Genomic DNA, 72,089 nt, shown 5'->3' on the forward strand with positions numbered 1-72,089 from the left:
GAACTCAATAAGGTTTGTGAGGCATGACCTACCCTTCACAAAGCCATGCTGACTATCCCTGATCATATTATTCCTATCTAGATGATTATAAATCTTGTCTCTTATAATCCCCTCCAAGACTTTACCCACTACAGACGGGAGGCTCACCGGTCTATAGTTGCCGGGGTTGTCTCTGCTCCCCTTTTTGAACAAAGGGACCACATTTGCTGTCCTCTAGTCCTCTGGCACTATTCCTGTAGCCAATGATGACATAAAAATCAAAGCCAAAGGTCCAGCAATCTCTTCCCTGGCCTCCCAGAGAATCCTAGGATAAATCCCATCAGGTCCCGGGGACTTATCTATTTTCAGCCTGTCCAGAATTGCCAACACCTCTTCCCTACGTACCTCAATGCCATCTATTCTATTAGCCTGGGGCTCAGCATTCTCCTCCACAACATTATCTTTTTCCTGAGTGAATACTGACGAAAAATATTCATTTAGTATCTCGCCTATCTCTTCAGACTCCACACACAATTTCCCATCCCTGTCCTTGACTGGTCCTACTCTTTCCCTAGTCATTCGCTTATGGCTGATATTTTTCTCATCCCCATTCTCCTGCCTTCTCCCCATAACCCCTGATCCCCTTAATAATAAAGAACCTATCTATGTTTATCTTAAAGATGCTCAGTGATTTGGCCTCCACAGCCTTCTGTGGCAAAGCATTCCATAGATTCACCGCCCTCTGGCTGAAGAAATTATTCCTCATCTCTGTTTTAAAGGATCGTCCCTTCAGTCTGAGATTGTGCCCCCTGGTTCTAGTTTTTCCTACCGTGGAAACATCCTCTCCATGCCCACTCTATCCAGGCCTCGCACTATCCTGTCAGTTTCAATAAGATCCCCCCTCATCCTTCTAAACTCCAACGAGTATAGACCCAGAGTCCTCCTCATATGGCAAGCTCCTCACTCCAGGAATCATTCTTGTGAACCTCCTCTGGACCCTTTCCAAGGCCAACACATCCGTCCTTAGATACGGGGTCTAAAACTGTTCACAATACTCCAAATGGAGTCTGACCAGAACCTTATACAGCCTCAGAAATACATCCCTTCTCTTGTATTCTAGGTGCATGCCGATAATTTGGATTGTTAATGCTTTGCCAAAGGAAGTGGTTGAGGCAGAGGCCAGTGCTGTGGATGAATACTTGAAGGGTGGTGCGCATCCCTTGAGAGAGAACATCATCATCAGCTTTCAAGCCAGTCTGGATGATAGAATGGAATTCTTTTGCACTGTAAACTTCTATTGCTCCCATCTCCAAAATAACATCACCTTTGCGACCCCAGGCCCAGGAAAGGCCCTTTGTTTTTACTCCTGGATTTTTAAGTATTTGACAAAGAAAAAAAACTAATCAATCCAGCTTTAATAATATAAAGAGTACTGTAATGCTTTGTGTAATTTTAATGCTTTTGTTTCCTTTAAACATGTCTTGGACATGTGTGCTTCTGATTTTTTACTTTTACTGATCAAGAAGTTTGATTATAATGGGGCAAAAAACTCTGGTTAATATGGGAATAGATAATAAGGCCGTTGGACACAACTTACTGCCAATGAGTTTACTGGACTGGTGGCTTACAGGTAGCACAATCACTCCGGTGAAGAGCTATGATAAGTTGCCGGGGTGAGAGGTATTTTTTATGAGGAGAGATTGAGTAGAATGGGTCTATATTCTCTGGAATTTAGAAGCTCCCACTGGCGCATTAAGAAGAATTTAGAGCATGCAGAGCGGTTGTTTCCCCTTGGTGAGAAGTCTCGAACCAGGCCGCATGACCTCAGAATACGTAGTCAGCCATGTCAGACTGTGATGATAATAATTTCTCCACTCAAATGGTTGTGAGTACATTCAAGACTAAGATCGATAGATTTTTATTCAATGAGGCCATCAAAGAACACGATATTAGGACGAGAACGTGATGCTGGCGCAAATGTTCAGCCAATCTTATGGAGTGTCAGAGCAGGCTTAATGGACCTTCTGATCTATACTTATTCCCAGTTATTCACTTGTGTTCTTAAAATCCTAGCACTCGTTAGTCCATGTACTTTCTTTGTAACGAGTCGTTGATTTAAAAAGTATAAAGTTTGCTGCTTTACATCCAGTTCCAAAGGAGGCATGTAAACCATGGTGGGAAGGTACTAAAGTTGATAGGATCTGAAGGTAGAAATTCATAGAAATCCTACAATTGAAGAATGGAAGAAGGCCATTCGGTCTATCAGGTCTGCACCGACACTCTGAAAGAACACCCTCCCTAGATCCACTCCCCCATCCTATTCCCGTAACCCCACCTAACCTGCACATCTTTGTACACTAAGTGGCAAATTAGCATGACCAATTTGCCTAACCTGCACATCTTTGTACACTAAGCGGCAACTTAGCATGACCAATCTACCTAACCTTGTACCGTGTCCTAATACCGTGTTCTTTGATGGCCCCATTGAATAAAAATCTATCGATCTTAGTCTTGAATGTACTCACAACCATTTGAGTGGAGAAATTATTATCATCACAGTCTGACATGGCTGACCACGTATTCTGAGGTCATGAGGCCTGGTTCGAGACTTCTCACCAGGGTAGTGCACATCTTTGTACACTAAGCGGCAACTTAGCATGAACAATCTGCCTAACCTGCACATTTTTGTACACTAAGCGGCAACTGAGTATGACCAATCCACATAACCTGCACATCTTTGGACTGTGAGGAAACTGGAGTATCTGGAGGAAATCCACGCAGACACGGGAAGAAAGTGCAAACTCCACACAGTCAGCTGAGGTCGGAATTGAACCTGGGTCCCTGACGTTGTGTCACCCTGCCGCCTATAGACAATGGCCATTGCGCAGCATATGCTGCATATTAAGATATTTTGTTTGCCAATGGGTTTTGGTTAATATATATATGTTAATATTTATTATTATATATTCAATAGATATTACAATATCTATTTTAGCTTATGTTCTGATTCATCGTGCTTGTTTATGACACAAATGGAAATGTCGTGTTTTGCAACTTAATGGGGTAACTTTTCCAGTGCCGTCACGCCGCGGGAATCATCACGGTGGGACGGCCAATTTGATGGACTATTTAAAGGAACGTTAACCTCGGATGGGAATTTCCAGTCTCGGGGCAGGGGCGAACCTAAAAATCCCACTCACTGGTGGAATTTTAGAACCTAGTCAGGGCTTTTTGGGGTGGGGGGGGGGGAGGTAGTATTGACTTTGGCCGGCCGCTAAAATCCCACCGGTGTAAAATTCCATCAAAGAAGAGCTGGGCTGTTCCACGTGTGCTAAATCACTGAATTTATATCATGTACATTTTTCTGTGAATTTTATTCCTCTGCATGCTTTTGGCTTTACAGAAGCAGGTGTTTGGAAAGAAAATTGCACTGAGCATAAAAATGGGAATGTTAGCGTTGTGGTTATGTGACTGGATTAGTAATACCACAGGCCTGGACTAATGATCCAGAGACATGAGTTCACATCCCACCGTGGCAGCTGGTGAATTGAAATTCAGGTATATTTTCCGAAATCTTGAATTTTTAAAAAAACGCCAGTATCAGCAATAGTGACTATGTCACTATTGGAGTGTTATAAGCACCCACCTGGTTCACTGATGCCCTCTGGAGAGGGAAATCTGGAACCCAGAACTGTTCTGGCCGGCATGTAATTCCACACTCCAGTGGCGCCATTGACTCTTAATTGCTCTTAAGGTCCAGCAAGCCACTCAGTTGCCAGGAAGATGGCACAACACCAGTTAAAGATGGGCAATAAATGCTGACTTTTCCTGCAACACCCACACCCTGTGAAGGAATTAATATTCGAAAGAGATCATCAATGTGTGTTTCAGTTAGGCTAATCACACAGATTGTGACCTTTTGCACATGAAAAAATGCTGCAAACTTCAATTAATTCAAAAATATTTAGACTGGGAAGCAATTATTGATTTTACGTGGAATGCTACTGAGAAAGGGAATGGTGTAAGTCCCTTGTGAAACACAAACAGATCAATATACTAGCATGTTATGTCAGTTGAGACTCAGTGAGTCGCCACTCACTGCTGAGTCAGTTGTCGGCCTACTCAAAAGACTTGAGCCTAAAATCTAGGCTGATATCTGAATGCAGTATTGAAAGAGTGCTGCACTGTCAGGGGTGTTGTTAAACCAGGACCCCATCTGCCCTCTCAAATGGATATAAAAGAACTCAGAATATTATTTTGAAGGAAAGCAGGAATGTCTTGGCCAACACTGGCCAAGCATTTTTAGAGGTCCTTTAATGCACAAGCCCTAGTTTTAACCAGGAGCAGGAATCAGGTAGGTGAGGGGCAAAACATTTTCCACCATATAATTGCCTCCCCTGACATCAGCAGCATGAGGGCAGGCCAATTTTAACTCCCAGGTTTCATCTATACACCTCTTTTTAAAAAAAATATTTTAATTCAATTTTAGCAAATTTTCAACAATTTCCTCCCCTTACAGAAAAAAGAAAAGCATAAAACACACAGATCAACATCGTACCCTTAAATCGCGAATTCCCCCAATGTACAAACCCCCCCCATGAAACAATAATAAACACATACCCAAAACCCCCCCTCTCCCCCCTCTTCCCCCCCCCCCCCCCCCGGGTTGCTGCTGCTGCTGACCACCTCCTAACGTTCCGCTAGAAAGTCTAGGAATGGATGCCACCGCCTGAAGAACCCTTGCACAGACCCCCGCAAGGCAAACGTTACCCTCTCCAGTTTAACGAACCCTGCCATGTCGCTGATCCAGTCTTCTACGCTTGGGGGCTTCGCATCCTTCCACTCTAGCAGAATCCTCCGCTGGGCTACCAGGGACGCAAAGGCCAGAATACCGGCTTCTTTCCTGCACTCCCGGCTCATCCGATACCCCAAATAATGCTAACCCCCAGCTTGGCTTGACCCGGGTGTTCACCACCTTAGACACAGTCCTCGCAAAGCCCCTCCAAAACCCATCCAGCGCCGGACACGCCCAGAACATATGGGTGTGGTTTGCTGGGCTCCCCGAGCACCTCACACAGCTGTTCTCTACCCCAAAAAACCTCCTCAACCTTGCCCCTGTCATATGCGCTCTGTGAAGAACCTTAAATTGTATCAGGCTAAGCCTGGCGCAAGAGGAGGAAGAATTAACCCTACCCAGGGCATCAGCCCACAGACCCTCATCTATCTCTTCCCCAAGCTCCTCCTCCCATTTACCCTTTAGCTCCTCCACCGAGGTCTCCTCCTCTTCCTGCATCTCCTGATAGACCGCCGAGACCTTGCCTTGTCTAACCCCCCACCGGAGAGCACCCTATCTTGAATCTTACGTGCTGGAAGCAGCGGAAATTCCCTCACCTGCCGTCTCACGAACGCCCTCACCTGCATGTACCTGAAGGCGTTTCCGGGGGGCAGCCCAAATTTCTCCTCCAGCGTCCCAAGGCTCGCAAACGTCCCATCTATGAACAGGTCCCTCATTCTTTTAATTCCTGCCCGATGCCAGCTCAAAAAACCCCCATCCATTCTCCCCGATACGAACCGATGGTTCTCTCGGATCGGGGACCAAACCGAGGCCTCTACCTCACCCCTGTGGCGCCTCCATTGCCCCCAAATTTTCAGAGTCGCCGCCACCACCGGACTCGTGGTGTACCTCGTCGGCGGGAGCGGCAGCTTTGCCGTCACCAGTGCGCTCAGACTCGTGCCCACACAGGACGCCATCTCCAGCCTCTTCCATGCTGCCCCCTCCCCCTCCATTACCCACTTGCGGATCATCGCCACATTTGCAGCCCAGTAGTACCCACATAGATTGGGTAGCCCTCCTCTGTCCCTGCTACACTCCAGAAACACCCTTTTTACTCTCGGGGTCTTATTCGCCCACACAAATCCCATGATGCTCCTGCTGACCCGTTTAAAAAAGGCCTTAGGGATCAGGATGGGAAGGCACCGGAACACAAAGAGGAACCTCGGAAGGACCGTCATTTTCTCCGACTGCACCCTACCCGCCAACAACAGTGGCAACATATCCCACCTTTTAAACTCCTCCTCCATCTGCTCCACCAGCCGCGTCAAATTGAGCTTGTGCAGGGCCCCCCAACTCCTAGCCACCTGGATCCCCAGGTACTGAAAGCTTCTTTCCGCCTCTTCAGCGGAAGCTCGTCTATCTCCCTTCCCTGGTCCCCTGGGTGTATCACAAAGAGCTCACTCTTCCCTACTTTAAGCTTATATCCGGAAAAGTCCCTGAACTCTCTGAGGATCCGCATAACCTCCGGCATCCCCTCCACTGGGTCCGCCACATACAATAACAGGTCATCGGCATACAGCGACATCTGGTGTTCCTCTCCCCCCCCGAACCAGTCCCCTCCAGTTCCTGGACTCCCTCAGTGCCATGGCCAAAGGCTCAATTGCCAATGCGAACAACAAGGGGGATAGGGGACACCCCTGCCTCGTCCCCCAATACAGCCAAAAGTATTCCGACCTCCGCCGGTTCGCGGCCACACTCGCCACTGGGGCTTCATAAAGTAGCCTAATCCAACTGATGAACCCCTCCCCGAACCCAAACCTCCTCAGCACTTCCCAAAGATACTCCCACTCCACCCTATCGAAGGCCTTCTCCGCGTCCATAGCCGCCACTACCTCCGCTTCGCCCTCCACTGCAGGCATCATAATTACATTGAGGAGCCTCCGCACATTGGTGTTCAACTGCCTACCCTTCACAAATCCCGTCTGGTCCTCGTGAATCACCCCCGGGACACAGTCCTTAATTCTGGTAGCACCTTCGCCAACAACTTTGCGTCGACGTTGAGGAGTGAGATCGGCCTGTACGACCCACACTGTAATGGGTCCTTGCCCAGCTTCAGGATCAGCGAGATCAGCACCCTGTACATTGTCGGGGGTAGGGCCCCCCCTCCCCCCCCTCGCCTCATTGAAAGTCCTCACTAGTAGTGGGCCCAACAGGTCCATGTACTTACAGTAGAATTCCACCGAGAACCCATCCGGCCCCGGGGCCTTCCCTGCCTGCATGCTCCCCAACCCCTTAACCAGCTCCTCCAGCCCAATCGGTGCCCCTAGCCCAACCACCTGCTCCTCCTCCACCCTCGGGAACCTCAGCCGATCAAAAAATCGGCGCATCCCCCCCCTCCCCCGTCGGGGGCTCAGATCTATACAGCTCCTCATAAAAGTCCCTGAATACCCCATTTATTCCCACCCCACTCCGCACCGTGTTCCCCCCTCTATCCCTAACTCCCCCAATCTCCCTCACTGCCTCCTGTTTCCGAAGCTGATGTGCCAACATCCGGCTCGCCTTCTCCCCATATTCGTACACCGCCCCTTGCGCTTTCCTCCACTGCACCTCTGCCTTCCTGGTAGTCAACAGGTCGAATTCGGCCTGGAGGCTTTGTCGCTCCTTAAGTAATCCCTCCTCGGGGACCTCTGCATACCTCCTATCCACCCTTAATATCTCCCCCACCAATCTCTCCCTCACTCTCCTCTCCTTCCTCTCCTTATGGGTCCTAGTGGAGATTCGCTCTCCCCTGACCACCGCCTTCAGCGCCTCCCAGACCTCCCCCATCTGCACCTCCCCATTGTCGTTAGCCTCTAAATATCTTTCAATGCACCCCCGGATCCGCCCGCTCACCTCCTCATCCGCCAACAGTCCCACATCGAGGAGCCACAGCGGGCGCTGGTCCCTCTCCTCCCCCAACTCCAGCTCCACCCATTGCGGGGCATGATCTGAGATAGCTATGGCCGAATATTCGTGCCCTCCACTCTCGGGATTAGTGCCCTACTCATAATGAAGAAATATCTCCGGGAGTAGGCTTTATGGACGTGGGAAAAAAAGGAAAATTCCCTGGCCCCCGGCCTGGCAAACCTCCATGGGTTCACACCCCCCATCTGGTCCATAAACCCCCTAAGCACCTTGGCTGCCGTCGGCCTCTTACCCGTCCTGAACCTGGAGCGGTCCAATGCTGGGTCCAACACCGTGTTGAAGTGTCCCCCCCCCCCCCCCCCCCCCAATTATCAAACTCCCTGTCTCTAGGTCCGGAATCCGACCCAACATGCGCCTCATGAATCCGGCATCGTCCCAATTCGGGGTGTATACATTCACCAGTACCACCCGCACCCCCTGCAGCTTACCACTCACCATCACGTACCGACCTCCACTATCTGCCACAATGTTCAGCGCCTCAAACGACACCCGCTTCCCCACCAAGATCGCCACCCCTCGATTCTTTGCGTCCAACCCCGAGTGGAAAACCTGCCCGACCAACCCTTTCTCAGCCTAACCTGATCTGCCACCCTCAAATGCGTCTCCTGGAGCATAACCACATCTGCCTTCAGTCCCTTCAGGTGCCCCCCCCCCCCCCCCCGCCCCGCCGACTAGCCATCTCCCTTTCTAGGCCAGCCACATGCCCGCGCCTCCCCCACCATCCATTCCCCCGCAGACCCCCGCCCCGACTCTCCGAACTCCAGCTCCCCTTTGGCCAATGAAGCAGCAACCCAGTTCCCTCCCCCCTTCCCCCCCCAGCTAAGTCCCCCCCTAGCTGTATTGCTCCCCCCATGGCACTCCCGTAAGTCAGCTGACCCCGGCCTCTCCCGCCACTCCGTCGACCCCCCAGTGTGAGAATCTCTCCTCCCCCTCCTGGCAGTCAGCGTGCGCTCCTCTCCAACACCGCCCTTCCCCCTCGCCCCCGTCCCCTTCCTTCCCTAGCGCGGGAAAAAGCCCGCGCTTTCCACCAAGCCGACCCCGCCCTCTCTGACGCAGCTCCCTTTTGCGGCCTTATCTCAGCTCCCCCACCTCGGGCCTCCCATTCCTCTTCCCCCCCGGCGAGGCCCCGTCCTTCCAACCACCGATGCCCACACTCTCACACAACCCCCACTTCGAACCATTTACCCAACCCCACCCAGCACCAAAGAAAACAGAACAGAACATCCCCCAAAACACAATAACCACAATAACCCCCCTCGACACCCCCTCCCAACACACCCTCAGTCCGTGTCCAACTTTTCGGCCTGGATAAAGGTCCACGCCTCCTCCGGCGTCGCGCCTGCTGCAGCATCCCGAATTTCATCCCTTCCGATGCAGAACCGCCTTAGCCCGGTTGTACCCGGCCCTCTTCTTGGCCACCTCCGCGCTCCAGTCCTGACATATACGGATCTCTGCGTTCTCCCACCTGCTGCTCCGCTCCTTTTTAGCCCATCTCAGGACACACTCCCTGTCCACAAAGCGGTGGAACCACACCATTACTCGTTGGCCTTGGGCCTCCTCGCCAGGACTCGGTGAGCCCCATCAAGCTCCAGGGGCCTCGGGAAAGCTCCCATGCCCATCAGCGTGTTCAACATCGTGACCACATATGCTCCAGCATCCGACCCCTCCACTCCCTCCGGGAGACCCAGAATCCAAAGGTTCTTCCTCCTCGACCGATTCTCCATGTCTTCAAACCTTTCTTGCCACTTCTTGTGCAGCGCCTCCACCTTCACCTCCAGGCCCAAGATCTCATCCTTGTTCTCCGAGGCCTTTTGCCGCACCTCCTGGATCGCCGCCCCTTGGGCCTTCTGGGTCTCGACCAGCTTATCAATCGATGCCTTCATCGGTTCCAGCAGCTCTGCCTTCAGGTCCGCAAAACAGCGCCTGAGGAACTCCTGCTGCTCTTGCGACCATTGCGCCCACGCTGCCTGGTCTCCTCCTGCCGCCATCTTGATTCTCCTCCCTCGCACTTTTCGCTGCACCAAAATCACTTTTTTTTACCGCTCCACTCCTGGTCTAATCCATACAGTGCCGGGGGAATCGTACTGTCGCCTTCCCACACTGGGAACCGTCGAACAAATGCCGCTGGGGCCCCTAAAAAGAACCCAAAAGTCAGTTTCTGACAGGAGCTGCCGAACGTGCGACTTAGCTCAGCATAGCCGCAACAGGAAGTCCCATTTATACACCTCTGGTCAGCTGCCCACCTAAAACAGGTCGGGCGTGGCAGCGAAACAATGGGTGAAACAAAGGGCAGACCTTTGGATGATGTTACGTCATCAGCTAGTACTGAAGAAACAGCCAAGGGCAACAAGACAACTTACGGGTTTTAGTGGATGGTCTCATGGAAGGTTAGGGAGGAAACGCAGCGGAGCAGAACACGACAATAGTTTAGTGGGGCCCAGTCTCAAAATCACATATCTATTTGGGAACACTGGGCCAGAAAACACAATGACATTACCTACTCAGGCCACTTTTCAAATTGCAATCAGAACCCAATTATGTCATCGGACCTCTATTGGCATATTTAAGGAAAGACCCCACCAGCTTCAGGTGGATGTCACTTGTCATGTGATAATAACAGCAGGTTAAAATGGAAGGCCGAGATCAATGTTGGACATCAATGGGTACTCAATGGGTACTCACAAGGCCGTTTTTAACTGCCCACTGTCAGTTCCTCCAAAAGTGTTATATTTTCTTGTAAATCTTGTCATTTTTTGAGTCTATAGTATGTTGCAAACCGTATTTCTAGAACTAAATTTCTCCTGGAGATGGTCACCAAATATATTTGCATTCAGGGGCCATTCTGCCTGAGATTGGATGTTTATTGACTGACTCCTGATCATAGAATCTACGGCCCTTCAGCCCATCTAAGCTAACCCCATTTGCCTGCATTTGGCCCTCTAAACATTTCCTACCCATGTATCCTGATATTACCATAATCAGATTTTGTGACATTTAGGCAATTTCTTTTTTCTGGATGGCCTTGTATAAAAACTCACAAAGCAAAGCTGGTAGGTTTAATTCCATAGATTATTTATTGTATAGAAATAAAATTGTGCTGCAAACAATTAGAGTATAAACAACCTGAACTGTTTTACATTTATATAATTGATTTGTGATAAGATATATAAATTTAAGGAAACATTTAGTGATGCAGCAGAGATAGATGTGTATTGATGTATCAATAGATTGTTACGATGCACATCAGCGCTGATTGATGAGACTTCAGGGCTTAATCATGCAATCGAGCTTTGATGAAAGCTGGCGGTTGAATGACAATATGCTGTTTCTTGCTTCAGCAAGCATTCTGGAAAAGTCAGGCTGCTAATCCAGAGATGCAGAGAAAAAGTGAGACGTGGCAAATGGAAATGGATGGGGAGAGCAGAAAAGGTTGACAGAACAAACAAACAGGCACAGGATAGGAGAAGAGGACGTGCGTAGGGGAAAATATATGTCTCCATTTCCCTTTCACCTCGATGGATGTTCTTTATCCATCAAAATTAAGATCACGTCACTTGTGGTGATGCACAAATTGCTGAAAGTAGTACCTAGGTGGCACAGCGTACTGGCGCCCCATGATCAGTGACCAAGTGGGGTAGATTGACAGATAGAATCCACAATTCCTGCCATGGAGATGTGCTGATCTTGGCCGTGCTTTCAGGTTTGGAGGGGGGCTGCATCCTTCCCTGACGGGAGTCAGCATTTAGCCAGTGGCAAATTCTCTGACAGTCCAATCACCCGCCTCTTGGCTGTGGCCGCCGTTTGCAGAGTGGAAGGAATAAATCTGGGCATGGCCTTCATCACTGAACACTGAATGATGCCATTTGCTGAAGGACAAATGGGTGCCACTTTTCGTAGATAATGCTGGGTGGGGGGGGGTGGAAATGTTGGGGGCGATTCTCCTGCTGTGTTGCACCTGGCGCACATCCCACTGTGTCAGGGAAATAGCGAGAGAGCCCCGAAATGGGGTTCACGCCAGACACCAAACTGTGCATGATGCTCCCAGCCCGCTGCAGCTGGAGGAATCTGATTCACGCCCAGCAGATTAGCATATTTAAATAATTGCCATTTCAATATGCTGGGTCGGTTTGAGACCAGGTTCTCCTGGCTCCCGTTTTTTTCCCCTCCACCCTAACTGGCGCAGCGTGCAGCCAGCAGGAATCACCACTGGCCTCCGCCACCAGAGACCAGGAGTGATGACTAATAGGGGGCTGTGAGGACATTGGAGCCCCCAGGTGGTGGGGGGGATGGCAGGGCAGTGCCATGCACTTTCCCCTGGCATGCTGGCAATGCCAACCTGGCACTGTCCAGGGGCGGGGCTGAAAAGGGTTGGGTACTGATATGGGGTGGGGCATGAAAGGGGCTGCATTTGGTCAACCCCATGGCGGGGTGTTGCTCACTTGGGGGGCCACTATTACCAGCAATTGGGGTGGGGCCTGATCCCAGTGAGAAGGGGAAGGGTCCGAAGGAAGGGGCCCAATGCCCTGATCCCAGCGATCCTTGGGTGGGTGGGGAGGGGAGAGTGGGTTGATGCCAGCGAGGTTGGTTGGGAGGGGGGGGGGGGGTCACTGAAGTCCTGATGTTGGTGATGTTTGGCGGGGGGGTGCCTTAAACTACACTTTGAGATCAGAGTGCTCTTTAAAAACAACGCTCCGATCTCGGTGAAGCCGGGCTTGTTGGTGTGTTTAGGCCCTGCCCCTCTCAGTGTCAATGCAAAACTCTCCTCCCTCCCCAAAAAATTCTTAGTGTGGGTGGATGTTATCTGGATCATGCCCAACCACCCAGCAAGAATCACCTCGGGCGTGATTCAACAGAAAAAAAAGTCTATGTCCCGTTATAAGCACGTTTCTCGCAGTGTTTTACGCCCCGTGCTGCACCGAGAAACAGCAATTAAATGGCTCTTTGCCTGTTTGTTTGCCCTCGGCATGTTTCTCTCCACCAAGGCAGCACTTGAGATCGCCAGCAGGAAAGGCTCTTTGTAGATCGGGGTGTCATTTTGCCTGGCAGCGCCAATCTTTCCCTACCCCCCTTTTCAGCAGCCCCCACCAATTTTCAATCCCCTCCCCCCAACATCGGGGAGGCCTCCGGGAAAAGCCCTCACCACACCCCTTCACCGGGCCCAATCCCTGGCAGTGCCAATCTGGCACTTGGGCACCCTGGCACTGCCAGGCTGCTTGGGTGGCACTGCCGGGGTGTCAGACTGGCAATACCAAGGTGCCTGGGCACCAGGATGTCAGGCTGGCAGTGCCTGGGTCGGAGGGAGTGACAGTGTGCCACCCTGCCCTATCCCCAACCACCCGGAGGTCTATAATCGTCTGGGAGACCCCCCCAGGTGCTATTATGACTGGTCCAGGTTTGTGGACTCCCAAGCCTCTGAGGAGCGGTCGTTAGGTCCCAACACTACGGAATCCCACAAACGCATATTTAAGTGAGTCCAATGGATGATTTAAATATGCAGATCTGGATAATGCGCAATGAGGGTGAGATCCAGATCGCGACGTCTTACGAGATTTCATTAAAACACGCAAGCCATTTCGAGCACCGCAAATCTTGCGAGAGGCCTCTCACAAGATTGAACGGCCTTGTCCTGACACCAAGTCCGGTGCAACGAGGCCAATATGTCGCGTCCCCCGTCTCCCGCCGGAAACGACACTTAGAAATTTTGGGGGAGAATTCCGCCCGCCCAGTGTCATTTCAGAAACTCACCACGTGGTATCGACTGCTCACCCGTGGTATAAAGGAATCGGCCGGGATTATCTGATCCGAGTTCATCCGACTACCACTGCCAGCGAGAAGAAAGAATTTGGCGCTCCATTCACTGCACCGGGATGGGAAAATCCCACCATGGTGAACAGGCGGAGAATTCCGTCCATCATTCAGAATAAACCCCTCAGATGAGCAAGAGACCCGGGTCAGACCAGTGCCGACCTGCTTCACGTCGACTGGAGTGCCCGTAATGTCATTCCAATTAGTGGAATTTTCAGCATGGTTGTAAGGTACTGTTGGAGTTACATAGGAAATGAGAGCATCTCTCTGTAGGTCGACAAACCTCAGCATTGCAACAATGATTACTGCTGGCGATTAACCTGCAATTATGGTTATATTACAGTATTCATACCTGGAATCAGCTCATCAGGGATGACCAAGGCCAATGTCTGTCTGGAAAATTGACAGCCACATCACAGGTAAGATGTGGGCATCAAAGAGTGGCCCGGTTGATGGCCGTCATAGGGTGATGTGGGTCCCTGAATCCCCGAATGATCATTGGTCTGTAACATTTCATTTGGTTAGAAATGATAAGAAATCATTGGAATGAAGACGGTGATGGAGCAACCAGATAGCTCTGAATGGAAAATTAGAGAACATGAAAGTGACTGGTACAATTTGTAAATGATTTATCAACTAAAATTGTCTGGATATTCCAACCAATCCATCAAGAGAGATGGAGTTTAAGACTAGGGAGGTTATGCTGCAATTGTATAAGGTGTTAGTGAGGCCACACCTGGAGTATTGTGTTCAGTTTTGGTCTCCTTACCTGAGAAAGGACATACTGGCGCTGGAGGGTGTGCAGAGGAGATTCACTAGGTTAATCCCAGAGCTGAAGGGGTTGGATTGTGAGGAGAGGTTGAGTAGACTGGGATTGTACTCGTTGGAATTTAGAAGGATGAGGGGGAATCTTATAGAAACATATAAAATTATGAAGGGAATAGATAGGATAGATGCGGGCAGGTCGTTTCCACTGGCGGGTGAAAGCAGAACTAGGGGACATAGCCTCAAAATAAGGGGAAGTAGATTAAGGACTGAGTTTAGGAGGAACTTCTTCATCCAAAGGGTTGTGAATCTATGGAATTCCTTGCCCAGTGAAGCAGTTGAGGCTCCTTCATTAAATGTTTTTATGATAAAGATAGATAGTTTTTTGAAAAATAAAGGATTAAGGGTTATGGTGTTCGAGCCGGAAAGTGGAGCTGAGTCCACAAAAGATCAGCCATGATCTCATTGAATTGTGGAGCAGGTTGGCCTACTCCTGCTCCTAGTTCTTATGTTCTTAAATGTGGCGGGGCCAATTGATCAGGTCCAACGAAGAAATGCATTGTCCTGTCGGATCTTTGACAATTTTGTTTGCGATATCAGAGGTTGTGTTACCAGCAACGGAGGCACCTCAGACAGGCTAGAGTTCAGTGGAAACATGGGGCTAGATTTCACGGTCGTCCGACAAAGCAGCATTGCTCGCAGAAAGTTATCTTGAAAGATCTAGTTATGTTTGTGGGGGAGACTTTCTGACCCCATTTTTGATGGGCAGGAATTGCAGAGGGGCCAGAGAATCGAAGGATAGTCCCAAAATGTTTTTACGGCAGCGGGATTTTCCTCACCTCCCCACCCCCCCCCCCCGAACCCCCCACCAGCGATGTAATGGCATGCAATGAAGGGAACCCCATTTGAATACATTTTAATAGAATTAGCCTTTAAAAGTGGCACGCCAATCTGTCAGGAGCCAAGAGGCTGCCCCCACCAGCGTGACATTGTGGGGGCCGCCCCTTCATTTACTTTTGTCTGAGTGTTTAAAAATATGGCAGGAAAAACCGACAGCGCTGCCGACAGGTTACACCTGAGTCCACACTTCAACAGGACATGATAAAATTCCACCTGTGGCGCGGATTTCCCCCTTTCCCACTATCAGTTTAAATCTTGAGCAGGTTGAAGTGTCTCCGCTTCCGCAGCTGCAGTGATGTCAGCAAGCTGTCAATCACATTGAAGTATTCCCACAGACATCAAATTAGGAAGTGCTGTAAAACTCCTGATTATCAAGACTTTTCATCTCAACTTTCAGAGAGCAAAATAAATGATCAGAATCGGATTAAAATACAAACTAAAAATATCTTTAACAAGCTTTTTTTCTTCACCGACATTACTGCATCAAAATTCAGGCTATTAATTTTGGTGGGCTGTGGGGACGTGATGTCACTTTTCATGCCTGACATTTTGGTGTACCGAATGTTGATTCCAGATGATGTCCATATGCATGTCCAGGGCTGCCAAGAAATCAGTGAGAGGTAATTGATAGAAGGCTTCAAAGAGCAAATGTATTGTGAAGTTTTAAAGATGCTTCTTAATTCTGTACGCATCTTTTCACTAACACCAACATTCCAATGAGGCTTTGTGGCTAATTGACCACATTGTTCTAACACCATTATAGGCGGCAAAGGGTTTCTCAATGGAAATCCACCTAGGCTGAGGTATTTGGAAGAAGAAGAGGATAATGAACAGAAGAGTGCTAAGCAGGTCAACTGATTAAAGTGTGCTTTGTACCCACTCACCAGTATCACAGAATCACAGAATTGCTACAGCACAGAAGGGGGCCATTCGACCCATCATGTCTGTACTAGCTCCCCAAATGAGCAGTTAGTTCCCTTAGTGCCAGTCTACCACCTTCTCCCCATAACCCCGCATGTGCTCCCTTTTCAGATAACCATCTAACTCCCTTGCAAATGCTTTGCTTGAACACGCTCGCACACTTGCATCTGCAGATGGAAGTAAATCTAATTCACTTAGACCGGCTGATTGTATTTCAATGATTCCAATTTCTAAAGAAATATGGGGGGGCGGGATTCTCCGGTTGCTGACGCCGAAATCGCGTTCAGCGATTGGCCGGGGAATGCACGATTCTGACCAAATCGGGGGCGGTGCCGCTTTTGCGATGCCACGTATCGACGGCCTCAGGACATTGCCTGAGGCCCACCCCCCCCGATGCTCCACCCCCGGCGGCCGAGTTCCCGATGGTGTGGGGCACGTGTGGTCTCACCTGTCGGGAACTCGACGCGGCGGCTGCGGACTCAGCTCAGCGCCGCCACAGTTGGGAGAGGGCCGATCCAGGGGCAGGGGGAGACATTATTCGGGGCTGGGGGCACTGTGGGGGGGGGGGGGGCGGTGTGGTCAGTGGCGCACGAGTCAAAGAACAAACAAAGAACAAAGAAATGTACAGCACAGGAACAGGCCCTTCGGCCCTCCAAGCCCGCGCCGACCATACTGCCCGACTAAACTACAATCTTCTACACTTCCTGGGTCCGTATCCTTCTATTCCCATCCTATTCATATATTTGTCAAGATGCCCCTTAAATGTCCCTATCGTCCCTGCCTCCACTACCTCCTCCGGTAGTGAGTTCCAGGCACCCACTACCCTCTGCGTAAAAAACTTGCCTCGTACATCTACTCTAAACTTTGCCCCTCTCACCTTAAACCTATGCCCCCTAGTAATTGACCCCTCTACCCTGGGGAAAAGCCTCTGACTATCCACTCTGTCTATGCCCCTCATAATTTTGTATACCTCTATCAGGTCGCCCCTCAACCTCCTTCGTTCCAGTGAGAACAAACCGAGTTTATTCAATCGCTCCTCATAGCTTATGCCCTCCATACCAGGCAACATTCTGGTAAATCTCTTCTGCACCCTCTCTAAAGCCTCCACATCCTTCTGGTAGTGTGGCGACCAGAATTGAACACTATACTCCAAGTGTGGCCTAACTAAGGTTCTATACAGCTGCAACATGACTTGCCAATTCTTATACTCAATGCCCCGGCCAATGAAGGCAAGCATGCCGTATGCCTTCTTGACTACCTTCTCCACCTGTGTAGCCCCTTTCAGTGATCTGTGGACCTGTACTCCTAGATCTCTTTGACTTTCAATACTCTTGAGGGTTCTACCATTCACCGTATATTCCCTACCTGCATTAGCCCTTCCAAAATGCATTACCTCACATTTGTCCAGGTTAAACTCCATCTGCCATCTCTCCGCCCAAGTCTCCAGACAATCTAAATCCTGCTGTATCCTCAGACAGTCCTCATCGCTATCCGCAATTCCACCAACCTTTGTGTCGTCTGCAAACTTACTAATCAGACCAGTTACATTTTCCTCCAAATCATTTATATATACTACAAAGAGCAAAGGTCCCAGCACTGATCCCTGTGGAACACCACTGGTCACAGCCCTCCAATTAGAAAAGCATCCCTCCATTGCTACCCTCTGCCTTCTATGGCCTAGCCAGTTCTGTATCCACCTTGCCAGTTCACCCCTGATCCCGTGTGACTCCACCTTTTGTACTAGTCTACCATGAGGGACCTTGTCAAAGGCCTTACTGAAGTCCATATAGACAACATCTACTGCCCTACCTGCATCAATCATCTTAGTGACCTCCTCGAAAAACTCTATCAAGTTAGTGAGACACGACCTCCCCTTCACAAAACCGTGCTGCCTCTCACTAATACGTCCATTTGCTTCCAAATGGGAGTAGATCCTGTCTCGAAGAATTCTCTCCAGTAATTTCCCTACCACTGAAGTAAGGCTCACCGGCCTGTAGTTCCCGGGATTATCCCTGCCACCCTTCTTAAACAGAGGAACAACATTGGCTATTCTCCAGTCCTCCGGGACATCCCCTGAAGACAGCGAGGATCCAAAGATTTCTGTCAAGGCCTCAGCAATTTCCTCTCCAGCCTCCTTCAGTATTCTGGGGTAGATCCCATCCGGCCCTGGGGACTTATCTACCTTAATATTTTTTAAGACACCCAACACCTCGTCTTTTTGGATCACAATGTGACCCAGGCTATCTACACCCCCTTCTCCAGACTCAACATCTACCAATTCCTTCTCTTTGGTGAATACTGATGCAAAGTATTCATTTAGTACCTCGCCCATTTCCTCTGGCTCCACACATAGATTCCCTTGCCTATCCTTCAGTGGGCCAACCCTTTCCCTGGCTACCCTCTTGCTTTTTATGTAAGTGTAAAAAGCCTTGGGATTTTCCTTAACCCTATTTGCCAATGACTTTTCATGACCCCTTCTAGCCCTCCTGACTCCCTGCTTAAGTTCCTTCCTACTTTCCTTATATGCCACACAGGCTTCGTCTGTTCCCAGCCTTTTAGCCCTGACAAATGCCTCCTTTTTCTTTTTGACGAGGCCTACAATATCATTCGTCATCCAAGGTTCCCGAAAATTGCCGTATTTGTCTTTCTTCCTCACAGGAACATGCCTGTCCTGTATTCCTATCAACTGACACTTGAAAGCCTCCCACATGTCAGATGTTGATTTGCCCTCAAACATCCGCCCCCAATCTATGCTCTTCAGTTCCCGCCTAATATTGTTATAATTAGCCTTCCCCCAATTTAGCACATTCATCCTCGGACCACTCTTATCCTTGTCCACTAGTACTTTAAAACTTACTGAATTGTGGTCACTGTTACCGAAATGCTCCCCTACTGAAACATCTACCACCTGGCCGGGCTCATTCCCCAATACCAGGTCCAGTACCGCCTCTTCCCTAGTTGGACTGTTTACATATTGTTTTAAGAAGCCCTCCTGGATGCTCCTTACAAACTCTGCCCCGTCTAAGCCCCTGGCACTAAGTGAGTCCCAGTCAATATTGGGGAAGTTGAAGTCTCCCATCACCACAACCCTGTTGTTTTTACTCTTTTCCAAAATCTGTCTACCTATCTGCTCCTCTATCTCCCGCTGGCTGTTGGGAGGCCTGTAGTATACCCCCAACATTGTGACTGCACCCTTCTTATTCCTGATCTCTACCCATATAGCCTCACTGCCCTCTGAGGTGTCCTCTCGCTGTATAGCTGTGATACTCTCCTGAACAAGTAGCGCAACTCCGCCTCCCCTTTTACATCCCCCTCTATCCCGCCTGAAACATCTAAAACCTGGAACGTTTAGCTGCCAATCCTGCCCTTCCCTCAACCAGGTCTCTGTAATGGCAACAACATCATAGTTCCAAGTAGTAATCCAAGCTCTAAGTTTATCTGCCTTACCCGTAATGCTCCTTGCATTAAAACATATGCACTTCAGGCCACCAGACCCGCTGTGTTCAGCAACTTCTCCCCGTCTGCTCTGCCTCAGAGCCACACTGTCCATATTCCCTAGTTCTCCCTCAACGCTCTCACCTTCTGACCTATTGCTCCCGTGCCCACCCCCCTGCCATACTAGTTTAAACCCTCCCGTGTGACACTAGCAAATCTCGCGGCCAGGATATTTATGCCTCTCCGGTTTAGATGCAACCCGTCCATCTTATACAGGTCACACCTGCCCCGGAAGAGCTCCCAGTGGTCCAGATAACCGAAACCCTCCCTCCTACACCAGCTGTTTAGCCACGTGTTTGTCTGCTCTATCTTCCTATTTCTAGCCTCACTGGCACGTGGCACAGGGAGTAATCCCGAGATTACAACCCTCGAGGTCCTGTCTTTTAACTTTCTGCCTAGCTCCCTGAACTCCTGCTGCAGGACCTCATGCCTCTTCCTGCCTATGTCGTTAGTACCAATATGTACAACGACCTCTACCTGTTTGCCCTCCCCCTTCAGGATTCCCTCTACCCGTTTGGAGACATCCTGGACCCTGGCACCAGGGAGGCAACATACCATCCTGGAGTCTCTTTCACGTCCACAGAAGCGCCTATCTGTTCCCCTGACTATAGAGTCCCCTATAACTATTACTCTTCTGCGCTTTGACCCTCCCTTCTGAACATCAGAGCCAGCCGTGGTGCCACTGCTCTGGCTGCTGCTGTTTTCCCCTGATAGGCTATCCCCCCCGACAGTATCCAAAGGGGTATATCTGTTCGAGAGGGGGACAACCACAGGGGATTCCTGCACTGACTGCCTGCCCTTTCTGGTGGTCACCCATTTCTCTGCCTGCACCTTGGGTGTGACCACACTTACATAACTGCGATCTATGACGCTTTCCGCCACCTGCATGCTCCTAAGTGCATCCAATTGCTGCTCCAACCGAACCATGCGGTCTGTGAGGAGCTGCAGTTGGGTGCACTTTCTGCAGATGAAGCCATCCAGGACGCTGGAAGCCTCCCGGACCTGCCACATCTCACAGTCAGAGCACAGCACCCCTCTAACTGACATTGCGTCAATTAATTAAAATTAAAATTTGTCTTTTTTTTTTTAATAAATACTTTTTTTTTTTTAATTACAAAGTTACTGTCAACTATCTGTTTCCTAGCACTAGATTTCTAATAGAAATGCGATAGCTAACTATAATATCCTCCGATCTCTGGCTTAGATATCCTCTAAATTATAATTAAGTTATTATGTTTAATTAGTTCCCAAATAGTCAAAAAAAAAAATTAGGTTAGAATCCCAACCAGCCACTCAGGTCACAGCTTTTCTGTCCCCCCCGACACACACAATTTGAAAAAAGGTATAAAAGTAAAAATCTCTTGCTTACCTTCTGAGATGTTCTCAGGTTCTCTCGCTGACAGAGACTGCTCCTCCACCTCCAATCCTTGGCCTGCACAATGCTAATAATATATAATATAATATGGCACTTACCTTACACCAATGGGTCTTATTATTAGGTTAGAGGAGGAGGGTGGGTGGGAGTCGGCCAAAGGAGGGGACTATTTAGTGGGCTGAGTCCGCGAGCGGCCTCCGCCATGTAGCACGGCGCAGCCGCTGCAGGCCGCCGCCATGTGCATGCGTGGCCACGGCCCGGCAATTCTCCCGGATGTATCGGCAGCTAAAGCTGGGTGCTCTACGCTGCCGTTCTGCTAGCCCCCAGCAAAACGGGGAATTGGTGACCATTTTGCACCAGATTTTCTGGTGTAAAAGCCACTATTCCCACGCTGGCATGGGGATCTAGCCCCAGAATCGGAGAATCCTGCCCAGGATATTGGGCCACCACCAAGATGTGAGAATGCCTAGTAAATATAAATTCTGGATGCTTCCTTGTAAACATCCCAATCATGTGCTGTACTGTCAATGATGCTGCATGGGTGAAGGGATTCCGGGGCATTCAGCAGGCAGTGTAAGCCCGATTGGCATGGTGCCTGAGTGGTTAGCACTGCTGCCTCACAGCACCTGGGACCTAGGTTCCATTCCGGTCTTGGGTCGCTATCTATGTGGAGTTTGCACTTTCTTCCCGTGTCTGCGTGGGTTTTCCCTGGATGCTTTGGTTTCCTCCCACAGCACAAAAATGTGCAGGCTAGGTGGATTGGCCATTATCAATGCGTGAGGTTATGGGGGTAGAGAGGGGGAGTGGGCCTGGGTAGAGTGCTCTTTCGGAGGGTCAGTGCAGATCTGATGGGCTGAATGGCCTCCTTCGGCACTGAAAGGATTCTATGATCTATGAACCCCTGCCATGATCCTTCCATCCAACACTGTGGGGAATGATCAACACAGATTCCAGATGAGCGGACAGCTGGATACAGTGATCTGCCATCTGCTGCTAGGACATCTGCGACTGCTATAAAGCATGGGGCTAGCTTAGCAGCAACAACCAGGTGCAGTCTCCAAGCCATCTCCTGCTCATTGCAGCCATGTTGAAAAGCCACACTATGGGAACAGAGCAAGGAGCTGGCAAAGAAGAATGCTCTTCTACAACCATCTCGTGCAGTACTACTTCCATTTCACAGCAATCAAACAAGGGATCCGTTTCTTGATTGCACTGCTGTAATGAAGAACATTAATTAATTATTTTTTTTTTACTTTCCATGTTTATGTTGCTGTGCCCGCCCACAAATGATCAAATTCTGAAGTTTGTTATGTTTGGATTTGAGCTCACAAATCTCAGGGTCCACCACCATAATGACATTGTTATCATCTCCTCGCTGTGGGGAGGGGGCTTTGGGGTGGGTGGGTGAGGGAATTAAATTTTGCATGCTCCAGGCTCCCTGAGAAACTAATCGCCCAGATTGGAAACTGGTATAATTCAGATCCTGAGGTGGGTTCCTCACCCATCGCTACATTAACAAACAACCTCCACATGGATTGCACTTCAGCTCCCCAAAAGGCCAGGCAATCGGGCATCATCGATCTTTTTATTCACTCGTATCTCACCTCAGCTTTATCTTTTTTGTTATTTTCTTGATGCGCCCACAAAAGATTTTTAACTGTCAGCTTCATGTTTTTGCGTACTTTTCTCGGCAGCCGTCTACAGCTACAGCTGTTAAATGTGAGAAATTCCGGACATTGAATTTGAATGGAAGTGTATGTACAAAAATGCCTGTAAAATAGTATTCTGAGTCCCTTGCTATATATAAACGCAGGATCAGGCAATTTATTTCAAGAGAGGAACTAGGAACCTAAAATGGCCTAATCGCCTTGCTCAGCTCTGGCACGACCATCAGTCCAGAGATGGACACGAAAGAGCTTCACTTCAAGCAACTCCTGACACATGCAGTTCCACGATCGACCAACAATGTCACTGTCGGGCATACTTTGTTGGCAAGCTGTGAAGCCTATTTTAAAAGGCTTGCGTGCTGCAAACATTTGTAAATTTGTGACATATGGCCACCGTGGTTGCAACCATTATCTGCTCCATGTCACAGACCTGCACTGTGTGCGAAGTTGAAATAGTTCCCGCAATATGCTAAAATGCTTCTAGGATTATAACACAGTACAGAAACCCAAGGCGATTAGGCCATTTTAGGTTCAGAGTTTCTCTCTTAAAATAAATTGCCTGATCCTGCGTTTATATATAGCAAGGGACTCATAATACTATTTTACAGGCATTCTTAGACATACACTTCCATCCAAATTCAATGTATGGAATTTCTCACATTTAACAGTAATAATCAGTGAATAAAAAGTGTCTGAAATAAGGATGGACGCTTTCCATGTATTTCCCATCACCAAATGCAAACTAACGCATTAGCTTGCAGCACTTTTGTTTGTTTACATCATTAAGTAGTTTCTCAAATATAGTATTTGTCTAAACACTCATGGAAAATCATTTTTGGTGGTGGGTATTTGAGGGGAAAAAGTGGATATGTTTTGAACTCAAACGTGCGGCATGCAAAGGGTTACGTTCTGGAAGTGCAGTGAACTGTTCTGCATTTTGGTTTTTCACCATTGCTTTCAAACGTTAGGATTTTCAATTCATTCTACTTAATTACTGCAGCAAATGCGCAGTCATTAATATGCAAAAATGCAAATAATGTTGTAATTAAGCAGCAAATCTCCGGAGGATTTTTCCATTATAATATATTATTAGTTTGGAGGGAGCATGGCAATGCATACTGATGAATATTATTGAAGTTGAAGATTAAAAATATGAGCAATGTCCTGTCAGCTTGAAGTATCCTTTTGACATTGTAGTGATTTGGAAGAATAGATTTGCATAAAAGACTAAATAACTAACAGGTTTTTCTGTTGAATTAATAATTTACAGCAGTTAAACGAGCAGCATGCTCCACAATACAGGCTCAAACTATGGGAATATTGTTATTGATATGCCGCAGCTCTTGGTAATATTAATTAATGTATTCAGAAAAATAAGGTATTACATTGGAGGATAAGGAAATGTTAACATGCCAGTCGATGGAGGTATCATTTATTGTGCCATATTATCCAGAAGATGCAGTGGTCTATGTTCTTGATGATGTGCTCTGCCGCACAAGTGGCTTCTCCTGCTTGATCTTCAGAATCACACATGACAAGACCTAGACATGACCTAAATAGATACATTAGAAACTAGCCAGAGATTTTCAGCCAATCGGATGAGGCTAAGCACGCCACTGGATGATACCTACAAGCTGACAGAAGCATTACAAAAACATGATGGTGTCCACAATTCAATAGTCTGCTGCCTTTTGAAAATGCTGCTGCTTGCAGGAAGGTACACAGCATCAAATTATTCAGCTCCCTGATAGGACATGTCCACACCAAGTGAAAGCATTGAAAATTCATACATGTACATTATCAGTCATAAAGAAACACTTTCCCTTCTGTTGCACGGTCCACGGTTTAACCCTCAGGTCACTGCCACGGAGTTACTGTCCCATCAGAAAAGCACACATTTTTGTTCTCATTTTAATCACAGAACATTGCAGAAATATTTTTGTCCATGTGTTTAATTCTGCTACATAGTATCAAGCATTAGGAATGTGCTAGGTGTAAGTCATTACACAGGTTACACTGCTGAGGATATGGAGAGATATCAAAGCAGATGATATTCAGAAGTCAGTCATTTTCTTAGCATTGGCTTTCGTGGGATTATTTTTATATATAACGTAAAGGATAGAAGTATCTTTACTCAGAGTGTGTGGAACTTGCTGCCAGAGGAAAAGGTTGAGGCAAATAGTATAGACACATTTAAGTGAGAAAAACTATGACAGAGAAGAGAATAGAGGGTTTGCAGATAGAGATGGAAGAGCAAGGATGGGAGGAGGCTCAAACAGAGCATGAAGGCCAGCAGACAGATTGAGCCAAATGGTCTGTTTCTGTGCTGTTTATTGCATGCAATTCTATGCAATTCTCTTTGGATACTGTTGAGGGAGATGGCTCACCAGGGGAAGGCAGCAGCAGCGAGGTTCATGGCACCGTGGCTGGCTCTGCTGCGCAGAAGGGCAGGAAGAAGAATGGCAGGGCTATAGTGATAGGGGACTCAATCGTAAGGGGAATAGACAGGCGGTTCTGCGGACACAATCGAGACTCCAGGATGGTATGTTGCCTCCCTGGTGCAAGGGTCAAGGATGTCTCAGAGCGGCTTCAGGACATTCTGGGGGGGGGGGGGAGGGGGGGTGAACAGCCAGCTGTCGTGGTGCACATAGGCACCAACGATATAGGTAAAAAACGGGACGAGATCTTACAAGCTGTATTCAGGGAGTTAGGAGTTAAACTAAAAAGTAGGACCTCAAAGGTAGTAATCTCAGGATTGCTACCAGTGCCATGAGCTAGTCAGAGTAGGAATGTCAGGATGCATAGGATGAATGCGTGGCTCGAGAGATGGTGCAAGAGGGAGGGATTCAAATTCCTGGGGCATTGGAACCGGTTCTGGGGGAGGTGGGACCAGTACAAACCGGACGGTCTTCACCTGGGCAGTACTGGAACCAATGACCTGGGGGGGTGTTTGCTAGAGCTGTTGGGGAGAGTTTAAACTAATGTGGCAGGGGGATGGGAACCGATGCAGGAAGTTGGAAGGTAGTAAAACAGGGACAGAAGCAAAAGACAGTAAAGGGGAAAGTGTAAGGCAGAGAAGCCATAGTCAAAAATCAAAAAGAGCGACAGTACAAGGTACAGTGACTGAGGGGAGCTCAGTGAATAGGACCAGGAATACTAAATGGAATAAAACTGGAAGTAAAAACATGAATGGTAAGCAACGCGGCAGGTTGTTACATGAAGATATGGGTTCAACGACAAGGAAAATTAGGAGAAAAGTTAAGAGGAAATATAATTTAGGAGAGGTTACTGATCGAGGTGTTAAGATTCAGAACAGAGGTAAAAAAAACCAACATAAGTGTACTTTACCTGAATGCCCGTAGTATTCGGAATAAGGTAAATGAGTTGATGGCGCAAATCATCGTGAATGATTATGATTTAGTGGCCATTACTGAAACATCGTTAAAGGATGGTCACGACTGGGAGTTAAATATCCGAGGGTATCAAACTATTTGGAAGGACAGAGTGGACGGTAAGGGCGGTGGTGTAGCTCTGTTAATTAAGGATGACATCCGGGCAATAGTAAGGGATGACATCGGTGCTATGGAGGATAAGGTTGAATCCATCTGGGTGGAAATTAGGAATAGTAAGGCGAAAAAGTCACTGATAGGAGTAGTCTATAGGCCACCAAATATTAACATTATGGTGGGGCAGGCAATAAACAAAGAAATAACTGATGCATGTAAAAATGGTACAGCAGTTATCATGGGGAATTTTAATCTACATGTCGATTGGTTTAACCAGGTCAGTCAAGGCAGCCTTGAGGAGGAGTTTATAGAATGTATCCGTGATAGTTTCCTAGAACAGTATGTAATGGAACCTACGAGGGAACAAGCGGTCCTAGATCTGGTCCTGTGGAATGAGACAGGATTGATTCAGGATCTCATAGTTAGGGATCCTCTCGGAAGGAGCAATCACAATATGGTGGAATTTAAAATACTGAAGGAGGGTGAGAAGGTAAAACCAAACACTAGTGTTTAGTGCTTAAACAAAGGATATTACAATGGGATGAGAGAAGAACTAGCTAAGGTAGACTGGGAGCAAAGAATTTATGGTGAAACAGTTGAGGAACAGTGGAGAACCTTTCAAGCGATTTTTCACAGTGCTCAGCAAAGGTTTATACCAACAAAAAGGAAGGACGGTAGAAGGAGGGAAAATCGACCGTGGATATCTAAGGGAATAAGGGAGAGTATCAAATTGAAGGAAAAAGCATACAAAGTAGCGAAGATTAGTGGGAGACTAGAGGACTGGGAAATCTTTAGGGGGCAACAGAAAGCTACTAAAAAAACTATAAAGAAGAGTAAAATAGATTATGAGAGTAAACTTGCTCAGAATATAAAAACAGATAGTAAAAGTTTCTACAAATATATAAAACAAAAAAGAGTGGCTAAGGTAAATATTGGTCCTTTAGAGATGAGAAGGGAGATTTAATATTGGGGTATGAGGAAATGACTGAGGAACTGAACAGGTTTTTTGGGTCGGTCTTCACAGTGGAAGATACAAATACCATGCCAGTGACTGATGGAAATGAGGCTATGACAGGTGAGGACCTTGAGAGGATTGTTATCACTAAGGAGGTAGTGATGGGCAAGCTAATGGGGCTAAAGGTAGACAAGTCTCCTGGCCCTGATGGTATGCATCCCAGAGTGCTAAAAGAGACGGCTAGGGAAATTGCAAATGCACTAGTGATAATTTACCAAAATTCACTAAACTCTGGGGTGGTCCCGGCGGATTGGAAATTAGCAAACGTGACACCACTGTTTAAAAAAGGAGGTAGGCAGAAAGCGGGTAATTATAGGCCAGTGAGCTTAACTTCGGTAGTAGGGAAGGTGGTGGAATCTATCATCAAGGAAGAAATAGCGAGGCATCTGGATGGAAATTGTCCCATTGGGCAGACGCAGCATGGGTTCAGAAAAGGCAGGTCGTGCCTAACTAATTTAGTGGAATTTTTTGAGGACATTACCAGTGCGGTAGATAACGGGGAGCCAACGGATGTGGTATATCTGGATTTCCAGAAAGCCTTTGACAAGGTGCCACACAAAAGGTTGCTGCATAAGATAAAGATGCATGGCATTAAGGGGAAAGTAGTAGCATGGATAGAGGATTGGTTAATTAGTAGAAAGCAAAGAGTGGGGATTAATGGGTGTTTCTCTGGTTGGCAATCAGTAACTGGTGGTGTCACTCAGGGATCAGTATTGGGCCCACAATTGTTCACAATTTACATAGATGATTTGGAGTTGGGGACCAAGGGCAAAGTGTCCAGGTTTGCAGACGACACTAAGATAAGTGGTAAAGCAAAAAGTGCAGAAGATACTGGAAGTCTGCAGAGGGATTTGGATAGGCTAAGTGAAGGGGCTAGGGTCTGGCAGATGGAATACAATGTTGACAAATGTGAGGTTATCCATTTTGGTAGGAATAACAGCAAACGGGATTATTATTTAAATGATAAAATATTAAAACATGCTGCTGTGCAGAGAGATCTCGGTGTGCATGAGTCGCAAAAAGTTGGTTTACAAGTGCAAAAGGTGATTAAGAAGGCAAATGGAATTTTGTCCTTCATTGCTAGAGGGATGGAGTTTAAGACTAGGGAGGTTATGCTGCAATTGCATAAGGTGTTAGTGAGGCCACACCTGGAGTATTGTGTTCAGTTTTGGTCTCCTTACTTGAGAAAGGACGTACTGGCACTGGAGGGTGTGCAGAGGAGATTCACTAGGTTAATCCCAGAGCTGAAGGGGTTGGATTACGAGGAGACGTTGGGCAGACTGGGACTGTACTCATTGGAATTTAGAAGGATGAGGGGGGATCTTATAGAAACATCTCAAATTATGAAGGGAATAGATAGGATAGATGCGGGCAGGTTGTTTCCACTGGCGGGTGAAAGCAGAACTAGGAGGCATAGCCTCAAAATAAGGGGAACTAGATTTAGGACTGAGTTTAGGAGGAACTTCTTCACCCAAAGGGTTGTGAGTCTATGGAATTCCTTGCCCAGTGAAGCAGTAGAGGCTCCTTCATTAAATGTTTTTAAGATAAAGATAGATAGTTTTTTGAAGAATAAAGGGATTAAGGGTTCTGGTGTTCGGGCCGGAAAGTGGAGCTGAGTCCACAAAAGATCAGCCATGATCTCATTGAATGGCGGAGCAGGCTCGAGGGGCCAGATGGCCTACTCCTGCTCCTAGTTCTTATGTTCTTATGCTCTTATAAATGCAGTTCATAGTATTCTCTTACTTTAACTCTATCGCATACATCAAATGATCTTTTAGATCAGTAAGGCAAGATGACAAAGTATGATACACCAGTTTTCCATCAAGCTGTCTGTAGAAGCCACAAAACACACATGATGTCAAGTGGCACTTTGCTAGATGGTTTAGCCATTAAGGGAGCCACAAACAGCAAATGCCATCTCAGAAGTTGTGGTACATTAGAAAGTGTTAGATTGATGTTTACTCTGCACAGAAATGCAACTCTCTGCTTTGAGGGTTGCAAAGTTTTCTCTGTAGATTTGCTGTGCACAATTCACCCTGATGTTTTGGACTAAATATGTTTCGTGAAATGATTCTAGTGCCAGTCACGCTGCTATAACTGAAACAACTCAACAAGGGGGTGTTTGAGGCTTGGTTCTAGTGGGGAAATGGCTGGCGCTAAGAAGTAGGAATTATAAGACAAAAAACAGCTGAAATTAATACAATGATGCCTCCCCTGCCAGTCTTCTGTGCCATGTCCCTGCCACTTCTAATTACTGCCCCCTAATGAGAACCTTTATGCCAACTTTTTGAAGCCCTTTTTTGCCCAGTACCATTAATGGCATCAGTAGGTTTCTCAATCCCCATCTGAGATAAGGAAGGTCATCAAAGGCATGTCCAGAAAGTTAGCTGCATGAGAAATGCTCTGTGCTCACCCACCAATACCCATACTCTGAAGGCGGAGGTGAACCCGCCTCAGTTTAGCAGATAATTATAATGAAGATGTTCAAACTATTTAGGTAGATGTATGAAGTCCTGTTTAATGGTAAGATTGGATGTTGGCGCCTGAATCACAGTATATCATGGCCTGAACGTTTTCGATTGCAGGGATTCAACCACCCACCATCCAGAGATTTGATGGGGAATACATCCCTACCCACTCCGACATGCCGCCTGCCATTTCACGCTCAAACAAGCCTTGAGTGGCAGCAGGCGGGACTTCCATCCGCATTTGGAAAGAATTCCCACCTTGGAGAGCTGTCAGCCAATGTGATTGGCCAACAGCTCTCCAGCCCATCCCAAGTACAGTGCTGCAGTTGATGGAAGAGGCATTGCAGTGACCTGCCTGGGACTAAGTTCAGGGAACCGGTGCGAGTTAAGTGGTAGGGGTCCTGAGGAAGGGAGGGTAGGTAATTACTGGGAGGTCGTGGGGGGGTGAGTGGGTAATCAGGGAATAGGCCAGGGGTTGGGGGAAGGGTCCAGAGGTGTCTGATCTATGAGGGTGTCCCAAGTCAGTAGGAGGCTTCTGATGGAGACCCCCCTCAACGCCCCCCCCCCCCCACCCCCTTCCCACCTGAGAACAATGCCAGTGATTTTCTTCTATTTCCTAATCTCAACTATACAGTGTCTGCCAGCTTGAAAGTTGAGGCTGGGTGGGAAATGTCTTTATTGTGGCCACTTAAGGGACTTAATAGGGGCAAGGGTGGGCCTCCCATCTAAGGCCCTGCTCTATCGTAAAATCAAATCCGTATCAGGGCAGGCGGGAGTCCAGAAGGAATCTCGTCCATGCAGAGGGGGAGGGTAAAATTCAGGCCTATATTTTCAGTGGTACTGCATGAAAGAAAACAATGCCATAGTCAACATCAGCCACTGGAACTCTGATTGGACACACATGGATGGAGAGATGTTACCAACTATATTCCATACATCGCCGCACCTCACTCACACCGATTACGGAGAACTGGTCTTATATGTCCCGATTAATACTAGATGCAGAATTTTGCCAACTTTTGCTAAGATACAGAAACAGCGATGGAGCTCCACAGCTGCTACCTCTGCCTCTTTCCAGGTAACTGGCAATGCAGACCTATGGAGCTGGTGCCGGGGTGGGTGCACAGTGGACACCACGCAACAACTTGATGTAGTGCCACCTCCTCTTCAGCAGCCATCAAACATGAGACCATGTGTCCTGTCACTGATCTGCAAACCCCTGCCTGCTGGAACATTTTCCTTTCCTGTTAGCTTGGCTATAATTTTCATAATGCCCTACGACTTAGTATCAGGGGTCTCGTGGCAGAGTGGATAGCATCCCTGCCTCTTGTCATGATATGCTGACAGGCACTTAATGAGACACAAACAGGCAGCCAATGGACACAGGGAACAGGACATAACCAATCAGCAGGCAGAACACTTGGGAAGTGGTTTCCCACTATAAAAGGCACGAGGCACTCACACTCCGCCTCTTTCCACTGGGAACATCTACAGAGTGAGTCCAGTGTACATATCACGTAAAGCATACAGCATGCGGAGATGAGCTAGTCTGGTTCAGTCTAGATAGAGAAATCACAGCTAGGTTAGCAGAGAGTCGAACTCACATAAAACTGTGCTAACTGTGAAAGGTTCAATAAATCAAAGGTCTGGAATAAACTCAAGGTCTGGAATCTAATTGAGTCACAGCTGCATCAAGTTGCAGCCCGTGTTATCTCAACGTGCTTAACATGACACCTCTGAAGCAGAAGCGCCAGGTTCAAGTCCTACCCAACGACTCGATGGGCATGGAAGGTGCGTTAATAACACAGGTTGATTATCAATTTGGAAATCCTTCCAACACACACTAGCGGTAAGAGTATAATAATAATATTTTTTTATAATAGCAATAACCTTTATTAATCTCACAAGTAGGCTTACATTAATACCGCAATGAAGTTTTGTGAAAATCCCCTAGTCGCCACACTGCAGCGCCTGTTCGGGTACACAGAGGGAGAATTCAGAATGTCCAGTTCACCTAACCGCATGTCTTTCGGGACTTTGTGGAAGGAAACCGGAGCACCCGGAGGAAACCCACACAGCCAGGGGAAGAATGTGCAGACTCCGCACAGACAGTGACCAAGCTGGGAATTGAACCTGGGTCCCTGGCGCTGTGAAGCAACAGTGCTAACCACTGTGCTACCGTGCCACCCCAGAGTAGGAGACATTCCTGGACAGTTATGTGATGGAAAGAGTTTTGAAGCCTCTACCATAGCTCTAGACTGCAATATACATTTCTTCTTAAAGTGCTTATTGCCACAGCAACTCAGACTCTGAGTAAATTCAGTCCGAAGATGTGCAAGTTAGGAGGATCGAGTATGCTAAAATTGCCCCTTAATTTCCAAGGATTTGCAGGTTGGATGGGGTTACGGGGATAGGGCGGGGAATGGGCCTAGGTAGGATGCTCTTTCAGAGGGTCGGTACAGACTCGATGGGTTGAATAGCCTCTTTCTACACTGTAGGAATTCTATGATTCTATGAATTGTAACCCACCACCACATCCTATAGTCTCTGTAAAGCTAATTTTTTGAGATTTTCTAAAGGCTTTCAGCCTCAGACACTTGCCATTAATTGTCACCACCTTTCATTAATTTCACTTACACTTTTCATCGCCTTCCGCTAGTGTGGTATGTTCATATGTCTAAATCCTGTCTCTGAATAATTCAGACAGTAGACCAGTGTGTGAAATTTGAATGCTAATGGTACATTCAAATTCTGAAACAATTATCACCGTCTTAACTATTTAGAATGACATATAAGTAGATCCCTTTATGCCTTGCGTTTAAGTTCCACACATGTGCATTCGGGATAACATCAGCCTCAGTGATTTCAAATACAAGAATAACAAAATCGGACCCAGACTCCTTGCACCGCCAACAATTAAATACATTGTCAGTATTATAACCAGTTTCCGATACTGGGGGTCAGCAGGAAGGCAGGTTAGAGCACCCGGCTCTAGCTGCCGATACGCCCTGAGAATCGCCTGGTCCATGGCCGCGTATGCGTACAGCCACGGCCGCGCCGTGCAACATGGCACTGGCCACGCGCGGACCCAGCCTGCAAAATTATGCCCCCCTTTGGTCGGCTTGCAAGCCACCCCCCCCAAAACAGTGCTCCCAGCCCCTACCAAAGTCCACCTGCCTGCGGATCGGCTCACCCCTGACTGTGTCACCGCCGAACTGAGTCCGCAGCCGCCACACCGAGTTCCCGACAGTTAAGACCATGAGAGACCCACGCCGTCGGGAATTCGGCCGGTCGGGGGCAGAGCATCGGGGGGTGGGCCTCAGGCAATGTCCTGACGCCGTTGATACGGCGTGCCCACTTTGGAGGGGGCGGTTCATCGCGAAAGCACCGCCGCCCCCGATTCCGGCGGAAACGGAGATTCTCCGGCCGATCGCCGAAGACAATTTCGGTGTCGCCGACCAGAGAATCCCACCCCTCGTATCTTGGATTCAGGAAATTATTCTTATTCCAATGTACCTGTTGGCTCATGTAGCCATCCTGTGAAATATTTAAAGATGATTGTACAGGTCAGTAAACTTGGCCCTGGCTGCTCCTTGCTTACCTGCTGATGAATATGCTTCCTGCTTTATCTTGGACATTGTAACCCATCCAGCACTTCAAAGGTGCAAATCCAAATGTCTGAGAAACCAATATAAGTGAATGTTGTGTGAGGTAAAATGACCGTGCATGTTCTCGCTGGGACCTCACTTCCAAAGGGAATGTAATAGAAAACAGGAGGTCCCTGGTCACACATATGGAGTTCCCTTTAAGATGTATGCCTGGATTAATCTTAAAGGGACCGCGCAGTGCAACAGAACAAACATACCCCTGTCTGCATCGGTGGTGCCGAGGTGGCTACAACCAAGAAAGTACAACAGAGCCTATACATCCTCAGGAAACTAAGGACATTTGGCATGTTCACTTTGAATCATCAATTTTTACAGATACATAGAAATCATCCAATCTGGCTGCATCACAGCCTGGTATGGCAATTGCTCAGTCCAAGATGATAAGAAACTACAGGGAGTCGTGAACACAGCTCAGTCCATCACGTGAACCCGCCTCCAATCCATTGACTCTGTCTACACCTCCCGCTGCCTTGAAACAGCGGGCAGCATAATCAAAGACGTCTCCCACCTGGGTTATTCTCTCTTGCAACCTCTTCCATCATGCAGGAGATACAGAAGTCTGAGAACCCGCACGAACAGATTCAGAAACAGCTTTTTCCCCGCTGCTACCAGACTCCTAAATGATCCTCTTATGGGCTGATCTGATCTCTCCTTGCATCTTCTCTACTGAGTAGTACTATACTCCGTAAGCTTCACCCAATGTTTATGTCTATGTATTTACTTTATGTATTTATCATATGTCCTATATTTTTAATGTACAGAATGATCTGTCTGGACTGTACGCAGAATAATACTTTTCACCTTACCTCGGGTACACGTGATACTAAATCCAAATCCAAATACAAACTAGTGTGAACAGCAAGTAGAAGTTAGAAGGAGACCAGGCAGGAGAGCATTGGAATAATCACTTCTGCAGACAATAAGTTGGTCACATTTTTCACAAGGATCCTACAAAAGTGCGTGTCTCATTATAATGTTATGGGCCAGGGTTTAGAGAAACCCAAAGCATATCATGGAGTTCACCTGGCCCACAACTTTTAATAGATTGTGATATGGGGAGCACACGGCCCACTCTACAGGTGTGGTACAGCAGAAATGGAAAAGTATTTTTTAAAGCAAAACAATGTTTATTCGATTAACTCAAGTTAACCTGTTTAAAACATAGCAACCATTAATTCAAACACAACCCCCAAAGAATACAACACTAAGTAATTCTTAATAACTTCCCAAACAACATCCAGAAGACAAAAGAAACACATTTTAACAGAAGCACATTAGGTTTACATTCACTACTGAGAACATTTATAATTCTGAATTCACCAAATGATCAAGAGAAAGTCTTTTCATGGCAGAGTGATCAACAGTACACCTGCTCTGTCTGGCTTCAGCTCCAACACTGAAAACTAAACTAAAACACACCCTTCGGCAAACAGCCTAAAACAAAAGTAAAAAGCTGACAGACAGCCCAGCTCCACCCACTCTCTGACATCACTGCAGTAATAAACACCCATTTCTTAAAGGTATTCTCACTACAGATACTTATATACACACCCATTTATAAACACCCATTTCTTAAAGGTACTCTCACATGACACCTCCCCCCCCCCCCAAGAAAAAAAAATAAACCCTCAACTTCAAGATTTTTCATTTTTCACCTTTTCACCATCCTTCAAGAAATGCACACAGTAAATATACTTTATCGTTTCAAAAAAAACAACACACGCAAACAGGTATAATAATATAGTCCATATTTTTTTTGTTCTTCTTCCTCCAACTGAAATCCTTCGCAGTTGACAGTCTCTTTGAACAAGAAGGTCTCTGCACGATCCATCCATTGCTCTATGCCTCGGCATTTCTCTTTAAAGTCAGATACTTTAGTTCAATCTGATCACAGAGTCCCTTGCAATTCTCCAACACAGGAGCATTGGATATCACAGCTTTCAGGCAGTCAAATGCCTGTTGAAAGTCCGCTGTCCACTGAAATTTTTTAAGTGTCTTCAGCAAGTCCATCAGTGGAGCAACCACACTACAAAACTTTTGCACAAATGTTCGATCAAATCCACTCATGCCAAGAAATCACATTATTTCCCTTCGTCTTGAGGGTATCGGAAACTCCTCAATAACTGTTGGTTTCACATCCCGTATGACCATTCGACCCTGTCCAATTGTATGGCCAAGGAAAGTGACTTGGGCTTTTTCAAATTCACTTTTGGCTAGGTTTATCACCAAACCCACCTCCTGAAGTCGATAGGTTTCCCTTTGACTTGACATGTGTGACATGATTGACAAAATTTAACTACATCTTTATGTTGTCCAAGACAATAAAAATGTTTCTGGATTTTAGCTTGAGTTTTCCTTATCCCCAAATGACCTCCCACTAGTACCTCATGCGCAACTCGCAGCACCTCCTTTCTATACCCTACCAGCAATACTACTTGATGAACTTCTGCCCACTTTTCATCTGCCTGCATATGTCAAGGTCTCCATTTTCTCATCAAGATATTACTTTTACGATAATAACACTCTGGTATACACTCAGATTCCTCTTCCATGTATGCTTTCTGACACATGCGTTTTATTTCTATATCTTTTTGTTGTAACTCCGCCACTTTTCCGGAACTAAAAATATCCGCCTGATCCTCCACCTGTTCTTGTTCTTTTTCAACCATCTGATCAAAAAAAGGGCAGCACGGTAGCATTGTGGATAGCACAATTGCTTCACAGCTCCAGGGCCTAGTTTATTACAGTGAAAACATTTGAAACTTTTCATGTCTCTTCCACCCTCCTGGATTTCTTTTTAAATCTGAGGTACACTCTCCTTATTATCTTCCATCAGATCAGCTTTACGTTTACCACTTGAGTATTTCTCATGTCCCCCGTTTCTATCCCTCACAGGCTGAAACTGATGTCGGAAACCAAGCTTTGATTGATGAACTAATTCATTATCGTCTGCCATTTCTGCTGCTAACCTTGCAGTTTTAACCCTCTGCTCTTCCACATGAGCTCTCACTACATAAGGAATTGAATTTTTAAACTCTCCAAAAGCATAATTTCTCTGAGAGCTTCATACGTTTGATCTATTTTCAAAGCCCTTATCCACCTATCAAAATTAATCTGTTTGATCCTTTCAAATTCCATGTATGTTTGACCAAATTCTTTCCTTAAATTTCTAAACTTTTGTCTGTAGGCTTCAGGCACTAGTTCATATGCACCTAAGATGGATTTGTTCACCTCCTCATAGGTCTCAGATACCTCCTCCGGTAGTTATGCAAACACTTCACTCGCCCTACCTACCAGCTTTGCTTGAACCAGTAACACCCACATGTCCTGTGGCCATTTCATTTGTTTAGCCACCTTCTCAAATGAAATGAAAAATGCTCCCACCTCCTTCTCGTCAAACCTTGGCAATGCTCGGACATATTTAAATAGATCCCCACCAAGCCTTCGACTTTGACGCTCTTTCTCACTATCCTCAGAACCAACTGTACGTTTCCCTTTACGTCTGCCAATTTTAACTGACTGTCATGTTTCATGCCCATTTTGTGAAGTACAAACTCTCTCTCTTTATCTTTTTACCTTATCGCTATCTCCCTTTCTCTTTCTTTTTGTTCAGGTAGGGCTATTCTTTCTGTTTTCCTTTCTTCTCCCTCTTTCTCCTCTCTCTATCTTTCTCTTTCTTTTTCCTCTCTCTCTCTTTCGTATTCAAGTTGCTTTAATTATTTCTCATGTTCCATTTGTTTAATTTGTAACTGAATTTTTGCCATTTCCAATGAGTCAAACTGTATCTCAGGCAACTTTCAATGCTTAGCCACTGCCATAATTACCTCATCTTTTTGCATCTTGTCAGGTAATGTTAACTGCAATGTTTTTGCCAAATCTAACAGTCTGCTTTTAGTCTCTGTCCGTAAGGTACTGCGTGTGACCATCTCCACCCCCAAAAGCTTCAGAGCCTCTGAAGGAGCCATTGTCCACAACACACTGCCGACTTAAACTAAAATACTACACCTGAAAAGCAACCACAATATGCTCACCCCTCACTGTCTTTAAGTTCACAAAGCCAATCCAATAGATAGACTTTTATCCCCCTCGAGCCCCCAATTTGCTATGGTCCAGGGTTTAGAGGACCCCAAAGTGTATCATGGAGTTCACCTGACCCACAACTTTTAATAGATTGTGGTATGGGGAGCACACGGCCCACTCTACAGGTGTGGTGCAGCAGAAATGGAAAAGTATTTTTTAAAGCAAAACAATGTTTATCCAATGAACTCAAGTTAACCTTTTAAAAACATACAGTGAACATCTTAGTAACCATTAATTCAAATATAACCCCCAAAGAATACAACACTAAGTAATTCTTAATAACTTCCCAAACAACATCCAGAAGACAAAAGAAACACATTTTAACAGAAGCACATTAGGTTTACATTCACTACTGAGAGCATTTATAATTCTGAATTCACCAAATGATCAAGAGATAGTCTTTTCATGGCAGAGAAATCAACAGTACACCTGCTTTGTCTGGCTTCAGCCCCAACACTGAAAACGAAACTAAAACACACCCTGCAGCAAACAGCCTAAAATGAAAGTAAAAAGCTGACAGACAGCCCAGCTCCACCCACTCTCTGACATTACTGCAGTAATAAACACCCATTTCTTAAAGGTACTCTCACGACAGATATTTATATACACACCCATTTATTAACACCCATTTCTTAAAGGTACTCTCACATGACAATAGCAACATCTCTTGCTCAAGACTTTCTCAAGTGGTTCAGCCAAAAGTCAAGTGATTATCCAATGGACTTAAGTAGCCAAATAATGGTAGCATGATTGGATTGTTGTGAAGTGAATGCATTGTTTACCTCGATCATAATATTTGGTCACAGAGCAGTTTAGTCATGTCCACAATTGGGCTGTTGGTAACTTCCATCAGTGATACCTTGTGCTTCAAGGTTTGTCTGGCAGCAGTTACCAATGCAATGCAAATTCTAGATTGTCATCACCTTCAGAGCAACGGTCAGCATCATCTCTGTTCTGATCTTACCTCCAAATCTTTGAATGCATGAGGGATATTGAGAGTTATCCGCATCCTCAGATGGGTGGTTGCCACAAGCTAAACTTGTGCTATGGTGAAAACCAGGGAAAAACATTTTGTGAAAATGCAAAATCAAAACATGGACGCACATTAGGAATGCAGCAAATGGAATCCAAAGCCGAGCACCTTTCAGAAAGTAAAACTTGGATTTTTGAATTAGACGCTAACCAGATTTAGGTTGGAGAGCAATATTTTAAAATTATTTCTTGGGGTGTGGACCTCACTGGCAAGGCCAGCTTACATTACCCATCCCTAACTGCCTTTGAAAAGGTGATGGTGAGCTGCTGTCCATCTAGTGTAGGTACACCCACAGTGCTGTTAGGAAGGCAGTTTCAGGATTTTGGCTGTGACAGTAAGGAACAGTAATGTATTTCTAAATCAGAATGGCAGGGAAGGGAACTTGAAGATGGTGGTGTTCCCATGCATCTGCTTCCCTTGTCCTTGGTAGGGGAGGTTGCGGGTTTGGTGCACGATCCAACGGTCACGCTGTGCTTGAAAGTCAGCTCGCCGCAGTGCAGCGTGGCCGTTGAAAGCCGGGAGACCCCGCTCCCGGGATCTACCCAGCTTGCAACACCTCACGAGATTGAACGCAATCTCATGAAACGCTGCAATGTGAATTCCGCCCACCATGGGCAGGATCATATTTTAGCAAATCTGCATATTAGAGCGGGGCTGTAAGCCTCACCTAATGTGCAGATTCCCGAGCTACCTGAGGCTTTGGGATTCAAACCCTTCGCCTCAGAGACCTCGAGCGAGTGCTGTTTAGCACTGGTTCTCACAATAGGGGACCAGGTGGGATGGCACTCATAGGGGGTCTGCCAGGGGATCGGAGGCTTCCAGCTGCTTTGCCTTTGGGCAGGGTAGTGCCCTGGCACTACTGGTACCACCAGGGTCCCCTGTGCACTTTGACTGTGCCAGGCTGTCACCCAGGTGGCACTGTCAAGGTGCACAAGTTGGCACTGCCAAGCTGGCATTTTTGTGCACATGCGATGGGTTGCCTATTGGCAGGGGGGCGGGGATTGCGTTCGGATCAGGGGGAGCTCTGGGATTGTTTCAGGGGCCTCGGACATCAGGATGCCATTTAAAACTAACATCCCGATCTCTCGTTACATTGGGGAGTTCCAGCGAGCTGAGCTTCCCACTGTACAAAAGGGGCTATCGGCAGCCTCGGCCACACATTCCCTGTTCAGGCCCATTATTCAGTGTGAGTCACGTTGAATAATCATGTGTTTCTCGGCACTGAGTTCATAGGTTCAGGTGGAGACCTTACGACCCTTTTCTATCTCTTTCTCACTACCACCTGAGACATGGTAGGCTCTGCCGCTGCAGGTAAACGCTATGGATTTGGAGGCTGTTCTGTCATTTGGGCATGTTTTCATCCTTTTTCCATTCCTTCGTACTGAATTGCTCTTTGTCGATTTGACAATTGTAGCAATAGGTAGTTGTTGATTTATCCCATTTTTTCCAGGTGGACTAACTCTGTGCTCATCTCTATGGTATCTTTTCCTCTTCCTTCATCGTGCATGAGGTGGAGATGCCACCATTGGACTGGGGTGGGCACAGTAAGAGGTCTCATAATACCAGGTTAAAGTCCAACAGCTCCTTCATCAGGTGAGTCTGCAGATTACCACAATGCATATGGAAGTTCATTTTCCACAATCCTCTGAAAGAGGTGTCATAATATACATCAGTACATTATGGTGCAATCACATACACACACTGATGGACATGCAGTAGGACCAACCAGCATACATAACACCGCAGCCAATCACCAGTGAGAGCACAAGCACTATAAAGACAGGGGACAGGCGAGTTCCCGCTGATTCTAGCAGCAGCCAGCTCAGAGCACAGAGCTCACAGCCTGCATCACAGACATTCACCATGTGCTGAATGCCTCACCATAGCTAGTGATAGGAAAGGGTCCACAGTTAAGCTGGTATTGTTTATACCCACGTTTATAGTATGTTAGCATAGTTGAACAGTTAATAAAATAGCGTTACACCACTTCCAGCATTGTTGGCTTGTTTGTGAACCAGAACACCCAACACGACATGGTGCAAGGAGTGGCCGCAATCTAGCACTTGTGAGACCTACCTGCAACTTCTCAGCATTCCGGCATCCTACAGCATGGAGAACATCAACCCGCCGCCGCCGCTCCGCATCGCTGGCAATCTCGGGGTAAATTGGAAGATATTTAAACAGCGCTTCCAGCTCTTCCTCTAGGCCACGGACAGGGAGAATGCATCGGACACCAGGAAGATAGCCCTTCTTCTCTCGACGGCTGGGCAACATGCCATCCACATCTTTAACTCCCTGACATTCGCGGACGACGAGGACAAGGCCAAGTACAAGACGGTGCTCCTCAAATTCGACACACACTTCAGTGTTGAAGTCAACGAAAGCTTCGAAAGATACCTGTTCCAGCAGCGCTTGCAGGGTAAGGACGGGCCTTTCAATCCTATTTAACACACCTCCGCAACATATTCACCAAGCTGGATGCATCAAAGGGCTTCTGGCAGCTTCAATTGGACAAGTCCAGCAGAAAGCTGTGTACTTTCAACACCCCATTTGGCAGGTACTGCTCAATAGAATGCCATTTGGAATCATATCAGCATCTGAAGTGTTCCACCGCATCATGGAGCAGATGATGGAGGGCATCGAGGGTGTGCGCATCTATGTGGATGACATCATCATCTGGTCCACCACCTCGCAGGAGCATATCAGTCGCCTCCAACGTGTTTTTAAGCCAAGACGGGACCAAGGCCTGCGCCTCAACAGAGCCAAATGTTCTTTCGGCCAGACCGAACTCAAGTTTTTAGGAGACCACATCTCCTGGTTGGGTGTGCGGCCGAATGCGGACAAGGTGGCAGCCACCACGGCCATGCAGAAGCCGGCGGATAAGAAGGCGGTGCTCCGGTTCTTAGGAATGGTCAACTTCCTAGGAAAGTTCATCCCTAACCTCGCTTCCCACACCACGGCTCTCCGCAACCTAGTTAGGAAGACGACGGACTTCCAGTGGCTTCCCGCCCACCAGCGTGAATGGAGCTCAAGGTCAAGCTGACTACTGCCCCGGTATTGGCGTTTTTCGATCCTGCAAGGGAGACGAAAATATCAACGGACGCTAGCCAATCCAGCAGAGGGGCGGTGCTCCTGCAACGAGATGACGCCTCGTCATGGGCCCCTGTTGCCTATGCGTCACGGGCCATGACCCCCACAGAGCAGCGCTATGCGCAAATCGAGAAGGAGTGCCTAGGCCTGTTGACCGGTGTCGACAAGTTCCATGACTACGTGTATGGCCTTCCCCAGTTCACTGTGGAGACCGACCATCGCCTGCTGGTTGGCATCATCCAAAAAGACCTCAGTGACATGACCCCTCGCCTACAACGCCTGCTCAAGCTCCGGAGATATGATTTCCAGCTCGTGTACACACCGGGTAAGGACCTGATCATAGCCGACGCTCTGTCCAAGGCAGTCACCACTCCGTCCGACCCAGAGGGGTTCGTTTGCCAAGTCGACGCCCATGTGGCCTTCACGGCCGCCAATCTGCCGGCCACAGATGAACGCCTAACCCACATTCGCCGTGAGACTGCGGCTGACCCCCTGCTACAACGTGTGATGTGCCACATAACTGATGGATGGCTCAAGGGACAATGCCCGCAGTTCTATAATATTCGAGACGATCTGGCAGTCGTTGATGGCATCCTCCTGAAGCTGGACCGCTTCATGATCCCACACAGCATGCATTACCTGGTTTTAGAGCAGCTGCACGAGGGCCATCCCGGCGTAGAGAAGTGCCGACGGAGGGCCCGAGAGGCTGTCTACTGGCCTGGCATAAATGAGGATATTGCCAACACTGTGCTCAATTGCCCCACCTGTCAGCGGTTCCAGCCGGCCCAACCACGGGAGACCCTTCAGCCCCATGAGTTAGTCACATCCCCTTGGTCTAAGGTAGGCGTAGACCTGTTCCATGCGCTCGGCAGGGACTATGTTCTCATAGTTGATTATTTTTCCAGCTATCCCGAGGTTGTACGCCTGCACGACATCACGTCATCGGCTGTTATCCGTGCCTGCAAAGAGACCTTTGCTCGTCACGGCATCCCACTCACTGTGATGTTGGACAATGGCCCCTGCTTTGCGAGCCAGGAATGGTCTAACTTCGCCAGCAGGTACAGCTTTGTACATGTGACGTCCAGTCCCCTGCACCCCCAGTCAAATGGCAAAGCAGAAAAGGGCGTCCACATCGTAAAGAGGCTCCTCTGCAAGGCTGCTGATGCAGGATCAGACTTCTGCCTCGCCTTGCTGGCCTATCGCTCGGCTCCACTGTCCACGGGCTTGTCACCAGCCCAGCTGCTGATGGGTCGCACCCTCAGGACCACTGTACCATCCATTCAAGTCCCAGACCTCGACCTTCAGCGGATGCAACAGTCTCGTGCGCAGCACAAGGCGGCGCATGACGCTCAAGCGACTGATCTTCCTGCTCTGGCGCCAGGTGACAATGTGCGAATCCATCTTCCGGAGGGTGGCTGGTCTGCGACTGCTGTGGTTCTTCGGCTGGTGGCTCTCCGCTCATTCCTGGTTCGTCTGCCTGATGGCTCTATTCGCCACCGCAATCGGCGTGCCCTTCGTCTGGTTCCATGCTCACTACGCAATCCTCCACTGGTGCCACGCCCTCCTGTTGTCCCCGACCTGGACTTTGTAGAGCTTCCGGATACCCAGCATCCTCCTCACTTGGCCATGGCCCGGCCCGATCCTCAGCCGGTGGCTCCTGACCCACCCTTGAGGCGGTCAACCTGAATTCGTCGCCCACCTCAGAGACTTGATTTATGAGCCTTACAACGTTGGACTCAATGCTTTGTTCTTTCATCCTGTTTCAGCATTTCACTAGTTTGTTTATAGCATTCGTTATTAGTTTTGTTGTTGGTGTAACACCTTGTTTTTCTTTTCTCTGCACCAGGCACCTTCCCGTGTATATAGACTAGCCTCATGTACATAGTTATGTAAATACTGCATACACATGGTCAGATACACTCATTACACGTTATTTATTCTCACATAGGCACATGTTCTTTGTAAAAAAGGGGGATGTCATAATATACATCAGTACATTATGGTGCAATCACATACACACACTGATGGACATGCAGTAGGACGAACCAGCATACATAACACCGGAGCCAATCACCAGTGAGAGCACAAGTACTTTAAAGACAGGGGACAGGAGAGTTCCCGCTCATTCTAGCAGCAGCCAGCTCAGAGCACAGAGCTCACAGCCTGCATCACAGATATCCACCATGTGCTGAGTGCCTTACCATAGCTAGTGATAGGAAAGGGTCCACAGTTAAGCTGGTATTGCTTATACCCACGTTTATAGTATGTTAACATAGTTGAACAGTTAATAAAATAGCGTTACACCACTTCCAGCATTGTTGGCTTGTTTGTGAACCAGAACACCCAACACGACAAGAGGAAGCCAGATCCACTTCCCCGTCCCCTAACTTGCACATCCCTGGACACTAAGGGGCAATTTAACATGGACAATCCACCTAACCTGCACATCTTTGGACCGTGGGAGGAAACCGGTGCACCCGGAGGAAACCCACGCAGACACAAGGAGAAGGTACAAAGCCCACACCAACAGTTCCCAAGGCCGGAATTGAAACCATGTCCCAGGCGCTATGAGGCAGCAGTGCTAACCACAGTGCCACCATGCCACCATTCCATAGAATTTACCTTTTCTGCTTTTAAAGTCTGGATTTGCTCTTCCATACTTTGCATGTCATCCTTCATGTTGTTCAGATTGCACTGAAGTTCAAGAAGTTCGTCAATTTTGGTTGTTAATTCTGCTTTCAAGCAACTCTTCTGATTCATAAGCTAATCCTTAACCTGTTCCCAGCATTTTGCACAATACATGCTAGAGACTTCTAATGCTTTATCGATCAAGTTTTAATTGAGGGTTCATTGTTGTTGGATATCTTTCTACAAGTTCATCATTTAAGAATTCCAAGTCCTCTTTCAAGTGTTTTACTTTGTGAGCGACATTCCAGTGTTTTCATTCGTTCTAATTTTTTCTTATCAAATGCATCTTTCAAACGTGAAAGTTGATTCTCTGCACTTGCAATAGTCATAGGGGACTCTATAGTCAGGGGCACAGATAGGCGCTTCTGTGGACGTGAAAGAGACTCCAGGATGGTATGTTGCCTCCCTGGTGCCAGGGTCCAGGATGTCTCCAAACGGGTAGCGAGCATCCTGAAGGCGGAGGACAAACAGGCAGAGGTCGTGTTACATATTGGTACTAACGATATAGGCAGGAAGGGGCATGAGGTCCTGCAGCAGGAGTTCAGGGAGCTAGGCAGAAAGTTAAAAGACAGGACCTCTAGGGTTGTAATCTCGGGATTACTCCCTGTGCCACGTGCCAGTGAGGCTAGAAATAGGAAGATAGAGCAGCTAAACACGTGGTTAAACAGCTGGTGTTGGAGGGAGGGTTTCTGTTACCTGGATCACTGGGAGCTTTTCCGGTGCAGGTGTGACTTGTATAAAAAGGACGGGTTGCATCTAAACTGGAGAGGCATAAATATCCTGGCCGCGAGGTTTGCTACTGTCACACGGGAGGGTTTAATCTAGTATGGCAGGGGGGTGGGCACCGGAGCAATAGGTCAGAAGGTGAAAGCATTGAGGGAGAACTAGGGAATACGGCCAGTATGGCTCTGAGGTAGAGCAGACAGGGAGATGTTGCTGAACATTACAGAGACCTGGTTGAGGGAAGGGCAGGATTGGCAGCTAAACATTCCAGGATTTAGATGTTTCAGGCGGGATAGAGGGGGATGTAAAAGGAGTGGCGGAGTTGCACTACTGGTTAGGGAGAATATCCCGCTGTACTACGGGAGGACACATCAGAGGGCAGTGAGGCTATATGGGTAGAGATCAGGAATACGAAGGGTGCAGTCACAATGTTGGGGGTTTACTACAGGCCTCCCAACAGCCAGCGGAAGATAGAGGAGCAGATTGGTAGACAGATTTTGGATAAGAGTAAAATCAACAAGGTTGTTGTGATGGGAAACTTCAACATCCCCAATATTGACTGGGACGCACTTCGTGCTAGGGGCTTAGACGGGGCAGAGTTTGTAAGGAGCATCCAGGAGGGCTTCTTAAAACAATATGTAGACAGTCCAACTAGGGAAGGGGCTGTACTGGACCTGGTATTGGGGAATGAGCCCGGCCAGGTGGTAGAAGTTTCAGTGGGGGAGCAGTTTGGGAACAGTGACCACAATTCAGTAAGTTTTAAAGTGCTGGTGGACAAGGATAAGAGTGGTCCTAGGGTGAATGTGCTAAATTGGGGGAAGGCTAATTATAACAATATTAGGCAGGAACTGAAGAACCTAGATTGGGGGCAGATGTTTGAGGGTAAATCAACATCTGACATGTGGGAGGCTTTCAAGTGTCAGTTGAAAGGAATTCAGGACCGGCATGTTCCTGTGAGGAAAAAGGATAAATACAGCAAATTTCGGGAACCTTGGATAACGAGAGATATTGTAGGCCTCGTCAAAAAGAAAAAGGAGGCATTAGTCAGGGCTAGAAGGCTGGGAAACAACGAAGCCTGTGTGGAATATAAGGAAAGTAGGAAGGAACTTAAGCAAGGAGTCAGGAGGGCTAGAAGGGGTCACGAAAAGTCATTGGCAAATAGGGTTAAGGAAAATCCCAAGGCTTTTTACACATACATAAAAAGCAAGAGGGTCCCCAGGGAAAGGGTTGGCCCACTGAAGGATAGGCAAGGGAATCTATGTGTGGAGCCAGAGGAAATGGGCGAGGTACTAAATGAATACTTTGCATCAGTATTCACCAAAGAGAATGAATTGGGGGATGGTGAGTCTGGAGAAGGGTGTGTAGATAGCCTGGGTCAGATTGAGATCCAAAAAGACGAGGTGTTGGACGTCTTGAAAAATATTAAGGTAGATAAGTCCCCAGGGCCTGATGGGAACTACCCTAGAATAGTGAAGGAGGCTAGAGAGGAAATTGCTGAGGCTTTGACAGAAATCTTTGGATCCTCATTGTCTTCAGGTGATGTCCCGGAGGACTGGAGAATAGCCAATGTTGTTCCGTTGTTTAACAAGAGTAGCAAGGATAATCCAGGGAACTACAGGCCGGTGAGCCTTACGTCAGTGGTAGGGAAATTACTGGAGAGAATTCTTCGAGACAGGATCTACTCCCATTTGGAAGCAAATGGACGTATTAGTGAGAGGCAGCATGGTTTTGTGAAGGGGAGGTCGTGTCTCACTAACTTGATAGAGTTTTTCGAAGCGGTCACAAAGGTGATTGATGCAGGTAGGGCAGTGGATGTTGTCTATATGGACTTCAGTAAGGCCTTTGACAAGGTCTCTCATGGTAGACTGGTACAAAAGGTGAAGTTACACGGGATCAGGGGTGAGCTGGCAAGGTGGATACAGAACTGGCTAGGTCATAGAAGGCAGAGAGTAGCAATGGAAGGGTGCTTTTTTAATTGGAGGGCTATGACTATGGTGTTCCGCAGGGATCAGTGCTGGGACCTTTGCTGTGCATATTATATATACATTTTTTGGAGGAAAATGTAACTGGTCTGATTAGTAAGTTTGCAGACGATACAAAGGTTGGTGGAATTGCGGATGGATAGCGATGAGGACTGTCAGAGGATACAGCAGGATTTAGATCGTTTGGAGACTTGGGCGGAGAGATGGCAGATGGAGTTTAATCCGGATAAATGTGAGGTAATGCATTTTGGAAGGTCTAATGCAGGTAGGGATTATACAGTGAATGACAGAACCCTCAAGAGTATTGACAGTCAGAGAGATCTAGGTGTACAGGTCCACAGGTCACTGAAAGGGGCAACACAGGTGGAGAAGATAGTCAAGAAGGCATACAGCATGCTTGCCTTCATTGGCCGGGGCATTGAGTATAAGAATTGGCAAGTCATGTTGCAGCTGTATCGAACCTTAGTTAGGCCACACTTGGAGTTGTAGCCACCTAAATTGGCCAGCTCCCGATTTAAAATGGCGAATGGCGAAGGCTGATGGGAAAGTCAGCCAACATAGACAGAAACCAGCAGCTGCAGGTTTGCTGTGTATTTACCTCTGCAAAGGCCAGACAACATCGATACCAGCGACCATCACCATAACAATGTAGCAGTTATCTGCATACTGATGAGCAATCCCCGGGAACAATAAGTAACATTTTGGAGACACAAAGCAAAGCCAGACTCCTCGGCGCCAGCAGGAGCCAACACAAAGGAGGTGAACGAGCACCTCAAGACCGCCCATCGATCAGGGAACCGCTCCAGTATTGGAGAAAATCGAACCAAGCGATTGGGACAAAGTCTAATCACTTGGGACCAGGCACAGGGTCCGCCCCGAAAGGCGGGAAGCCCCTGGGGACTATAAGAGTTAAGCCCCAAGTTCAAATTGGTCTTTCTTCAGCCCTCTTCACCTCTTTGTCCTGCCTGGCTCACCCAGCAACACGAACCAACATTGATCGTGACCGGTGCAGTGACCACCGAACAAAGTAAGTCTTAATTCAACGCTCGCTATGAAATAGGCATCCTAGCTACCAATCCGTACCAACTTCGAATCCCGCAGACTCAGAACCCGAACAAAAGGCCATTTGTTCCCCTGACCTGGTGGGCCAGTCCGAAGTTAAGTATAGGCCTGTTAGTTGTAGAAGTAGCTTAGACGTAGAATTTGTGCATGAGTAGCGATTACTGTGTATAATAAATGTGCTTTGATTTGAATCTTACTAATCGGTGTATTGGGTTATTGATCATCACTCGGACTTGAACCTCGTGGCGGTATCATAAAGATACCTGGCGACTCGAGAGCAAAGGTAATAAAACAGAGCAATTGAACCAAGGAGAATGTTAGCAACAGAGTATAGTGTTCAATTCTGGTCGCCACACTACCAGAAGGATGTGGAGGCTTTAGAGAGGGTGCAGAAGAGATTTACCAGCATGTTGCCTGGTATGGAGGGCATTACCTATGAGTAGCAGTTGAATAAACTCGGTTTGTTCTCACTGGAACGTCGGAGGTTGAGGGGCGACCTGATAAAGGTCTACAAAATTATGAGGGGCATAGACAGAGTGGACAGTCAGAGGCTTTTCCCCAGGCTGGAGGGGTCAATTACTAGGGGGCATAGGTTTAAGGTGCGAGGGGCAAGGTTTAGAGTAGATGTACGAGGCAAGTTTTTTACACAAAGAGTAGTGGGTGCCTGGAACTCGCTGCCGGAGGAGGTGGTGGAAGTAGGGACGATAGTGACATTTAAGGGGCATCTTGACATGAATAGGATGGGAATAGAGGGATATGGACCCAGGAAGTGTAGAAGATTGTAGTTTAGTCGGGCAGCATGGTCGGCACGGGCTTGGAGGGCCAAAGGGCCTGTTCCTGTGCTGTACTTTTCTTTATTCTTTGTTCTTTGTTCTTGATCAGTTTTTCCTTGGCAAGAGTATAATTCCTCTGTGCTACGTTTTAAGCTCACATTCTGTAATTGTGCTCTGCTAAGTGTTTTTTGAGATTCCTTATGGTCTTTTGTGAGAACGTCTACTTTTTTTTCTTTTGGGGAGCCGGTTTAGTTCATTTGGCTACCCAGCTGTTTTGTGAAGCAGATAAGGCCAGCAGTGTAGGTTCACTTCTCTTACTGGCTGAGGTTATTAATGAAGACTCCGCCTTCTCAATCTTACCCCTCGCCTGAGGTGATCCTCAGGTTAAATCACCATCAGTCAGATCTCCCCCTCAAAGGGGAAAGCAGCCTATGGTCACCTGGGACTATGACGACTTTACCTCAGCTTGCTTTTCTTGCCATTTTAGATTTGATTTTCATCTCGTCCTCCAGCTTCTTGGAAATTTAACAGTTTTCCAAGTTTTCTTCCAGAGGTCGAACTGTTTTTTTCAGCTCTGTAGTCTCTTTCCTGTACATCTGTGACTCCTCAAAACTATGCTTGTTCAGAACATGAACAGCTTGGTTCATTGGGAACTTTAGTGTCTCATACCTTTCCAAGGATATATATTCAGTTTGAATCTTGAGACTCAAATCTTCCAATTCAATTCTAGCATGAACATTTTCCAATCTTATTTCATTTTCCTTTTGCCAGGTTTGCTTATTTTGGGTTTCATCTGATTGTTTTTCTCCATTCACAGCCAGCTGCTCACTTACTGTTGCAGTTCAGGTAATGTGTCTGGATTTCCGAAAAGGTATATTTTTGTGGCTTCTGGAAAGTTCCCTGCCCCCCTGCTGCCCTCATGTGGTTTATTTGAGTATTGTCTTTTCTCCTTTGGGCAATTTACGAGGGCGTTTCTGCCCCTCAAATTAAGCTCTGTGTGCTCTACAACTTGAAGGGTAAAATATTCATCAAAGGCTTTTACTATTTCATCGAAGCTGGTTGAATATCATCACTGGATTGCATTAGGATTACTTCATCGGCAAGTAATCCTAAACCAGTATAAAAAGGTATTAATCTGGACTTTTTCTCACTTCCTACTTAGACTGATGTAGTCCAAGATGTCCAATTTTCCATTAGATTTGACCCTTGGATGAATCCAAAATGATCTTGTAACTTGGATTTTTGATCCATGGTTCAAAACTTTAAGCCTTAGATTCATCTTTAATAAGTTGCTGAAATTCAAGATGGAGCCGCTATTCGTTTATATACAAAGGGTTAACCCCAGTCTGCCATCCTTGGCAGGCTCCCACCTGAATGGAGGTCATGCTCAGGCTTGAGCAAACAATGGCTGCTTGGATTGACTAGCTGCAGACTGCAGGGTCACAAAAACATAGAATCTTGGTCTTTGCTGGTCTTTAAAGCTGATTCTTTCGCAGCAATTCTCAACGAACAAATGAATTATTTTTTTTCTTCTTGGAGCAAGCTTGGACACCACATGTTCAAGCGCCAACTAGGGAATCTAGTTTTTCTGACAGAGTTTTCAAATGGCAATCTCTGACCAATGAACTATTTTATAAGTTATCCAGGAATTGCTTTATCCTGGGATTTTAAAGTTTTAGCTCGGCCCTTCTAGGTCTGCTGACTTTGCGCTTTGGGAATTGAAGCTTGACTTCCAAGAAATCCCTTCTGCTATACTGAGGAATATTCACTGTCTGCCTTCAGCTTCCAAGCCATTCTTTGGAGTTTTTCCCTGGCGATTTTCCTCTGCACATCTGCTTCTTGAGCTTGTCTTCGGGTCAGGATTCATCTTTAAATTTGTCTTTAGTCTTGCAAGATTTTAATTTTTCTCTGCATTTTTGCAAGGTTTTGGGTTTTTCCATTAGTTGCTGCCATGTTTCAGTGTGTTAGTTATCATTCAGTAGGTCTTAATGAAGTCTTTATAGTCTAATGTAGGACAAGCAGCCCGCTTGATTGCTACCTCTTCCACAAACATTCAAACCCTCCACCACTGACGAACAGTAGCAGCTGTGTGTACCATCTACAAGATGCACAGCAGTAACTCACCAAGTTTCCTTAGACAGCACCTTCCAAACCCATGACCGGTACCATTTAGAAGGACAAGAGCAGCAGATGCCTGGGAACCCCACCACTGAAGGTTCCGCTCCAAGTCACTCACCACCCCGACTTGAAGGTTTGCAGATGGGATAGTAGAAATGCTATGGTGAGAAATTGTTGCTCAGACAAGTACAGGTGTGTGCAACACTACCTTTACACTTGTTATGGGGTACCAGCAGCTGGTGCCATGTGACTTAAGTGCTGCCCAATGAAGCTATCTTTGTGGCTCCTCTTCTTCAAAAAATATGCAGTGTCAAAAATGATTGAGAAACTGCTGCCATAATTGTAGTGCCTGGGCTCCTAAAACATTCTTTCACCTTCTCCAGATCACCTTGGAATCTTGGGTATCAGCTTCACATGGACAAGAGGTGGAGATAGCTTGAAGCTGGTGAAAGTGACAGGAAATGTGGCACAAGGCACCCTGAAGTAATTTTTGCGTCAAATATAAGCAACGTGTTCTTTGATAATAGTGTAAAATGGACCAGGTGCAAAAATGGTTGACAGCATAAATCAGGTGATTCCAATTGGAAGATCAAGATTCAACATTTAACTCTCCAAGACCAGAACGTGTTTTCCCTCCTGAACCCTGTTACATTCTGGTGCTTTACCGGTAGGAATGATGCACAGAAAAACGTCTAGTTCTTGACTAGTTAAAAGTGTTTTCTTATAAACTAAATGCATGGTAAAGATAACTATGAGAAATATATTACAAACTACCAATACTGATAAATTATCCTAGAGCTACTGCAAGTATGACAATCCACTAACACTACTATCTCCCAAGTCCTCGAGGTAGAGAGCCGCATGATAGATTTACACTGCCACCTGCTGGTCGGAGGTCGTTCACATCATTATATACATGATTGCTTATGCATATCATCACAAACCCAAGTCATAAAAGGGCTGAACACCTGTCAGTAAATTCCTCACACAAAGAAAAAAAACGGGAAAATTGCAGCTGTCAATCTTCAACATAACATCTATTAAAGTTCTGAATTTTAAAAAGGCCCTTGCAAACCTTACGCATGTCTGTTTCTCACAGTTGCACATTGTATAAAACTGTCTGGATACAGGACAATTGATGCTCGCCACACTGACGCAACCTCCTCGGAAAATTAGCATAATATTTCTAATACTGAGATTTTGTGATTTGAAAAAATTTTACCAGTGCCATTCTTGTCCCAACCCCATTCCTCTGACATTTTGATTCCACCGTATATTTTTTTTAGCTTACCCCGAAATAGTCAGAAAGAAAACAAGTCTCCGAAGAAAGCATACAACATAAACCCCACAGAAATATCACAGCAGTTTTGTAATTTTGGTTTACAACACATTATGTTTGCTCCTGAGGTGTTTCTTATTTACAAGGCAATTAAGCATTTCTAGAAACTAATCTTTTTTCGAAAAAAAAATCTCTTCACAGCGAAGAAAGGACATGAATAATAAATAGACTAACTGCTATCTCAGCAGCTCGTGAAATCCTTGCCAGAATAATTGTTCTAGGACTCAAATCTCCCATGCTCTCAGAGCCTGAGAACCATCTTGCATCCTCTGCTACAGCTCATTCAAAACTCTGCAGCCCACTCCCGATCCCACATTTTTGATTCATCCATCACCCCATTCCTCGCTGACCCTCTATGGCTCCTCTTCCTAAAATGTCTCAGTTTTAAAATTCTCATCCTAGTTTTGAAAACTGTTCATGGTCTTGCCCCTCCCTCGCTTGGTTACGTCCTCCAGCTCTACAACTCTCCGAGATCCCTGCACTTCTCCGAATCTGGCCTCCTGCAGATCGCCGAGTTTCTTTTCTCGATCAGCGGTGACAGCCCTTCAGATGTTCAGGTCCTAAGCGCTGGAATTCCCTCTCTGAATTTCTCCAGCTCTCTCTCTCTCTTCCTTTAAGATGCTCCTTCAACTTACCTTTCACCCATCCTATGGAAAAAAGGCAGGGGTGTGGTGAATTAGTTGGCATTAAATGATCTGCTCCTGCAGAGGGGCCAGCACATATACAATGGGCTGAATGGCCTCCTTCTGTGCTGTAACAATTCAGGGATTTTAAGATAATATCATCTCCTTACATGGATAGTGTCAAACTATGATACTCCTGTGAAGCACCTTGAATCATAGAATTTACAGTGCAGAAGGAGGCCATTCGGCCCATTGAGCCTGCACCGGCCCTTGGAAAGAGCACCCTACTTAAGCCCACGCCTCCACCCTATCTCCGTAACCCAGTAACCCCACCTTAACCTCTTTGGACATTAAGGGCAATTTATCATGGCCAATCCACCTAACCTGCACATCTTTGGACTGTGGGAGGAAACCGGAGACCCCGGAGGAAACCCACGCACACACGGGGAGGATGTGCAGACTCCGCACAGACAGTGACCCAAGCCGGGAATCAAACCCGGGACCCTGGAGCTGTGAAGCAACTGTGTTAACCACTGTGCTACCGTGCTGCCCAGTTGAATGCACTACATGAAAGTAAATTATTGCTGTTGGTCAGGAAAGTAGCCAAAATAAATTGCCCCTATATTATTCACATTCTGCACTGTTGAGGTGATGTTTTGAAATCTTTCCATCTGTTAAGACCTCTAATGACAGAGGAATTTTACAGATGCTCATTATTAACAAGGGTCTTACAAGAGCAAACTTTTTTTAGTCTTGATTCATTTGAGTGTACTGTAAACCAATTTTGAGGAAATCAAAGCATGCTATAAATAGTTCAGTTCCACCCACGTTACACTCTTTCTTACTCATGCCTGCCTTTTCGTTAAAAACATTGACTAGAGAAGCATGGTCCATCATTCACCATGTGGGTATTTTCCCCTTATTCTGTCGAAGCTGTTATGAAAACTGAGAGGCTGATGTTCTGCTGGTATTTCAAGAGTCAGCCATTGTAACTTGGACAAGAGATACTTATTAAAGTGGTGCAGTGAATATCCCTATTGCTACATTCTACGCATTCTATTTCTATCTTCAGGACTTTCTCCCGTGTCTGCATGGGTTTCCTCCGGGTGCTCCGGTTTCCTCCCACAGTCCAAAGATGTGCAGGTTAGGTGGATTGACCATGCTAAATTGCCCCTTAGAATCTAAAGGTTAGGTGGGGCTATGGGGATAGGGTGGGGGGTTGGGCCTAGGTTGGGTGCTCTTTCAGAGGGTTGGTGCAGACTCGATGGGCCGAATGGCCTCATTTGCACTGTAGGGATTCTATGATGATATGATAGTAATTCATTGTAAGGGATGCCACTATTCTCCCCATCAATAACTGGCCGACAGGTTGGAGATTGCTTCCTGCAGAACTCTTGAAAAATTACCAAATTTTATCAAAGTTACCTGTCTTATTCGTATCAACATTATTACATTGATACATTCCCTCCATCAAAATAAGCGGTACCAGGTGTAAAGAATGAAACACTTTCTGAATTCCTGCATCGAAACAAAGCATTTTCACATCTAACACAGCAGAGGTCAGATTTAGCATAAAGTTCACTCGACTGCGCAAACAGTATCCTTCACCGCAACTTCAATAAAGCACCCCCAAATGCATCAGTGTGAACGTTTCATTTCCCACACCAACCAGCCTTATGATCTCTCCGAGTGAGGTGATAGCTCACAGCTAATTTGTGTCAGATTACGTACAGTGGACTCTTGCCCTCTAGCAACTGAGTTGACTCATAGGATCCCGATGTGTGCCAAACAGAGAACACTTTCACCCGTTAATATAAGCTTGAATTCAAACATGCGTCCGAGAGACGAAAGTACCGTGCTAAACCATCGCAGCAACCCTCTTCACCCACACATCACTAACGGCACGGGCTTGGAGGGCCGAAGGGCCTGTTCCTGTGCTGTACATTTCTTTGTTGTTCTTTGTAACATCTGGTACAATTGAATAACTTCCTAACCCCGCAAATCCAGAGATGATTCACAGTTTTGTGAAAGTTGGTACCCTGCAACATTTCAGAAAACAAGTAGTATCGCAAATGCTTGCAATGTGCCTTTCAAAAGGTGAAAACAGGTAAGAAATTAGAAACAGCAGTTTGAAAGTCTGGATTTAGCACTCAAGTTTGGTACTAATTGCTGATTATTATCGTTTGAACTTGCCTGAAGGTGCTAAACAGAAACCTGCAAGTTGTGCTGATTGAACACAACTTTCGTAGAGCAAAATGCACGGGGCTCCTCGGACCCAGTTGCATTGAAGATGTGAAGTGCGCTGACTGGCACATTTCATGATGGCACAGGGAATGAGAGGGAAGATTTCGTAGATTTTACAGTGCAGAAGGAGGCCATTCGGCCCATCGAGTCTGCACTGGCTCTTGGAAAGAGCACCCTACCCAAGGTCCACACCTCCACCCTATCCCCATAACCCAGTAACCCCACCCAACACTAAGTGCAATTTTGGACACTAAGGGCAATTTATCATGGCCAATCCACCTAACCTGCGCATCTTTGGACTGTGGGAGGAAACCGGAGCACCCGGAGGAAACCCACGCACACATGGGGAGGATGTGCAGACTCTGCACAGACAGTGACACAAGCCGGAATCAAACCTGGGACCCTGGAGCTGTGAAGCAATTGTGCTATCCACAATGCTACCATGCTACCGTAGACGGATTGTTGGGTATGGTATTGGGTATGGTGGAGAATGTCCGGAGATGGAGGGATGTCCTGTAGTTGCAGGGAGAAGTTCTTCCACCTTTGTCTTCTTGCCCTCCTATCCCTCTTGCCCATTTGGTGCTGCTCTGCCTGGCATTATGTAATCCTCCCATTCCTCATTTAGGTCAAGACGGACAACCAGTAAGGTTCCCATGACCAAAAGCTCCCTTTCCCTTGGTGAGTCCATAAGGTGTCACAGTAGCACAGCATTTACCCTATTTAGGTAATGCCCTCAGAGAATTTCCAGAATTAATGTTGATAATGTCTCCCAGGAAGCCCCCAGTGTGTTTTATCATAGAATTTACAGTGCAGAAGGAGGCCATTCAGCCCATCAAGTCTGCACCGGCTCTTGGAAAGGGCACCCTACCCAAGGTCAACACCTCCACCCTATCCCCATAACCCAGTAACCCCATAACCCAGTAACCCCACCCAACACTAAGGACAATTTTGGACACTAAGGGCAATTTATCATGGCCAATCCACCTAACCTGCACATCTTTGGACTGTGGGAGGAAACCGGAGCACCCGGAGGAAACCCACGCACACACGAGGAGGATGTGCAGACTCCGCACAGACAGTGACCCAAGCCGGGAATCGAACCTGGGACCCTGGAGCTGTGAAGCAATTGTGCTATCCACAATGCTACCGTGCTGCTTCAGAGGTCTTTGTCACAGCCCTGGCAGCATTGATCATGGTAGGTATACCTTTAAGTGATGATTATCCCTTTAAAATTACTTTAGAATTTGTTTACTCTCAAGCAGTGGGTCATTGTTAGGAGAGGGTGTTAACTGAAATACTAGCCATCAGAATGCAATGCAGTCTCTTTAATGGCAGGCATTTTAAATGGCAATTAACTGTTTAATGAGCTTGTCGACACGCATTCCTAGCACTGTCTTTAATTCCTTTACCAAGATGGTGTCTCACACTAAACCAATGTACCAGCTGTACCAGCATTTCAGATACATTTTTACTTCCTTAGCTATTCTTATGGCACCAAATGCAACAGTTCTCAAAACATACGCATATCTTAATGCACTCAAAGACAAATGAAAGGATACTAAATACTTACTAGGGCTTTTTCAAAGTGTGCATTTGCAAACTAAAAATGACGTTAAATCCTTAGCTCACAATGTTATTGGTTTATCTGTAATTTTCCAGAATTTCTCTGGACATGACCTTTTGTATTGTTTCTGTGCATGTTTCCTCTTTTATAGAAGGGGATTGTGTTTGCAATATTGTAAATAAATAGTGTATTCACTGAAGTCACAAAAGCCCATTGACATTGACATCACACCACACCTCCGGTAATTTTTCGCACAAACTATTTTATGAGGAACAAATATCTATCAAACAGCCACTGCCAGATTCCCCACTCCAGCAAATTCCAGGCCATTCATTTATCTTCTTATTTTACACCATAGAATCATAGAATCACCACGGTGCAGAAGGAGGCTATTCGACCCATCGAGTCTGCACCGAACCTCTAAAAGAGCAGCCTACCTACCCCATCCTATTCCCGTAACCCAGTAACCCCACCTAGCTTTTTGGAAACTAAGAGACAAGTTATCATGGCCAATCCACCTAACCTGCACATCGTTGGACTGTGGGAGGAAACCGGAGCACCCGGAGGAAGCCCACGCAGACATGGAAAGAATGTGCAAACTCCACACAGGCAGTCACCCAAGGCCGGAATTGAATCCGGGTCCCAGCACTGTGAGACAGCAGTGATAACTACTGTGCCACCGTGTATTATGTAGAATCATAGAATCATAGAATTTACAGTGCAGAAGATCACCATTTGGCCCATCGAGTCTGTACAAACCTTGGAAAGAGCATGCTACTTTCGCCTACACCTCCACCCTATCCTTGTAACCCAGTAACCCCACCTAACCTTTTGGACACTAAGGGGTAATTTAACATGGCCAATCCACCTAACCTGAACTTCCTTGCACAGTGGGAGGAAACCGGAGCACCCGGAGAAAACCCACGCAGACACGGGGAGAAAGTACAAACTCCACACAGACAGTAATCCGTGGCCGGAATTGAACCTGGGACCCTGGAGCTGTGAGGCAGCAGTGCTGAGTATTTTTGAGGTGGTGAATAAGTTATGTACATTTGTAGATTCTCAATGCTTTTCATTGCTCAGAAGTTGCTCAAAGGTTTTTGTAGCAATGTAAATAAAGAGCACATTTTAGGCCCTGACCTTGTTATCACAACGTCATGGTTTGTAGCACATTGTTAGGGGCTTTTTATATATTTCCATGTAAGAAAGGGCTCTTATTCTCCACGAAGCTCTCAGTAAAGCCCGTCCCATGACTCATTTAAAATTCCAACCTTCCTAACATAGGAGGAATGGTACCACGATTTACCTGTGCTATGTAGGCCTCCAGTACTGCAGTAAACCCTTTTGCACTGCTGAGCACCAGAATGGAGAAAGGTATGGTAGGTAGCAGGAGAGGAATGAGTGATAGTGGGAGCAAACTGATAAGATCACTCTTCAGATCACAATTTTATCCTGTCTGAATCTGATATTATCGGGGACTTTGATCATATGCTGAGAACATCTGGCACTTACTGGCGCAAGCGAAATAACAATTCGAAAAAACAAAATGAAGTCTAGAGAAATAATGAATTGTTAAAGGGAGTCAGGACAGTTTGGCATCTGTGCGGTTATACTGCGGATACGCACCATCACCCTGCATGGGTATCAGTTTGCATTCAGTGCAAACCATTCAGAGACATGGTTGCTTAATGTTAGTGCAGCTGTGTTATATCTTCTAAACTTCAGAAATGTCAAGTAGAGTATTCTGTGGTGACAAAAGCATTCCGCATTTCTGATTAATATTGGTGGCATGCTGTTGTGTCACAGCTGTTATAGTAAGAATGAGTGATCCTGCGTGGTTGGTGCTGTGTGGGTTTTTTTTTTACTTTCTCGATGCAAGCATCAATGCTCGAGTCACCCTTATCAGCAGCTGAATCAGTGAGACCAGAAAACCACAACTTTACAGTTACTCATGTAAGTATGACGAGGAAATGCTCCTCTCTTTAAAAAAACACAAATTACATTTACGTTTGTTGTCACAAAGTTGGAAGCGGCAAATCTTTCGACTCAGATGTTTGTCTATTCAGATCACATTTTGAAAATAAAATTCTCCTCAGAATGAATCAGTCTCTTTGAGCAACAATCTTCTTTGGCATTCCTAAATTGGAAAGCAGCTATACGCAACAGGAACACCCTGTGCATAGTTATGTCACTACATAAGTAAGATAGTGTCATTGTATGAGATTAAACTCTCGACTAAAAATCTGAATGTTGCAGAAGGTCCAAGGTTCAGTCCCATGTCTGTGTTAAATTTCCTGATCCCAGTCGGATTGCAGCAATCAGTCACGGCATTCCTGGGCTAGGGAGTGGAAAAATCAGTCAGACCTCCCATTCTTGACCACTACCCAGTGATCCTTGCATGGGCATCAGGAAAGGGAAGGATAAGACTCTGCTGTGGGTGATCCATGGTCAAGGTTCCTCCCAGCACTCGGGCATCCAGACTCACGCATGAAGAAAAGCCAGTTGAACAAAGTTCTAAACGCTGGCTGAAAACATACGACTACAGGAGCCAGGGAACTACAAAAAAATGTTTAGATTTATACAAGGGGCGGGGGGGGGGGGGGGGGGGGGGGCGGCGGCACGGTGTCACAGTGGTTAGCACTGCTGCCTCACAGCTCCGGGTTCAATTCCAACCTCGGTTGACTGTCTGTGTAGAGTTTGTATATTCTCCCCGTGTCTGCGTGTGTTTCCTCCGGGTGCTCCGGCTTCCTCCCACAGTCTAAAGATGTGCGGGTTAGGTAGATTGGCTACGATAAATTGCCCCTTAGTGTCCAGGAATGCAATAATCTTTATTACTGTCACAGGTAGGCTTACATTAACACTGCAATGAAGTTACTGTGAAAATCCCCTAGTCGCCACATTCCAGCGCCTGTTCAGGTACAGGGAGGGAGAATTCAGAATGTCCAATTCAACTCACAGCATGTCTTTCAGGACTTGTGGGAGGAAGCCGGAGCACCCGGAGGAAATCCATGTAGGTTAGGTTACGGGGCTATGGGGATAGAGTGGGGTCATGAGTAGAGTGCTTATTCAAAGGGTTAGTGCAGACTCAATGGGCCGAATGGCCTTCTTCTGCACTGTAGGGATTCTATGATTCTATCTTTCATGTTATCAGGGTGTCCAAAAGTCTTCTTAGTCAATTTATTAATTTTAATGTAGTCACAGTTGTCCAAGCAAGCTTCAAAGAGCAGACAATTCATGTACAGCCAGGTTCTAACAGCAATTATATAGCACACAACAATGAAATGAATGATCAGTTGATCCTGGTTTGCTGATGTTGAATTTGGGATGAATGTTAGCTAGGTCGTAAAGGAAATTCCCTGTTCTTCTTCAATAAATGCAAAAGGAATGCTTTCATGTGGAATAGCAGACCTGGGCCCTGGTTTAATGTCTTATCTGAGTGACAGCCCATCTTTGACAACTCAGCAACTCTTCTGCACTGTGCTGAAGTGTATGTCAGCCCTCACCTTGTGCTAAAATAAGACTGGAACTCACCATCAGAAACAAGAGTGCTGCAACGGAGCTAAATTTACATCCCTGGGGGCTATCACCCAAGGAAGAGATTAAAGGAAATTAAATTGAAAACAGGAAGATAAGATTAAATGAGAATTAAAGGCATCTTTCCCGTATGCAATTTCCAGTGCAACATTTGCTCAATTGATGAAAAATTGATTCCAACAGGAATCTGACTGGGAAGATTCTAACAAGTGGTGCATGGTAACATAGGCACTGTGGCTTTTACATAGGTACATAGAACATACAGGGCAGAAGGAGGCCATTCGGCCCATCGAGTCTGCACCGACCTACTTAAGCCCTCACTTCCACCCTATCCCCGCAACCCAATAACCCCTGCTAACATTTTGTGGTCACTAAGGAAAATTTATCATGGCCAATCCACCTAACCTGCACGTCTTTGGACTGTGGGAGGAAACAGGAGCACATGGAGGAAACCCACGCAGACACGGGGAGAACGTGCAGACTCCACACAGACAGTGACCCAGCGGGGAATCGAACCTGGGACCCTGGCGCTGTGAAGCCACAGTGCTATCCACTTGCGCTAATGTGCTGCCCCCTAAAACGTTTGGTGTGGGAATTGCACCGTTAGGAGCAGCGATTTGGTAAACTGCCAATGTGTTCAGTTGATTATCAATGCATTTAAGGGATGAGCCTTCAAAAGCTGCTGTTCTACTGTGCAAGCATCATGTACTCATCTGAAATGAGCACTAAATGACAGCCAGTGTTCTGACGCCTCAGGAATTTAGATTTACCATCAACAGAGTTAATCTCTTTGTGCTGCTAACAATTCTAAACTATTGGGCTGGTGTTCATTGCCCCACTGTCACTTGATTTAAGCAAATGGAATGAAGAGAAATAAAGAAAGGCCACCAGGGATATCAAATCACAAGAGAGGTGGAATGTCCATGTCTCTCAATATGCTATCCACTTTATTTGTGAGCCCAGGTAAACTACCTGACTCGACAGGCCCAGGTTCAGCAAAGAGATAGTCCCAGAGCTGTTTCATTTGCTTCAATTAGACACGCCTCCAGCATAAGGTTGGCAAAGCCAACAGCAGCAAAGGTGTCAATTTCATTTTTAGGACCGAAAGGCGGAATGCAAATTTGAGATTGCAAACTGATCAACCATGATCTTATTAAATGGCAGAGCAGGCTCGAGGGGCCGAATGGCCTACTCCTGCTCCTTGTTCATAACGTCCCCTGATTTTTACACCTCCAACTTCTTCCAGGTTGTCCAGAGGACATATGCAGCATCAACCGATCCAGAACAGATGCACCCAAACACTGCTTGCTGCATTACTCAATCGTGACACCAAATGCTCTACTGCCCGGAGTCCAAGGAGTCAGTGATGGCACCCAAACAATCATTCAGGACCCTAGGCACTATTTAAAAGTCTACATGAAAGAGCTTCTATTCCATCAATGTAAAATTGCTCACAGGCTATATTTTACCAGTAATTAAGGACTTTGAGCAGCCTCAATGTGGACAAGTTTATTCAAAGGTAAAGCAGACAGCAACATGCTTCTGTGGAGGCCACAGTCTTCAGTCTTGACTAACAAACCTGACTGGTAGCATATATATAGATGGAGAACAGATGGGACAAGGACTATGCAGACGTCTGGAACATCACATCTCGCTCCACTATTTAAAAAGGGAGGTCGAGAGAAAGCAGAGAATTATAGATGTCAGTAGTGGGGAAAATTCTAGAATCCATTATCAAAGATTTTATAGCAGAGCACTTAGAAAACAGTGGCTGGATCGGACAGAGTCAGCATGGATTTATGAAGAGGGAATCATGCTTGACAAATCTACTGGAATTCTTCGAGGATGTAATTAGTAGAATTGATGAAGGGGAGCCAGTGGATGTGGTGTATTTGGACTTTCAGAGGCTTTTGACAAATTCCCGCATAAAAGATTAGTGTGTCAAATAAAAGTGCATGGGATTGGTGGTAGTATATTGAGATGGATAGAAAACTGGTTGGCAGACAGGAAACAAAGAGTAGAAATTAACAGGTCTTTTTCAAATTGGCAGGCAGTGACTAATGGGGTACCTCAGGGATCGGTGCTAGGACCCCAGCTATTCACAATATATATTAATGATTTAGATGAGGGAACAAAATGACATGGGCGGAATTCTCTGACCCCCCACCGGGCCGGAGAATCGCCGGGGGACGGCGTGAATCGCCGGGGGACGGCGTGAATCCTGCCGGCGGCTGCCAGATTCTCTGGCGCCGGTTTTTCAGCGGGGACGGGAATCGCGTCGCGCCGGTCGGGGGCCGTTGGCAGTGCCCCCCCCGGACGATTCTCCGCTCCACAATGGGCCGAGTGGCCGCCCGTTTTCAGCCAGTCCCGCCGGCATGAAGCAAATAAGGTCCTTACCGGCAGGACCTGGCTCTGTGGGCGGCCTGCGGAGTCCTCGGGGGGGGGGGGGCCGCAGGGCATCTGGGCCCGGGGGGGGTCTCCACAGTGGCCTGGCCCACGATTGGGGCCCACCGATCTGCGGGCGGGCCTGTGCCATGAGGGCGGTCCTTCCCTCCTTGCCGGCCTGTGTAATGGTCCGCCATGGCTGGCACAGAGAAGAACCCCCCTGCGCATGCACTGGGATCACGCCAGAACACGCTGGCGCTCCTGCGCACGTGCCAACTGCTGCCAGCCGGCGGAGGCCCTTCGACGGCGGTTGGTGCGGCGCCAACCCCGCCGGCGCCGGCCTAGCCCCTGAAGGTGCGGAGGATTCCACACCTTCCAGGCGGCCCGACATCGGAGTGGTTCACGCCACTCCTCTGCGCCAGTACGGCCCGCCCCGCCGGATAGCGGAGTATCCCGGCCCATATATCCAAATTTGCAGATGACACCAAGTTGGGTGGGAGGGTGAGCTGTGAGGAGGATACAGAGATCCTTCAGTGTGATTTGGACAAGTTGAGGGAGTGGGCAAATGAATAGCAGATGCAGTATAATTTGAATAAATGCAAGGTTATCCACTTTGGTAGCAAAAACAAGAAGGCAGGTTATTATCTGAATGGCCATAAATTAGGCGAGGGAAATCTGCAACAAGACCTGGATGTCCTCATACAGCAGCCACAGAAGGTAACCAAGCAGGTGCAGCAGGCAGTAAAGAAAGTAAATGATGTGCTGGCCTTCTTTGCAAGAGGATTCGAGTACAGGAACAGGGATGCCTTGCTGCAATTATACACGGCCTTGATGAGGCCACACCCGGAATATTGCTTGCAGTTTTCGTCTCCATATCTGAGGAAGAATGCTCTAGCTGTAGAGGGAGTGCAGCAAAGGTTTACCAGACTGATTTCTGAGATGGCAGGACTGACGTACGAGGAGAGATTGAATTGGTTAGGATTGTATTCGCTAGAGTTCAGAAGAATGAGGGGGGATCTCGTAGAAACCTATAAAATTCTAACAGGACTGGACAGGTGGGTGTGTCCAGAACCAGGGGTCACAGTCTAAGCATATGGGGTAGACCATTTAGGACAGAGATGAGGAGAAATGTCTTCACCCAGAGAGTGATAAGCCTGTGGAATTCATTACCACAGGAAGTAGTTGAGTCTAAAACATTGTATGGTTTCAAGAAGCAATTAGATATAGCATATGGGGTGAAGGGGATCAAAGGATATGGGGGAAAGGAAGTGGGATTAGGCTATTGAGTTGGACGATCAGTGATGACATAATGAATGGTGAAGTCGGCTTGAAGGGCCGAATGGCCTCCTCCTGCTCCTATTTTTTCTATGTCTTTTTCTATGTTTCTCTCATGCTTTGGCCTCAGTGCAGATTGACCTTTATGTAAGGTGTCCAAACCCATGTTATGTGCTGCATACTCTACGATGTTGCTGTACACTGTTGGCCCATCCATGAAGCAGAAGTGGCCATTCAAGAATCAAAGCCAGAGCCAAGATGAAGAAACGCACTTAATGTCACATGAAGACTACTTATCCAAGCGTCATTCAGCTAAATGTTTGATCTGTCATAGTAAAGTGCAGTGCTGTTCACATGGCATCAAGAAGTAGTTCAAAGCGCTTCCTCTACGCTTACTCAACTACCCTCAATGGTCACCTAAACAGTAAAAAGGAAATTCTGTGGCTGAAGTTCAAACACATTTTCACTATTTATGAACTGAGCTTGATAACATGAAAGTGAATGCTGTATATTGTAAGTCTGAGGCAGTCAATTTGGCCAAGGTACCTGTTGAATACCAATGCAGCCAGCCACTGTAAAAAAGGATGGGACCCAGTTCACAAATTGAGCACAATATCATTAAAGCCCCAAAAAGGAATTTTAATTAAGGGTCTTGGCTATCATGCAACTGAAGTATGTAAACACATAATCAGCTGCATGTTGGAACATCTGGCGGAGACACAACTAACAACAAAGGGCGCGATCTACCGGCTGCATTGCGCTCAAGCGTGTCGCGGCTGGCAGATCCCGGAGAGGCCTCCCACAGGCTTCCCTGCAGGCTTTATGCCTCGTAAGATCTAGCCAGAAACGACGAAGCATCAATGAGCGTGATCAAGCCGTGCTCACTTAAGTAGGTTTTAAACCTACCTAGGTGGGCACACTTGAGAACTACCAGCCTCCTGCGATTTACTGGCCTCCTCAGGGAGGCTTCAGCCAGACGCTGTTCAGTGCTGGTCCACACAAACGTTGACCAGGTGGAATGGCACCCAGGGGGGTCTCCCAGGCCATCGGAGGCCCTGGGTGGTCAGGGGCAGGGCAGGGTGGCCCCCTGGCCCTCCCCCTGGAACACAGGCACCTTGGAACTTCCAGGTTGGCATATTGGCACTGCCACCCTGCCCCTGCCAAGATGTCCAGGTGACACTGCAAAGCCAGCAGGAGCACTGCCAGGGTGGCACTGCCAATGATCAGGGCCTGAGGAGGGCCATACCCATGAAAGGAGGGTGGGGAGGTATTAAGGGGGTGCAGGGCCTGTAAGAGGGGCCTCTGGGAGGTTGGGGGGTTGAGGGAGGGTTGGAAGTGGGGGCCTGTAAGGGGGTGTGGGGGACCTGAATAGGAGTGGGCCAAAGGACCCCATAGCAGGGTGTCATCACTTGTCGAGGTGGGGAGTAATACCCATATGTGTGGGGGTGACATTGCCCATGGGTGGAGAGTGTGGGGGACCCAGAAGCTCACTTTTCAAAATGGCGGCCCGATCTCTGAGGAGCCAGTCTGGCCAGCAAGTTCAGCTCCACAGTGATGAAAATAATTCTGTGTGTGGGGTAAACTGGGGAGAAACTCCCCAGGGCCCAAATAAGTGACTAAATGTGGTTAGATAACGGTGGGGAAACTCGGCGACAGAGCCGGGGAGAAACTCCCAGCAAAACCCGCCACAAATGACACTAGAAACCTTTCTGTTAGATTGCGCCCATTGACTTACTGTTGGCATCTGTATTTATGTATGGCGCTGGCAGCGTTAAGACATGGAGCAGGAACCTCAGCAGCACAGGGCCCTTTACTTGCTTATACATTGGGCCATATGGCTGCTTTAGGCGTGGTAAAGGGTAGCTCTTGTTTATCTTTTCCCAAAATAGTGGGTGGTGCACTTCTGTCAGAAATGAGCACATAGAAACTTACAAAATTCTAAGAAGATTAGACAGGGTAGATTCAGAAAGAATGTTCCTGATAGTGGGGGGGGGGGTCCAGAACTAGGGGTCATAGTTTGAGGATAAGGGATAAATCTTTTTTGGACTGAGGTGAGGAGAAATCTCTTTAACAAGAGACTGGTGAATCTGTGGAATTCACTACCACAGAAAGTAGTTGAGGCCAAAACGTTGTGTAATATCAAGAAGAAATTCGATATAGCTCTTGGGGCTAAAGGGATCAAGGGATGTGGGGGGGAAGGCAGGATCAGGGTATTGAACTCGATGATCAGTCATGTTCATAATGAATGGTGGAGCAGGCTCGAAGGGCCGAATGACCTCCTCCAGCTTCTATTTTCTACGTTTCTATTCCCTTTGTCCGCACCACTTTGGGACCTAGGAGGTCATGTAGAGCCTGGGACTATATTGCATTTTCCTACATTACAACAGTGACTATAGTTCAAAAAGTACTCCATTGGCTGCAAAGCACTTTGAGGTGTCCAGTGGTCATGAAAAGTGCTACCTCAATGCCAATCTTTCTTGTTTTGTTTACATATTAGATAGGATGTCACAAAGAACTTCCTTGCTCTTCTTCAAATTGTGCCATTGGCGACAGATGTTATGTTCTGTGTTATGGCCGCAATACATTTAGTTCTTTGACTAGTAAGACGATTTACTAACAAGATGAGCACGTGGAATGATACCGAACGAATTATGATACAAACAGTAACGAATGAATGAATTCAGTGAATTCTTCTGCAGCTACTTCGAGTGTGACTATCCTCTTTGTACGACCTACTACTAACTGCCGGATATCTCGAGTCACATGGTAGATCTCTATCGCCACCAGCTGGTTGGAGGTCGCATCGATAACTCCATACATTGATAGACAACTATGTACAAAACTGTGCACAGACATTTCACCACAACGGGGTTGGAGTTTAAATCCTTATCGGAAAGGATTTGTGCAACGTATTTTATATACTTCATTTGCTGTAAATTAGAACCTGTTCAAGGATTTTCTTTTTGTTTACTTCCGCCTATAATACATTTATTATGTGCAGATGTCAAAGAATAATTTCCCCAATCAAAATGCTTCAGTCAGCATCATTCATCCTGAAAAGAAAATTCTGGTCGCCCCGATCATTTTAATCTTTATTTGCTGGGCATTTAGAACAAACCTACTGTGAAGGCAAAATGATGGACAGGTGGCTGGTTTGGTTAATGACCTCATTTCAAAGTGGTGCAAAGGTACGTGCCTGCCGCCGTTAATACAACAATGCAGACGTGTGTCCCGTTGGTGGCTAACAACAACAATTTGCATTTATATAGCACTTTCTACATGGAAAGAAACTTCAGGGACTTAACACATGAACTGAGCTGCACCACCCCAGGGAAAGGCTGCCTACCTGTTCTTCTGAATCTGCACTAATGTGCCTAATGTTGGGAAACAGGACCAGTTTCCTAGAGCAACATTGACGGCAGCTGTAGAGGAATACACAGCTTAAATTGTTTTACCCTTCAGGGTTTAGAGGAATCCGACTAGGAGCAGGCATTTGCAAATAAAGGGGTTTTAAATTTTAGGCGCTGTCTGCACACAGCATGCACTTACATATCAGCAAAATTATCCGGTCAAGTTACAGTTTAAAAGATTACCGGCCAATCATGTGTCACCTGACTCATCACATCCTCGCTGTGCATGATCCAGATGATGATATTTAAATGAGCCTTTAAGCTTAAGTAGGGTGCTCTTTCTAAGGGCCGGGGCAGACTCGATGGGCTGAATGGCCTCCTTCTGTAAATTCTATGAATTCTGTGATTAAAATACCTGGACGCTGCTTTCACCTGGTGCCCGGGAGTCAAGGGCCGTGCCTGCGAGACCTCAACCGGGTGGTGTTTAGCACTGATTTCCACAAAAGTGGACAAGGCATGACGGCACCTCGGGGGGTGTCGCAGGTTATTAGAGACCCCGGGTGATCGGGTACAAGGTAGGCTAGTATCCTGGCACTCCCTGGGCACCTGAGCACCTTGGCAGTTCCAGCTGGCACCCTGGAAGTGCCACCCCAGCATTCTGGCAGTACCAGTCGGGCACTGCAATGGTGCCAGGCTGGCCGTGCCAAGGTACCCAGATGCCAGGTTGGTACTGGGCCCTGGGGATGCCTTGTCTATGAGAGATGGGGTGAGGAGGAGTCCCAGGGGCCTCAAAAAGGTTGGGGGCTGATGAGGGGGGCTCCTGAAAGCAGTGGAGGGTGGACCTGAAAGGGAGGGAGGGCATAATGTTATGGGCCAGGATTTAGAAAACTCCAAAGTATATTATGGAGTTCACCTGACCTATAAGTGCTTGTTGAATTTGGCTAGGATGAGCATAAGAGCCTTCCTTTCCGGTGTTATTCAATGGACTTCTTAGGCGCTTTTAATAAAAAAGACAAGTTTTATTCTAAGAATTCAGTTAACATTTGTATAAACACACACAGCAAGAACTTTTATCTATTACAAACACAAAGACACCACACAGCTACAGTAATCTATGTATAACCTTTAACGAATTCCCCTTAACTGTTCCAATTCAATAACAAAATCCAAGTAAAACCAGAAACCCCTTTTCAAAGGTGCGGCCCAGCACACGGCAATTCTCACTGGTATAAGACTGTTATTATTGATACTCTGTTCCCCTTTTCAAACAGTAGATTTGAATTCCTTCCAGAAAGCAATTATCTCTTTTAAGTTACCAAGCAGTCTGGAAACAGCTTTTAAAATGAAGATAGAGAAAAACACTTCTTTCAACCTGTGCAGTTCAAACCAGTCAAAACTCAAACCGAAAGTAACAGCTCACAGACACAGCTTTTTTTTAAAATTTAGAGTACCCAATTCATTTCTTCCAATTAAGGGGCAATTTAGCATGGCCAATCCACCTAGCCTGCACATTTTTGGGTTGTGGGGGCGAAACCCACGCAAACACGGGGAGAATGTACAAACTCCACACGGACAGTGGCCCAGAGCTGGGATCGAACCTGGGACCTTGGCACCGTGAGGCAGCAGGGCTAACCCACTGCGCCACTGTGCTGCCCTTCTCACAGACACAGCTCAGTTCCACCCACAAAAATGACATCACTGAAGCCATGTGATAAGACAAAAACATTTCTTAAAGGGACACTCACATGACAGTAGAGATCTGGGCAGCCAGTCACAATGGCGCCCCAACTGCAAGGAGACAGTACTGAGCTCGCCAGTGGAGAGAATCTGTTAACATGTGGCCTCGACGGGGAGTAGCCCACCGAGGGCCAAGAAACTGGCAAAGTGCTGGTGAATAGCGGGGTGAATCACGGCACTGCAGCCGCCGAGAAACACCCCGCCAAACACACCCAAAAGCAGACTTTGACTTATGTCCGCTGAATCGCGCCCAAGGTCTTCAGTAAAATACATGTAATGGGAGCCATGCTATTATGTACTGCGTCCTCACAGTCGCAGGAGCAGCACAGTGACTAGCACTGCTGCTTCACAGTGGCAGGGACCTGGTTTTGATTCCGGCCTTGGGTGACTGTGGAGTTTGCACATTCTCCACGTGCATTTCCTCCAAGTCCTCTGGTTTCCTCCCACAGTCCAAACATATGCAGCTTAGGTGGGACGGCCATACTAAAAAATTGCCACTTCGTGTCCAAAGATGTGCAGGTTAGGTGGATTGGCCAAGCTAAAAAATTGCCCCTTCGTGTCCAAAGCTGTGCAGGTCATGTGGATTGGCTGTGATCAATTAGGGTTACGGGGATAGAACGGGAGAGTGGGCCTAGACAGAGTGCTCTTTTGTAGGTTGGTGCAGAATCGATGAGTTGCATAGCTTCCTTCTGCACTGTAGGGATTCTATGGGTGGTATATTTGGACCCATCCTTGGGCAGAGGAAAGTGTTAGAACCATGGGCGGGATTCTCCGATAATGGGGCTAAGTGTTGACGCCGTCGTAAACGCCGGAGCGTTTTACGATGGAGTCATCTAGCCGCTAGTGATCCTGCGCCGCACAGGGGGCCAGCACGGCACTGGAGCGTTTCACGCAGCTCCAGCTGCTGATACGGGCGCCAGCATGGGCAGGCACGGGTCCGCGCATAACGCATAGGTTGCCGTCTCCGTGCCAGCCCCCAGGCAACATGGCGGAGCCCAAAGGGGCCTGACATAGAGGAGCGTAAACCCCCCCCCGAATTAGCACGCCCGCCGATCGGTAGCCCCTTCAGGTCCGGTTGCGGTGCCCAGACATGCCACCCACTATAGATCCCCATGACCCATCATAAGTGCAGCTCATAATGTCCTCTCTTTGTCCCCGCAGGAGAAGATAGCTCGTAATAAACAGGAAAGGACCAAGGTGGGTGGAGAAATCCCAGAGAATCGAGTCCTCACTCCCTATGAGGAACAGGCCATAGAAATCGCGGGGTGACCTAGGAGAAAGCAGTCACCAACAGCGAGGTTGGCATGCACCACAGATGAGGATCCATTACCCCTTCACCCAGATGACTTGTCTCAAGTGAGTTGTTCATGTCAGACAAAGTGATTCTTCCCTTTCACTGACCACATGTCCATTGTCTCTCAGGGTCTCCATATGGTGGGGCTGAGCCATCCGGAGTCGTCGTCCCCTGCTGCCACCCAAGAGACTACCTTAGAGGAGAGCTCCGAGGAGACCACCATCAAGGCATCACAGCTATCACCCCCACCTTTCACCAGTGCAGAGACACACACCTCGGTGGGTAACATTAGTGGGCAGGCTTCTGGGGCACAATCTGGTGAGCACCACACAGTTGCTGTTGCAAACAAGGAAGTAGCAATATCCGAGGGAGTCAGCAGTCGGAAGTCTGCTAGATCCCAGGACTCTGCTGAGTCCCAGTCAGATGTCGAGCCTCTGGACAAGGTTATCCCGGAGCTTATATAGATGTTGGGACATGGCCGTGAGATTCAGGAGGGGTTGTCAGCAACATTCCAGCGAACGTATAGCCAATTGGAGGAGTCCCAAAGGCTATGGGTGTAGGAGATGAAACAGAAAATGCATGGCAGCGAGGCCAACAATGCAAGGATGGCGACCCCAGTGGAAAGCCTGCAGCATGAGGTCAGTGTCTTGAGTGGTGGTGTCCAAGGCATGGCTCAGCCTGTGACAATCTTGGCTGAAGGCCTTGACATCATGTTCCAGTCGCTGAGGGATATGTCACAGACGCAGGTGGACATTACCGGGGCACTCCAGAATGTGGCCCAGTCACGGAGGAGCATCGCTGAGGGCATTGACACCATGGTGCAGGCAATGGGGAGATGCCAGGACTAGCAGAGCCAGATGATGCGGAGGCCTCTGGAGCTCACTCAAACTGTTCCTCCATCCCATGGAGATCCCCAGGACACCGTAAGGGAGGAGGAAGCACTGGAGGCCTGGGACCTGCCACCAAGGAGACGACGGCAGTCTGCAGATCTTCCAAACCCCCACCCCTCCTGACACAAACGCATCATAAGGGCAGTGGGCGAAATAGGATGGTGACACCAGTGTGTCGGCCTGGGCACTCTAGCTCCAGGCCTTCCATAGCATGCCCGCCAAGAGCATTAAAGGCCACAGGGCATGAGAAACAGCAGGCTACCTCTACCTCTGATGTACATCCTTGGGATACACCTGGACCTAGCAGAAGACCACATTAGATCAAGAAGATTGAGGACCATTGAGTAGGCATTGGGGGGCATTGGGGGGATGAGGTCACTATGCATAGAGAGGTAAAATGGAAATGTCCAATGTTCACTATTAAAACATGTTACAGCTAATATATGTGAAGCCTCTGTTATGTTAAACCTCACAGTGGGCCTGCCTGCACCTTCTACATCCAGTTGCCTTCCGCTCCCCCACGTGGAAGGGGGGAAATGGGGGGGGGGGAAGGAGGGGAATGGGGGAAGGAAGGGAATGGGGGGAAGGAGGGGATTGGGGAGAAGGAAGGGGTGAACTGATGGACAAAGCCATGTCCTATGAGAATTGAATGAAGATGAGGACCTCCATGGTCCTCCGGACATCCCAAATCCTCGCCGCCGCTTGTCCTCCATCCTCCAGCTCCTCCTATGGGTCCTCCCTGGGCTCATTCTCCTTCCATCCCCTCCTAGTCCAACTCCTCCTCCTGAGAAGTGGCCCCATGTCCCTCCTCCTCCTCCTCCAGCATGGTCACCCCACTTCTGTGCCATGTTGGGGAGGGCACAGCAAATCACCGCAAAGCGGGAAACCTTCTGGGGGGTGTACTGCAGTGAACCACTAGAGCGATGCAGACATCAGAACTGCATTTTGAGCAGTCTGATGTACCACTCAATGACAGAACGGGTTGTACATTCTCCCCGTGTCT

The sequence above is a fragment of the Scyliorhinus torazame genome, chromosome 18 (genome assembly GCF_047496885.1).
Source record: "Scyliorhinus torazame isolate Kashiwa2021f chromosome 18, sScyTor2.1, whole genome shotgun sequence".
NCBI lineage: Eukaryota > Metazoa > Chordata > Chondrichthyes > Carcharhiniformes > Scyliorhinidae > Scyliorhinus > Scyliorhinus torazame.